This window comes from Nuphar pumila, chromosome 15, assembly GCF_984573655.1.
Source record: "Nuphar pumila chromosome 15, dmNupPumi1.hap1.1, whole genome shotgun sequence".
Classification (NCBI taxonomy): Eukaryota; Viridiplantae; Streptophyta; class Magnoliopsida; order Nymphaeales; family Nymphaeaceae; genus Nuphar; species Nuphar pumila.
In genome coordinates, this window is record NC_143263.1 from 80,550,633 (window position 1) to 80,611,580 (window position 60,948).

Here is a 60,948-nt window from a genome sequence, read left to right on the forward strand (position 1 = left end):
CAAAGATTTTCAAATGTTTGTATTTCTCAGAAAAATCTTGAGAGTTTAAAAAATTGAAAAACATACAATTAATAACCAAAAAGATAATAAACTAATGTTTTGTATTATTTTGCTTCCAAAAATATAAAAAAACAAAAAAGTATGAAATGCAAACTTAAAATATTAAAAAAGAGTCTTTTCCCAAAAGTATTGTGATATTATCATGATATTTTGACTTTTGGCGATATTTTGAAAATGTCACGAGATATTCCTGATATTCTTGGCTATCGTGAAATAGTTAATATTAAAGCGATATTTTCAAAATATCACCGACATAGGTAAAACTGGTATATATATATGCTGGCATATCAATACTTTTTGTAGCTGAAATTCTTTTCTCTGTTTGCTTTAGTCATTTTATGACTTTTGCAAGGGCAGTAGATGTGCAAAGATGAGTCTAAGATGATCTTAAGGTGTAATCTTGAAGTATAACATAATCTTCTCTAGTTGGGTTGCTTATTACAGTTGAATGAAGCCTTAGTGCAAGTCACTACCACCTGAGGTTTTTAGTTAACCCAATATTTCTACAGCACTGCATACCTAGTCACTTTACTTTTAAAGGCATTATACTCTCCGTAGGATTGTAACAAGTTTTGGTTTTACTTTTAAGAGATGCTTTTTGTTCCCTATGCTCTAGTTATTGCAATAAAAGTCATAATTTGCAGAGCTCCAGACAGCTTGGGAAGCCCAGAAATATAAGAAAGCTGAATCAAACTAGCAATCTCATAACCGTAGCATTAGCTGACTCAACCCTCTCGCTGTTTATTATGAAGATTTCATATCAGTTTGATTCTAAGATTTGTTTAAGACAATCTCATCAACAGTAAGTTCATGTAGAATTGCATTTATTTTTGTTATTGAATTAATCTGCTGCAGCATGATATCAGATTGGCCATGGGCAGTAAATGGCCGACCTTGCACCCATGCTACTTAATTAAGGTTTTTTTCTTTTTCATTAATATATAAAACTCACCGCCGCGCTCTTTCACAAAAAAGAAGAAAGAACCAATAGAAACATTGGAATTCATGATCCTGGTCAGCTTTCATATTAACAAAGATCTTGGAATCCTAAACTTTGTTGCATTTTATTTGATATACAAATCGATCCACATGAGTTAAGGGCTAGTAGAGCAAATTGCTGATCGACTACTGATGATTTTCATCAGCCGACTAACTTTTTTTTAGTCGACTAAGTTTCAAAATCCAGAATTCAAAACTGTTCGGCTAGATACAGTAGTTGACTGATGATAATAGTCAGTCTACTAATATTTGATTTCAGTCGACTAATAATTATTTCAGTCGACTAATATAGTCATTTTTTGAAACTTTCAAAAGTTGCATTCTTTTATTTTTTAAACATTTTTTACTGTTCAAAAACCTCTATTTAACACTCCTTTGTACCATCATCTTGAATTCTTTAGCTATAAATAAGAATGAGATCTACACTCAAAATTATCAAGAAAAACATCAAATTCTTTGATTTTCACTCTTATTCATTCAAGTATTTGTTTTCTCACTCGTTGAGTATTTTCACAACAATTCTTTCTGTGAGTTAGTGAAATTGTGAGTTAAGTATTTCAGCAACCTTAGAAGCATATTCCACTCCATTTGCATTCATAAGAAAGGCTTGTAGGTTGATTGCAATTTGATTATTTCAATTTTTCTCTAAAAAGATAAAGTTTCATTGGTTTAAAGAATAAGTTTGCTTTCAGTAGTGTTGTTGCTGAAAGTGAGACCGGTTTTAGTCTGTTTGTTCTTGTGATGACACAAATGTGATAGTGAAAATTTTAAACGGGTTTTGCTTAAGGACTGGATGTAGGTCCGAAAGATTAAACCAGGATAAAAATTTGGTGTTCTTTGTGTGTGATTGCTTTGCAGTATTCGAATTTCTTAAAAATTCAAAAGTGAAGATTAAAAGTACTACTCACCCCCTCTCTAGTGCTCGTTGCATCGATCCTACATCACTTTCAATGTAGAATTAGAGGTATCAAATATCACCCCATGTTCCATTATTTCCTAGAACTGCATCAATCTCAAACAACTTTGGGTATGAGTATTCCCCACTTCCCACTGTTGACTACTAGTTTCCAAATTAACTGGGCCTTAATCCCCATATGCGCATTACTCATTTTGTGTATAGTCAATGCATTAGAAGACAATATAAAAGATCACATAAAATCTCCTGCCAGATTTCTCTCCGATACAACGACCAGATCAATATTGAATCTCTCCTTTTTCTATACCATACATTTTAAGGCCTCCTCCTCACGCTCTACATTTTGGATTTCTGCACTTAATGTCTTGTCAGAGGTGATGTCAAGAAAATAGAGCAAGCAAATCAGTGCTATACAGCAAACAAACATGGGTATGGGACCAAAAACCCAGAGGAACAAAGGGAAGGAGAAGTAGAATGCTCGGAGTCCAAGCGACCAGAAATAGCTGCCACGGTTTATGATCTTCGCCACATACGCTGGTGTTAGCGTTGGCGAGTGATTCTTGAGTGGCACGTTGATGAGGATCCCGGAGTAGCTGTAGTACCTTACTGATTGCACGTTCAGTAGGAAAGCTGTAAGGAAACAGAGGAGTATGGAAAAGAACTTGATTGATAGTCCCATTTTGCTGCTGTTGCCGTATATGAACCCCCCACCGTATCCGTCAGATTCTGATGATAGGCCAATCGAGTTGCTGGTCATCAAGCTGGCGTTCATGGAGGTTAGCATGATTGCCATTGTGCCAAGGAGGGTGGATGCCATGATGCTGTTCCGCAGCGTCTGCACTGCCAGCATGCCATTCTTCGGGTCCTGGTAATCAGAATCTTTGTTGTTTAGCATTTGAACCAGCCCTGAACTTTCAAATGAAAACCATGTCTCCTAATGATAACTGATTTATGGGATGATTGGGCCGTGACAAGTATACATAATGATGAAATTTGAAGACCATATACACGCACACATATACACTACATACTACAGAATTACCATAACATCTTGTAGTGAACACTTCATGTTCTATCAAACTCTCTAAACTTTAAATTATACTTAGCATATTCTACTTACTATTTTTTTTGTGTTAAAGGTGCCTCCAATATGATCTTTTATACCATTTTTAAATTATCTCTAAAAAAAAATCACCATTTTTTTTTAAACCATTTAATTTTTCACCATTACATGATAAAACCTAAGCCATGTTAAATACATCTAAACAGCTAGATCTAACATTTGGTAGTTAGATCCATGCAAATAAGTGTGTACGTACGTATCAGGGTTCAGAACGACCATATATTCTCTCTCTCTCTCTATATATATATATATTAATATATATATATATATATATGTGTGTGTGTGTGTGCGTGTGTGTGTGTGTGTCAGATGCCCAAAGGGTGGACGGATCAGACGATTTTCCACAGCTGGGCGTGATCAGTGGCGGAAAAAAATTCTGCTGAAAAGGGTCTTTAACGGCAATCTTGCCTGCCACTGAAGACTCTCTGGGCAGATGCGTGGTACAAGATTGGGCATCGGCTTATTCGACACTTTTGGCCCCTCAACCATTAAACTATATATATATATATATATATATATATATATATATATATATATATATATATATATATATATATATATATATATATATATATATAGTGAAAGAGAGGGGGGGGGAATGAAAACCCTCACAAACCTCTTCAATAGAATTTTTTGATGTTTTTTTCAAAACTCTTACTGTACAGATTGTTCAACATGATTGATTTACTATAAATCAATACTTAGATCATGAATTTTGAATAAAAATAGCATTTAATTGGAAGCTAAAAAAAATTATGAAAATTGTAAGCCTTTGGTATGTTCGGCATGATTGATTTACTATAAATCATTACTTAGATCATGAATTTTGAATAGAAATAATATTCAGAGTATCAAAAAATTATAAAAATTGTAAGCGGTTGATTAAAATTGTAAGCGGCTGATTTTGAAACTTATAAAAATCTATCCATACATCAGAATCAAATGCTCCAACAACAACTGATTCTTATAAAACAAAGCATATAGATCATATCTGTACAGTTAGAATTTTGAAAAAAATATCAAAAATCCAATAAAACCTCTATTGAAGAGGTTTGGAGGGTTTTCATTTTCATGTATATATAGAGAGAGCGAGAGAAGAGAGAGAGAGAGAGAGAGAGAGGGGGGGGTGTCCCAAGAATTTAAAACTTATATTGGGACCTTTATCTGGCTGATCCCAATTGGTAAAAGAAATTTTTGGGCTCCCAAAAAAAATTTTCTGGCGTCCTACAGAAAAAAAAAATTATGTTTGCGCCTAAGTATGGCAGTGGACCGGCCCCGCCCCGTTTGGACCCTAGATGAACTACATGAAATGGGGATGGAGGCTGGGATGAAGGTTAAAATCTGTCCCGGTGAGGGGATGGACTTCCACTTTCTCCCGCCCCGCCCCATCCGTCCCTGTCCCTGTCCCTGTCCCTGTCCACAACCCGCCCCGTCCCAATCTTTAGAGAGATGACTATAGACCGAGGGGAAACCGGACCTCGCTCCCATTTGAACCGGGGATGGAGGGGTGGGGGTGGAGGTTAAAATCCATCCAGATTTTGAGAAGGGGCGGGGGTGGAGTCCTTGTCCCCCGCCCCGGTCCACAGCCATCCCTATTTGCGCCTCACCGCTGCTGCTGCCGCCACCCCCCCCCCCACCCCCCCCCCCCAAAAAAAAAAAAAAAGAAAAAGGTTTATGGGTTCGGCCCTGTCTGTATTGTCAATATATACCATGGTGCATCTTCATATCTGCTCTGATTGTAATCTTAATAGCTTTTCAAACACCCCACCCATTCATATATTGGCTGACCTCCAGTTGGTAAAACCCTTGAGGTCCCACTGCCCACAGGGATAAAACCCAGCTTCAACCTAATTATGGCAAGGGATGCCACTCATGCTTTCCAAATTGTGACATCCCGTCAACTTAGGAGCGCATGTGAGCATTGTGATCATAACAGCTATTTTCTTCCACTTCGAAAATTTCTCATGGCTGGTGGCGCATACCGTAGAAAGGGTGAAGTGTCCTGAATGCAAGACTCTGTGGAATGGCTTATGCTACTATTGTTTTTTCCCATTGGCTTTGAAACAATTCCATATGGTTATGATGCTGGGAGTAGCCCAACTCATATCAATCTTAATCATGAGACTGGTTCGTCTTTCTCAATAAGAGAGAGAGAGAGAGAGAGAGACTTACATCCATCATGGCTTTAACCCAGATCATTCTGTTGATGGCGTTGATGCCCATGACCGTCGTTTTCGGATGCTTTCTGATTCGATGAAGGAGCCAAAGGTGATAGGACACCATTATAACCAAACCCAGCGGCACAAGAACAAAATCTAAACCCTCTTTCTCAATCATGGTGCCTCTCTCTCTCTCTCTCTCTCTCTCAAAGCTGAGGTTGAGAAACGATGTCGGTTTCCGGTATTTATAAGACATTGGTGACCTCGAAAGGCGTTGTCCACGCTATGCGTGGGACGACGCCTAGTGGGGCCACCGTGCGCCCACGCAAACGCAGAACGTACAGACAGGAAGGACTGGCCATCCTAGAGACAATGTTTTGCTATTCCGCCCCTTACCCCTCCTTTCCCCAAGAACAGGGAGTTCAAAACCTGTTCGGTCAACTGTCAAAGAAATAAAATAAATAAATAAACATGGCCGTGCATCCTGGTAGGACTGCACATCCGAGGCTGTCCACTGCCAGAATAGAACAGGACATGATGTTCTTGTCTTCCCCTGTTCACAAATCAAACACCCCTACGGAAGCAGAACCAGGAGTTGTCCCAACTGTGTCTCCCAAGAAGCTTGTCACCAATAGAAGACTCAACACCTCAATTCCCATATTGGGATCAAGTGATACTGAAAATCACCACAGTGGTGACACCGCCCGCCCATTCACTCTATTGAGGGTATCTCCATACTCGATACCAACAAGAGGTCCTGATGGTACAGAAAATGAGCTTCAGGGCTCTCCATCAAGTACTCAGAAAATGGGACTCCCAACCCTAGATTGCTTATAAAAAAAAAGAAATTTTGATAGCAACGCCACCCAAATATCCTTAAAATGAAGTTTTGGAAAGAAAAAAAAAAGTAGTTTCTCTTTGTTTTTTTTAGATCATAAAATCTTGATCGTCATGCTATCAAAACCAGCTTAGACGTAATATGGTGACATGGGTAGCATCTTCGTCAGAGGTTGCCAATGTATGGATGAGCACACGCTTTGAAATCTGGATCACATATCTTTGATAGTCAGACTTCTGTATTGCACTGCACCAAATGAGGGCCCGCTACAGTCCATAGATCCTTCATGATGTCATGGACCATGTCATGCTTAGGGATGGCAGTGGACCCGGGGCCCGCCCCGCTCACCCCGTTTGGACCGGGGATGAAGGGTATGAAACGGGGATGGAGGCGGGGACGAAGGTTAAAATCCATCCCCGTCCGGGGATGGACATGTATTTTTCCCCGCCCCGCCCCATCCCCGTTTGAACCGGGGATGGAGGACATGAAACGGGGATGAAGGCGGGGGTGGAGGATAAAATTCATCCCTGCCGGGGATGGAGGCACGGGTGGAGGATAAAATCTTGAGGCGGGGCGAGGGTGGAGACCTTGTCCCCCGCCCCGCTGCCATCCCTAGTCATACTCAACGTTCAACCCTACGTATGGAACTTTAATATATATATATATATATATATATATATATATATATATATATATATATATATATATATATATATATATATATATAATGTGTGTGTGTTTCCCAACTAGTGTATAGTTCTTAAAACTGTTTTATTTTATAAATATCTTAAGTCTTTCAAAAAAAATAGCTACCCATATTTTTTTCTTTAATCTTAATCTAGTGTTTGTCATTGTCTATTTACTAAAAAACATACTTTAATAAATTTGCTAGTCATTTGCACATGCAATCTAGTAAAAAAGCCTGTTTTTTTTTAAATTTGTTTACTTGTTTTGTTCTAATTTTTATAAATGTAATCTATATTATCTTTTTTAGTAGAAAGAAGTTTTGAATCATGCTTTTGCAACACTAAAGTTGGCTTCTCAAGGGTTTGAAAAATCAACCCTCATGATACCTCAAATTTTCATTAATCAAAAAATTATTTTTTGTACAAAAATGATCCAAAGCGTGAACCTTATCAAACTATCAAACAATGATGTGTCACCATAAATTTTTACGTGCCAAGCTGTTATTGCTAAAAGAATCTAGACTGTGAATATAAAGAATGTAGTTTTTTAGTTTTTTTTCTAACGAGAGGAGAAAAATATACCGATTTTATATATATATATATATATATATATATATATATATATATATAATCCCAAATGCACAACTTGTGAAATCCAAGAGGGTTTCTCTTTTTTTTTTTTATTCTTGAAAAGTTGGGGAACTAAGATTCTTTTCTTGGGAAGGGTCCCCTTGGTAAGTAGATGTGCATCGGTATGAGCCTACAAAATTGATGGAATGATCCATCCATCACGATATTTGTCGATATAGCCACCTCACACATCTCAAAAAAATACAAAGATGGTGGACCCTTAAGCAAGGGCAGAACCACATTATGATCAATGTTGGAAAAGTGGCCACCCTGACCCAAAAAATACCCCCAAGGGTACTGAGTTAAGGTGTGCACCACTCAAGCCCGACCCAAAGTCCAGGGCACCATTTGCGTCCTTCACACACCGAATTACGTTAAATCTGTATTTCATTTACATTGTGTGATTGTGTTTTTTCTCGTTGTTTAAGATGGTATCAGAGTCATCCTGCTATTGAGGTCGTGTTAGTTTCGTTAAGCATCCTATCGAGTACTTGGTCAGCCGTTTCAACTTCTTAGAGTTTTGTTGTGGTAGTTTGTGTTTCGTCGTCTATTCACAACCACCGTTCTTGTTTTTTTGTTGTGATCATTGATTTATAGTGACAAACGTTTTTATCGGCAAAATCTTGTTTTTCAAAAACTTGCGAGAAATTGAAAATTTTTCATAAATCTCAAGTTAATTTTTTTGGGCAAAATTGCACGAATAAAAAATAAATTAAAAATATAAAAAATTTATAAGAAAATATTAATAAAAATTATTTAAAAATAAAAATGCATGGTTTTTATCATGATAAATAGCCGTTTAAAACATAAATAATAGTGTTTAAATTGTGGTATTTATATTTTTTCATAAATCTCATGATATTTTGAAAAGCTCACGAGAAATTGTCATTTTAAACTTTCATGCAATTTCTTGCGATATCATCGCAAGATTTTTCATAAATCTCACGATATTTGTCACTATGCATTGATGGTATGGCTTCATCATCATCAGTATGTATGTCTCTCACTCTCTGCAATCTCTAACCTGATTTCAATCAAGCTAGACAGGAACAATTATTTTCTATGGTGATAGCAAATAGAGTATGCCATGTACAACTAAGACTTGATAAAATATGTTGATTGGATATAAGCGGATCCACCACAGTATCTGCAAAGCTTGAAATAAGGTAAAACCATATTTGTTATCCCTAAGTACCTCATGTGGAGGAGGTTCAATCAACTAGCTTAGAGTTGGATTAAAGCCAGCATGACTGAGCCAGTATTCAGTCAAAAAATTTTGATTTCCCTCTACTAGAGATGCTTGGGTTGCTCTTCAGTGAGCATATGCTTCCAGATCTAGTTTTAGGATCATACAATTAAAAAAAGAGCTTCAAGATGTTGACAAAGGAGATAAATATGTGGTTGGCTACTTGAATCATGTTGTCAATGAACTGGTGTCAGAAAAAGATCTTGTTCAGTTTCGTTACTACCGTCAATGAGCTCTCACCTGAATATGAGAGTTTCATTTCTGTCATCACTACGTTAAAAAGTCTTCCAACATTTTATGAGGTGTATGACGTGGTTGAACTAGGAGAAATAAATTCAGTTGACGAATCAAAGGTCACCAACTGCAGTGGCGGATCTAGGATTTTGCTTAAAGGGAGGCAAAAAAGTTTTATAATAAAATAAAATAAAATAGTCTAAAATGAGGTTATTTATGAGCCTCATCCCATAGAAGTACATCAAATTGCAACACCCAACATCAAAGATTCAAGAAAAGATTAAAAAAAAAATGATCAGGTTAATGAAATATTAAAAGAATTGGTGAAATGGGAAAGCACAAAATTTTTAAAAAATTCAAATTTCAAATACATAAATTAATAAACCAAACAATCAAACATTGTTTTCAAATACATAAAGGTCTTTCGATGGACAAAAAGTTCAAAATTCAGTGTTTTCTGGCATCTGATGTTTCATCGAGTGCTATGACAAGCACCCATATACCAGAAAACCAAGAGTTTGAGCATTGCAATCGTGTAATGCAGAAGATTTCATGTAGGCTTGAGGAGGCTTTCCGCCGATCAGCAATAGCCACACACTCCAAAAGAGTATGGCTTCAAAGAAAACACTAGACTTTGGGGTTGTTGGCGCCCGAGAACTTATCAGAAATTTGAGTTTTCTGAACTAACTAGGATTCTCTAACTGGCTTTTTGGATAAGGGCTTCCTACCACCAGAGAAACTTACTTCTTTTGGTACTTGAGAACCCAAAAAATGGTCTTTAGGAACTCAGGAGCCCCATGTATCTGGTTTTTCAACTACCCATTAGAGAGAGAGAGAGAGAGAGAGAGAGAGAGAGTACCAGAACTAGTCAACAATGGCTTCCATCACAAGAGATCAATGAAGATGGAGGGATCGAGAATGTCAATGAGAAACCAGGGATGTGAGAATTTTTAGAGAGAGAGACCACTAAGTCATGTTCATCCCTTATCAACCATTGATAAAGAAACCATATTATGTAAATGCATACATAAGAACAAATGTCATATAATAAAGAAAGAGGGGGAAAAATAAAAAGTTCCTTCTTTCACAAGGGTTTGACAACACCTCCAGGCTCCCCAAACTGAAATCCACCCGGTTTGGTGAACTTTGAGTCCACTGCTCATTAAAATGTCATTCTCAATTCTCCAATGGTCTAAGACCTAACTCACCCCCTCACCCCTAGCCCGAAAATTTTCAAAACTTTAGGAGGGGCCCGAGCCCATCCTTGCCCCACTGGATCCGCCCTTGATCAATGGTGTACTCTTCTACAACTTTCTACTCTCAGTAAGGTAGAGGATGAGGTGGAGGAGGCTTTCCTAGGGGAGGTTGTGGTGGTCATGGAAGGGGCCACAATGGTGGATGGTTCCAAGGTGGAAACAACAATACCAATCAAGTGAATAAGCTCCCAACACAACCAGCAAATCAAGGTGGTAATCAAGGCATCGTATGTCAATTATGTGGAAGGAGGAATCACACGGCCATACAATGTTTGGATATACCTAAAGCATTTATGGCTGCACTAAATATTAATATGGGAGATCCCAACTGGTACCTAAACACTGTAGCTACCCATTATATGGCATCAACATATGCGAACCTGATGAATAAGACAGAGAACCAGGGGCCAGACAGTGTGGTTGTTGGCAATGAAGCTAATATGCCAGTGCTCAATACAGGTAATATGATCTTTCCTTCAATAGGTAATGTTTTATATGTTCTAAGTATAAAGAAAAAATCTTATATGTGACTTGGTTTACGAAAGATAATCAGTGCATGTTTGAGTTTCAATTTTTGTGCTAAAGATCTAAAGAAGGGAACCTTACTTTTAAAAGGGAACAATAGAGGATGTTTATATGCATGGCTTTGGGAAGCAGACCAGGTCATGCTGAACATGAGCGTTTTTGCTCATGCCCACATCGTGGCCGTCTGTTTGCATTTTGGATGAATGCCACGTGGTTTTGTTGACTTTTGATCTTTTTAAAATGCAAATCGGATGGCCACGATGTCAGCATGAGCAAAAACGCTCATGTTCAGCATGACCTGATCTGCTTCCCCAACAAATTACAGGAAATCAGGAGCAAATATAACATGTCGTGGTGCACACGAATCAATAGAAAAGTGGCATTGTCATCTTGGATACCCAAATAATGATATTTTGAAATTTATGCATGTAAAACATTGTTTGTTTGCTAATGATAAAGACTTTATTTGTTTTTTGTTTTAGTTATATAGTCCGTAAAGCAGATCTTTGGGGGGCAGCTCCAATTCATTTTTAAGAAGAATATGATTATTATTTACTATTGGTAGATTACTTTTCTAGTTTTTCATGGTTATTCTCTTTAATTCAAAAATCAAATACTTTCAAATGTTTTAAAAAAAAATAAAATTACGAAAAACAACTTAGTTATTCAATTAAGATTTTTCATAACGATGGAGGGGAAGAGCTTAGAAGTGGATTGTTCTACATAAAGTGTTAGGTATCTTGTCCTTGCACCCTTTTACAAAATAATATTGTTGAGAGAAAACATAGGCATGTTGTTGAAATTGATCTTAGCATGCCTATCTGTGTCTCTATGAGTAAAAGATTTTGGGTTCATGCTTTCAAGATTGCTATTTATTTGATAAGCCAGTTGTCGAGTCACAATCTTAACTACAAAACTCCATAAGAATTGTTGTTGAATAAGATTCTAAATTATGGATATTTGAAAATCTTTAGCTACACATGTTATCCTTATCTGGCTTCAAATAGTCACACTAAACTTGCAACCAAATCCAAGCCATGTGTCTTCATAGGTTATGGGGTGAATTACAAAGGGTATATTTGTCTTAATCTGATCACGGATCGAGTCTTTATCTCGAGGCATGTTCATTTTGATTAGTCAAATTTCTTGTTTACTGGGTCAAGTTCACTGGTCACCAATGTTGAGCTCTCAAATTAGTTAAAAATTCAAGGTTTAGTCACTCCTAGGCAGGTGGACACATCAGCAGTCATTCCTATATTGCCTGACCCAATGCATCTTGTGCTACCCAATCTTAGTAGTCATTCTAAACCTCAACCGGAGCAACAAAGTCAAGAACTGAATGATTTAGAATCGACTTCAGATTGTAAGTCTAACCTACCTGAGCATAACAAACCAAACCCTAAGCGTGAATCAGGTATGAGTCATGAGTCTGCCTCTTATGGAATAAATCTTGTGGTTAACATTACTCCTAGTGTTGATAGTCATCCTACTCAACCCTTGAAAACTCATCATATGGTTATGAGGTCTCAAGCCGGAACCTTAAAACCCAGGGGTGTTTTATGCTGCTAAATATTATTTGTGTTGCATTATTTTGTGAATTCACCCAAGAAACTGAGCCAACAAACTATGTTAAGGCGAAACATGATGGCAGGTGGTGAGATGCAATGCGGGAAGAGTATGATATTTTACTAAGAAATGATACATGAACTCGGGTTCCTCCTAATGAAGCTCAAAACTTAGTGTGGTGCAAGTAGATCTACAAAATTAAAAGGCATGTTGATGGTTCTATTACTTGATATAAGCTCAACTTATGGCCAAAGGTTAAAGCAAATAATAAGAAATTGACTACTTTAAAACTTACAGTCCAGTTATTAAGCCTACTACTGTCAGAATAGTCTTGACCATTATTGTGAGTAAGGGATGGATTACATCAGCTTGACGTTAATATTACCTTTCTGCACAGTTTTCTTAAGGAAGAAGTCTATATGGTTCAATCACCTAGTTTTGAAATCAAACACTTTTTGAACTGTGCAAGTTGAATAGGGTTTCCTATGGGCTTATGCAAGCTCCTATGGCCTGATTTGATTGATTGATTGTTTATCATGTTTGTTTGGTATTTGTGGAGTCTAAAGCATATATTTTCTTATTTGTCAAGCGTTCAAGAGAAATTACAATATGTGTGCTTATATATGTTGATATTATCATTACTCATAATTTTTTTTGATAGAGTACACTAGTTGATTGTTGAATTTGGAAAAGAATTTTTCATTAAAAACCTTGATTCTTTACACTATTTATTGGGTGTTCAAGTTGTTCCTACTGATAGTAGCTTAGTTTTGTCTTAACAAAAATACATTTTTGATGTTCTTAATAGAGCAAGGATGTTGGAAGCCAAGTTTATGGTGACACTAGCAACCATTAATATATTTCTTTCAAAATATAAGGGAGGCCTTTCGAAGATGCAACTCACTATCGTAGCATCATCCGTGTATTGTAATATATTACTTTCATCTGACCTGATATTGCTTATTTTTTGAATAAGGTGCATCAACTCATGCATGAGCTGACTTGTGAATATTGGAGTCATGTTAACCGTATACTAAAATATCTCAAAGGAAATGTCATATATGGTCTGCATATACAAAAATCAAAATTGTTTCAGCCTACTGGGTATACAGATGCAGATTGCGTAGGATGTCCCGATGACAAAAGGTCTATAATGGCTATCTTTCCTTAGACTAAACTTGTTAGCATGGAATTCATCTTAACAACATACAATAAACAAGTCAATCACATGGTCTGAGTATAAAGCTCCAGCAAATGTGGTATCAAAAATTATTCGGTCGACCTACTTGCTAAATGAGATGTGATACAGGAGTAGAGTAACACATATCAGAGATTTGATTTGTTTCTTGCTTTTTGTTATTTTTTATCAATTTTTCATTATTTTACAGCAATTTTCTTGAATTTTTTGCTATTTACCTATTTATTTCATGTTTTTTTAGATGATCCGTAATTGGGTAGAATTTTCTCGTAAATCATGTTTGAAAAGTTTTAAAATATAAAATTTAAGTTTTGTTTCCCTGCTTTGAAAATGTTTAGTCTCATATCTAACAGAGAAAAGTTTTTCAAGTGGTTTAAATAGAGGGTTTGTTATCTATTTTTTACTTTGGTAAGCCTTGAGTCTTTAGGTGGTATGTGGACGTTGCCACGGATCGTGCAGCAACGGACGCGCCGTTCGCGCATACGTGCGCGTATGCGCAAGGGCGCTTGAGGCGCAATGTGGCATTTTGATGGCGCACTTCGCAGCGGTGTGAAGTGCATATGAGGCGCAAATGTCCATTTTGTCTTTTCGGTTTTGAAATGCCTGACAGTTTGAAAAGTTTTAATTGCATTTATATTGAGTTTATGGTGCATTGTGGTTGTTGGACGGTTTTGAAGGTCTTTAATCTACAGTCAAAGGTGGGTGACCGTTCAGGGACCTTTTCAAATCGTCAGATTTATGCCATTTAATCTCATCTGTGGCAAAACGTTTTGGCCTTACTAGAAGTCTATAAATCTCTTCGTTTTCTCATCTTTTGAGACACGAATTTTTGACTCTCCAGTTTTCTCCTTTCTTTCTTCCTGATTTGGCTTGCAGAGTTCAAGTGTGGGGAGAGGTCATATGTTCTTGCGAAGCAGTGACTCTCTGAGGTTCAAGCCTAGTTGTATCCTAGGAACTCAGTCGCAACAATCCTCTTTTTCGCATCTTCAGAATTTTCGGGGTGGGGCAATTGAAGTTCTAAAGATAGCGATCTTAAGAACGTGCCTTTAGGTGGCTTGTGGACGTTGCTACGCATCGTGCAGCAACGGACGTGTCATTTGCGCACGCGCGTGTGTGCGCAAGGGCACTTGAGACGCAATGTGGCATTTTGATGGCACACTTTGCACTTCGAAATTCCTGGAGTGGGGCGATTGAAGTTCTAAAGATAGCGATCTTAAGAACGTGCCACTAGGCTTGAGCTCTCCATTTACTTAAATCATTTTTTATCACATGTTTGCACTAACAATTTTAGAACTTCAATATGGCCTCTGGTTTGACATCCAACTCTATCAATCTGCTCAGCCGTGATCTTGAAAAACTTGATCGATTTGATGAGTCAAACTTCAAGCGGTGGCAATCAAAGGTCTCTTTGTTGTTGTCTGAGCTTCATATCGACTATGTCCTCAAAAAGGCTTGTCCCACTGTTGTAGCTGGAGAAGTTAAGACAGAAGAACAGAAGAAAGAGCGAGAGAAGTGGCATACTGACAACTACTGATGCAAAGAGCATATCCTAAACACTTTAGTTGATTCTCTCTTTGACTTGTATTCACCATTGGAGTCGGCTAGAGAGTTGTGGAATGCTTTCGAGATCAAGTACAATGCAGAAGATGCTGGCAACAAAAGGTTCATCATAGATCTGTATGTTAATTTTTCTATTGTTGATAATAAGCCTATACTTACTCAAATTCATGAGATGCAAATATTGGCCTATAAAATCAAAGAAGAAGGTATGTATCTTGATGTTGACTTTCAAGTTGCTGACATCATTGGGAAACTACCAGATTCCTGAAAAGAATATAGGAATCACCTAAAACATAAAAATGAGAAAATCACTTTAGATGGTCTTCTTAAGGACATCCTAATTGAGGAGGAAACTCATCTTCGTGACAAAAAGAATTCAAGTCCTAAAGAGGGTTATCCTAAAGTGAACAAGGGTGGCAAAATCATGAAAACCCAGAAAATCAAAAAGAATTTCGTGAAAGGAAAAAAGTCAACTCATAAAAAAAAATAAGTTGTTATGTTTGTGGTAAGTTTGGCCATTTTGCTAGAAAGTGCAGAGAAAGAAAGAGGGCTGGTCCTAAGCCAAATGAGTCAGAGGAGAGGCTTGTTGTTGTAATCTCTGAAACCTTTATGGTGGCAGCAAATAAGGACTGGTACCTGGATACTGGAAGCATTGTTCATGTGGCAAACGACAGAAACTTGTTTAAGTTATATAAAGTAGTAAGGAAGGGATGTAATCTCTCTATGGGAAACTCTTCCTCAACTAAGGTGCTAGGAAAAGGGAGTGTGGAAATTAATTTCACCTCTGGGAAAATCCTAACACTTGAGAATGTCCACTATACTCCAGAAGTTCAGAAAAATTTAATCTCTGCAGATCTACTGTCACGAAATGGTTTTAAGATTATTATTGAGTCTGAGATTGTAACTGTGACCAAAGGAAAAATCTTTGTAGGAAAAGGGTTTGCCACTGGTGGTATGTTCAAGATGAGCATAAATGAGGCTATTACTTTTGTTTATATGGTTAACTCCTATTTTCTTTGGCATTCATGATTAGGATATATAAATTCGTGTTGCATTCATAATATGAATAACTTTGGTCTTCTTTTTTGTCATGTTAGACTAGAACATAATCATAAGTGTGAGGCATGCATTCAAACCAAGTTAACTAGACTCTCATTTCTCAGTGTATAAACGAATTATAAATTGCTTGAATTAGTTCATTCTGATGTGTGTACGATGGATAATGTTTTGAGTCATGACGACAATAGGTACTTTATTACTTTTATAGATGACTATTCAAAATTCTGTTATGTTTATTTGATGAAACATAAATCTGAAGCATTTTTAAAATTTCTCCTTTATTTTGCTGAAGTACAAAATAGATTTAAAACAAAGATTGTACATTTAAGAACAGATAGAGGAGGTGAATACTTAGGTGAAGAATTTGATAAATTATGTGGAAATAATGGTATTATCCATCAAACATCAGCTTCTAGAACTTCTGAACAGAATGGAGTAGCAGAAAGGAAAAACATAACACTTGTAAAAATAATGAATGTCATGCTTCTTAATACAGGTTTGCATTCCAACTTATGGGTAGAGGCTATACTTTCTGCTTGTTATATTCTTAACTGAGTTCCTTATTCTAAATCTGAAAAATCACCTTATGAATTGTGTTTTGGTAAGAAACTTAATTTTAGTTATTTTCATGTTTGGGGTTGTTTAGCATATGTTAAAATTTTAGAAAATAAAAGAAAGAATGTTGGACCTAAAGCATTTAAATGTGCATTTGTTGGGTATACTGAACATAGTAAAGCATATAGATTTCTGGACATTGTTAATGATGTTATTGTAGAATCTAGAGATGCATCTTTCATAAAACATAAAAATGCATTTGATTTTCTTTTTCATGGCAGTCATATTATAGTAGATGAACATCATGTTAATGACATGATTGAATATTCTGATGATTGTACTACTAAACCAGAAATTGAAGTTAGACACAATAAACGCATTAGAAAACCAACTAATTTTGGTTCTTACTTTTATCCATTTCTAATTGAGAATGATCCTATGTTCTTTCGAGAGGCAGTGTATTCTCAAGATGCTGCCTTTTGGAGAGAAGTTGTAAATGATGAAATTGAATCAATTATGTCTAATAATGTTTGGAAATTAGTCGATTTACCCGTTGGTTGCAAAACTATTGGCTGCAAATGAATTTTCAAAAAGAAATTAAAAGTTGATGGTACAATCGATAAATTTAAAGCTTGTTTGGTTAAAAAAGGTTTTAAACAAAAAGAAGGTATTGATTATTTTGATATTTTTGCTCCTCTAACCAGAATATCTACTATTAGAATTTTAATTGTCAGGGCTGTCATATATAAGCTTCAAATCCATCAAATGGACGTGAAAACAGCTTTTTTAAATAAAGAATTAGATGAAAAGATATATATGGAGCAACCTGAAAGTTTTGTAGTGCTAGGGCAAGAGCGCAAAGTTTGCAAACTTGAGAAATCCTTATATGGATTAAAGCAAGCCCCTAAGCAATGGCATAAAATTTTTTATAGTTCTCTAGTACATAATGGTTTTAAAATATATGATGTTGATAAGTGGGTCTACAGTAAAGTAGATTGTAACTCAATTATTATTATCTGTTTATATGTTGATGATATGCTTATTTTGGGTTCCAATAGTGAATGCATAAATCAAACAAAAAGATTTTTATCATTCATATTTTGTATGAAAGATTTGAGTATTGCAGATGTTATTTTAGGAATCAAAATTATAAGAAATAATAATGGCTTTGCATTATGTCAATCACATTATATTGAGAAAAATCAAACAAAATATAGATATATTAATAGTTCACTGGCATGCACACCATATGATCCAAATATGAAATTGACTCCAAATGTTTGTGCAAGTGTTCAATAATTAAAATATGCCGGTGTTGTGGGTAGTCTTATGTCTGCAATGAATTGCACAAGGCCTGATATTGCCTATGCAATGATTAAAGTGTGTAGATATATTAATAATCATGGTCATCAACATTGGAATGCAGTGAACAGGATTCTTAGATATCTTAAGCATACTTTAGACTATGGAATCCACTATACCGAGTATACTGCAATTATTGAAGGGTATAGTGATGCAAGTTGGAATACCGACTTTGAAGATTCCAAGTCTACGAGTGGTTGGGTTTTTACCCTTGGTGGAGTAGCAGTTGCATGGGGGTCTAAGAAGCAAACCTGTATAACTCATTCTACAGTGGAATCTGAGTTTATTGCTTTGGCATCTGCTTGTAGAGAAGCTGAATGGCTTAAGAATATGCTAGTGGATATTCCACTAGGTGAGAAGCCTATGCCTGCTATTTTAAAGTTTTGTGATAGTCAATCAGCTATATGTAAAGCAGGTAATATGAAATACAATGAGAACTCTAGACATATTAGTCTAAGACACAGTTTTATAAGACAAATGATTGATGACAATATTATATCATTGAAATATGTGAAGTCATGTCAAAATTTAGCAGACCTATTTACTTAAGGTCTTTCGAGAAATGTCATCACTAAAACATCGAAGGGAATGGGAATTAAGCAAATTAAGTCATCACCTAAGGATACCCAACCTAGAGCGTTGGAGATCCCACATGCCCAGGTTCAATGGGAAACGAATTGGTGAAGAAAAGATATTGAGCATATTTATGTGAACTCATTACTGATGTTTGCTCATGAGCTGTAACTAATGTGAGGGTTGAGCTAATAGTTCTTAATGAGTTTGTAGACCTTAAGGCTAGGGTGTGTATTATAGTACTCCTAGACAAACTCACCTATGTGAGTGTAGAAGTGTGAGTTGCTTCTTATGAGATTTGACAATTCTCTAGAGCACTCATGAATCCAAGGAAGTACAAGGCTCAAAATGTGCCAACATGAAATTCACACAATCAAACTTTTTGGAAACCTACGTATGATTGAAAACTCGTTAACAATATAGGGAGCTAAGTTCAAGGTAAGTCCACTTAGCACTTTGGTTAATTTAGGTTTTCTTTCAATATGTGGGGGTTCAAGTCTTACAGACACTCTCACTGATGCATAAGTTTATATGCAAGCCAAGTACATTTTAAAACTAGTGGGGGATTATTAGAAAAGTTTTAAGATGTAAAATTTAAGTTTTGTTTCCCACCAAAAAGTGCTTTGAAAATGTTTAGTCTCATATCTAAGAGAGAAAAGTTTTTCAAGTGGTTTAAATAGAGGGTTTGTTATCTATTCTTTACTTTGGTAAGCCTTGAGTCTTTAGATGGCTTGCGAACATTGTTGCACATCATACAGCAATGGACGCGTCGTTCACGCACACGCGCACATGTGTGTGCGCCAGGGCGCTTGAGACGCAATGTGGCATTTTGATGGCACACTTTGCACTTCGCAAGCTTGCAGCGGTGCGAGGTGCATATGAGGAACAAATGTCCATTTTGTCTTTTCAGTTTTGAAATGTCTGACAGTTTGAAAGGTTTTAATTGCATTTATATTGAGTTTGTGGTGCATTGTGGCTGTTGGACGGTTTTGAAGGCCTTTAATCTACAGTCAAAGGTGGGTGACCGTTCAGGGACCTTTTCAAATCGTCAGATTTATGGCACTTCATTTTCTCCTTTCTTTCTTTCTGATTTGGCTTGCAGAGTTCAAGTGTGGGGAGAGGTCATCTGTTCTTGTGAAGCAGTGACTCTCTGAGGTTCAAGCCTAGTTGTATCATGGGAACTCAATCGCAATAACCCCCTTTTCGCATCTTCGAAATTCCTGGAGTGGGGCGATTGAAGTTCTAAAGATAGAGATCTTAAGAACGTGCCTCTAGGCTTGAGCTCTCCATTTCCATAAAAAAATTTTGTCACATGTTTGCACTAACAAATCATTCATCTGTAGATTTGGTATCAGAGCGACACCTCAGTCATGTGTCCATGATATCTCACTGTTTGAGGAATGAGTGAGAAGAAATCATGAAGATGTGCATGAAGAATATAGAATTCGATATGAAGATGGATTGAATATTTGATGAGTTGGAGCAAAGATTGGACTCAATGCAACAAAAGATAACATTGATGATAATGACGATACTAAAAAACGAAGTTGCCTACGAATCAACAGAGTGGCAAATTGGTTTAACAATCGGCACATCCAATGAAAACTAAGGCGAGTGGCGTGGTGCTCACCACCCCTCATGCCTCCTCTTCTCATCACCATCACTTCCATCCACGAACGTGTCCTTTATCCCCACCGCTAGTGAACCCACTACCACTATCATCGACGATCCCTGTTCTGGATGTGACTCAACATTCACCCATGCCACCACTATCATTGGTCACCAACTCGCATCTCTTTGTGCCTCTTTCCCTCTTTATTGTCACACCAAAAGCCAACACGGTGGGGAGCGCTCCTAGCCCTATTCGGTGAATCACAACAACCTGAGATGGGTCATAGACGCCCTCACCCACCTGAGATTCAGCTGTCGGCTGCCTTTCTACAACCACCGCTAGAATTTGGCAATGTTGGGAGGAAGCTAGTCGCTCTCCCACCTTTGTAATTTCTTTGGTAGTAGTTTGTGAGGCCGACAGGGTCACTGGCAGCATCTTGTTTGGTATCCTCCTGCCAAACAGGAGGGACCGACAGTTGCCTAACCCATCAGAGAGACCCACTCTTCTACCACTAACTGGATTTGGGGAGAGCTGGAGGGTAATCTTTATCCCTCCCCCTTCCTCTTTCTTTCAATTTCTAGCAGTCGAGAACCCAACTATCGACGCTAACACTTTTAGTGATCAGAAGAGGCCAATCGACAAAAGCCTAACCCTTCGGTCAGATGCTCCCTCCCATTCTTTGTACTGGAGGGTCTCGGCCCTTCCCCTTTTGGTGGGGATGCACCACGTGGGCTTCCCTTGTGAGTAGGGGTATCAATAGGTCGGGTTTGGTTCGGACCCAAGCGGAACCAGACTTAGACCAAATTTTTGAGTATGGTATCGGGTCCGGACATGGGTCTAATCAGGTCTACTATAAGAGAAATCATATACAAACCCGATAAGAACTGCATGAACCAGACCCATACCATACTCGATAAAATAATATTTTTATTATTTTTACATTGAAAATTTGTGGGTCTTAATCGAAACTCAGGTCGAGCACGAATCTGGTAGAAAATTTCACAAACTATGCATGGATCCATGTATTAATCAAACCTTTGGGTCTGGACCCGGGTCCTAATCGGGTCTTCTTATTTATCACCATACCTTTACCCTATAGGGTTTGGTTCGGATCTGGTCTTAGTAAACCCAACTTGTTGACACCCCTACTCATGGATGGATTCCCACGTGAGTGGGGAATCAGATGAACCATTTTTATAAACCGGTTATCTTTAAATCGGATTGCACCAGTGTTAGCAAATATATGCCTTATAGAAGTTTCAACGGTTCATTATTTCTTGTGATTAGATCGCAACTAGAAGAAGCATAAGTGAAAACTAAAAATCATCTTTAACCTAGAGAAAATGATGCAAGAGTGGAACGACACATATCTGAGTCCATATATTTTATTAGATTATTTGAGATCATTATTATTTTGTTTTAGATATTTTCTTGTTTTGGATCATTATAATGAATATTGAATTTTAGTAATTGAACCATATCTTATTTTAATAGTTTAGTAGAATTAAGATTTGTTTTCTTAATTGGTGTTTATCAAAAATAGTAGTTTAGGTCTATTAAGATTATGATTCTTCCTTTATAAGTAACTGGAAGAGCTAGGATGAGACTAGAGTTGGATTCAAATTTTGTTAATTTCTAGTTTATTTGGTTTGTTTTCTATTTTTTGTTAATTTCTTATAATTTTCTAAAAAAAATTGTTATTTTCAGATTTATTTCATGCTTTCTTATATAATTCATAGTTGGGTAGAATTTTCTAGTAAGTTGGCCATCCAATTTACATCAAGGTGGAAGTGAAGATGGTATTTAATGATGGTGTAATTAATACCTGTTTTGGGGAGATGAGACTAGTGTTGGAATTGGAGATGGGCCTTTTTCAATTACATCCTGACATGGATGTTGTTGACAACTCTAGGCATCTCCCATTTTCATCGCCACTCTCATTGCCTCTCCAAAAACAACTCTCAAACACAACTTTAATCGAATATGGCTTAATTGGATTCAAACTCAAATATGAAAACTTTCAAATTGACTTCAAGTTTGATTATATGGATAATAATTGAATCCGCTTAAGGATGTGGTTGTGGTTGGATCTGCTATTATTGCATATCAAAAGGAAACTTTCGGCTATTATATTACAAGTGTGTGATTGGGTGCATTGGTCAAGGTTAGTTGGAAGGTACTTTTGTAATCTTGTTTTTCAACTTTTAAGTTCTCAAACCTCTTTAATGCCAACTGTTTGAAAAACATTAAAGACTTCATCGGATCAAGTTCAGAAACCCGAATCTGCAGATTATTGGTTAAAACCATATTCGGCCCAATTTTGAAAATGCATTTAATATTTTTTTTATCAAATCTGAGTAAAGGTGATCAGATATCCAACCCAAATCACTACCATTTACATCCCTAATTCATAGTGACAAAAGTTTAAAACAGCAAAATCTTGGCAGGAAAAAAACTTGAGAGATTTTGAAATTTTTCATAAATCTCGCATTTTTTGGCAAAATCTCAGGAATAAAAAATAAATTAAAAAATATAAAAATAAATTTTATAAGAAAATATAAATAAAACACATTTAAAAATAAAATCTCAAAGGTTTTCGTGATAAATATCTTTTAAAAATATAAATATTGCAATATTTGTCACAGTTTAAAAAATCTTGCGAGAAATTATCATTTTAAACTTTCAACCAATTTCTCGTGATATATTGGTGAGATTTTTATAAATCTCGCGATATTTGTCATAGAGACCTAATTAGATGAAAGGACTAAAGCAACCATGTGTGAGCTCTTTGGTTGCAGTCAAAAAGTGATGTTGTCATCCCTGTCGCTAATGAATGCACTCATGGATGTCACAAATCTCATTCTATAGACATTTTTCGTCAAATAAAATCTTATGATATTCTTAAAAAACTGTTAAAAAGAAAGCCTAATGGGTACCTATATATAAAAAACATAAAAAATTTATAGATCATACAAATATACAAAAAAATTTAAAAATTATGTTATTCTCGATAAAATATCAATCAACTTAAATTCATAATATTTTAAAAAATACTCATGTAGTTATGACGACACAGGTGAGGTTAACACTATCAAGGGTCCCAGTCGTACAAGTTATGAATGGCATGTAACCATCATAGTTTTATGTCTCAGCCGTTCATTCGTTATGATTTAGATCTGTCTCATATAAAGCATAATTTGCTATAACAAAAATAAAATATTGTGGGTATTATCTAAGCCATTCATCACAACGATGAACGACATCTCCAGGTGACGTTTGTTTAAGACTTGTGAGTTTCACCCTAATAAAGTTAACACAAACACATACATTCACTCGTGAGCAAGGTTTAACCTGGTTCGACCTAATGTAGGTTTAGTCCCACAAAGAGAAACAACTATTTTCTTTCTTTCTCTCTCTCAACATTTTTCAGAGATAAGTGGTTCCTTTATATAATGAGTTACATGTTGAGTTCCATGTTATTTAGGATTTCAATTATGCTTAGGATGAGCGTCTACATGTTTAGAAGTTCTATCTTAGTTGGTGTCTTCTCCTGTAAGGAGTACCACAACATCAACCACCTCATTTGCATTAGGAGTCTTTATCTCATTTGCATTGGCTTGATCCTTATCCATTTGGTGAATTATTGGATCCACTTGCCTAATCGGACCTAGACTCAACAGCCTAGGAAGGGTGTTGAGCTTGTCTCAAAGCAAATTGAATATAGAGTAGGAAAGAGGTTTGGTCATAATGTCAACCACTTGATCCGTAGAGGAGATGTATCAAACTTGAAGGTACTTCTTGGCAACATGATCATGAATAAAATGGACATTGATGTCAATGTGTTTGGTGTGATTGTGAAAGACAGAATTGGGGGAGAGGTAGGAGGCACCAATGTTGTCACACCAAATCGTTGGTGGAATAGAGCTGGTAATGTGTAGATCTTTCAATAAAAGTGTGTACCAAATAACCTCAACAAGTGTTGGAAAGCGATGGATATTGATCTTTAGTGTACAAATGTGTCATATTGGACTACTTGGATACCACCAAGGAACATAGTAAATCCTCTCATAGACTTGCGGTTATCGAAATTGCTAGCCCAGTCTGTATCCAAGAAGATCGAGATGTTGAAGTCATGGCATTTAGGAATAAGACCATAGTTTAAAGTATGCTTAATGTAGCTAAGTATCCGCTTAATAGCTATCCAATTAACACTAGTAGGTTGATGTATATACTAGTAGACATAGGCTAAATCAGGTATAGTTAGAGTCAGATACTGCAAGGCACCCACTACCTGTCTGTACTGGGTGGGATTAGAAAGTGACTCGCCATCATAAAGTGCTAACTTAGTTAATGCAGCCATACTTGTAGTGATTGGTTTATCCCCAATCATATGAGTCCAGTCCAGTAGGTCTAGCATGTATTTCTGATGTGAGAGAAGCATCCCACTATGGGTAACGTTGGATTCAATGTCCAAAAAACAATACAAGTCAATGAGATCCTTAAGAACATATTCAGAACTCAACATATCAATAATGTGAGTCAAATATCTAAGAGAGTTGTCTATAATGGTATCATCGAAATAGATGAGAACATAAACAAGGAGTCTAGCCTTGTGAAACATAACAAAGTGTCAATCAGAGAGCCCAAAAAACCAAAGTTGAGGAGAAAGGAGCTTAACCATTGGTACCAAGCTGGTGGAGCATGTTTGAGACCGTAAAGAGCTTTTCTAATTTAAATATATGGTTAGAAAATCAAGGATCAACAAAGCCCGGTTGAATCATATACACCTCTTTATTCAGAATCATATTGAAAAACACATTATGAACATCAAGCAATCGAATAGTCCATCCCAAGGAGACAACAATGATGAGGATCGAACGGATAGTGGGGGTTTTACAACTAGGGGAGGGTCCAGCAAAGGGAGAGTAGGCGAGATAGAGGGAGAATGTGCATAATTAGCAAGAGAGAATGGAACCGGTACAAGAGAGACAGATGAAGATGTGCGGGGAGGTTGTTTTGGAGAGGCCTTGCAGAAAAAATCAGTCAGTTTCTTCAAACTGAACATTACGACTTATAATGACTTTCTTGGTAGAAGGGTTCAAAGAAATATAACATTTGTGTAGACCACTACAACCAAGAAAAACACGTTTTTGGCTCTTAAACTGAAGTTTGTGATTGTTAAAAGGTCAAATATATAGATAACATGCACACCCAAAGGTTTTGAAAAAATTATAATCAGGGTCAGTTTGAAACAAGATTTAGAAGGAAGAATTTTTTTATGTGATAGTAGACAGGAGTTTATCGATCAGATAAACAAGCATAAACTCAATAGTTCTATGGTAAACCAGCTTTAGCCAAAAGTGTAAGCCTGGTCTCAACATTGTATCGATGTTTGCGTTTGACACACCCATTTTGTTCATGTGTGTGGGGGCAAGTGATACGTTGAACAATACCACAAAATACGTAGAAAGAGACCTATATTCTCCTTCCCAAACACTATGGCGAGCTTTTATTCATCTACCAAATATGGTTAAAACTTGTTTTTAAAAAGCTTGAAACATTAAAAAAACTTGCTATTTTCTCTCAATAAGAAATAATCAAGTGAATCTAGAGAAAGCATCCACAAAATTAACATGATATGGATGTTCTTTAGTGTTGGGGACAAATAGGGGTCTCCACACATCAGAATAAAACAAATCAAGAGGTTCATCAACTTGATGTGTAGACAGTTTATAAAGGGTAAAGTATGATTTTTACCTATTTGACACACTTCACACACAAAACTGACATTATTATGCTAAAAAAAAAGACTATGTTTATTTAAAACTTAATGAATGTGAAACGAAGGATGTCTCATCCATCTATGCCACTGCTCATTGGATGCATGTTCTTCAACATAAGCAGATGTTTCACACATTGTTCCTTTTACCTTAGGCTTGTCTAACTTGTATTGGCCTTGATCACTCATACCTTGTAGTACTGTTTTTTTGGTTTTAAGATCTTTAACATAGCACTAATTATGATGAAATTCAAAAAATACATCATTGTTTTTGGTAAATTTCTAGACAGATAAAAGATTACAAGTAATATCAGGAACATAAAATATATCATTCAAAATAAACTTCGAATCTGAAGAGTTCAAAATTGTATTACCAATATTATTTATCTGCAAGTGATAACCATTATTGATTTTAACATGCTCATTGCCCTGATATGTTGTTTGAAGAGATAGGTTGTTCAGATTAGCAGTCACATGATGAATAGCTTCTGATGTAAAGGAACCAAGCATCATCTTTCATATGATTAATTAGAGTAGCATTGCATGCTTCAAGATTGGCAACTTCCTTTTAAAATTTAAACACTTTACACTAAAGAGCACCATGTTCATGCTTACGACACGCTTGGTACATGGTCTGGCATTGGGCAACAATGTGGCCTTGATTGCCACATGCATGATAAACTATGGGATTTGACACACCATTAGGAGTCATGGGATTGCATCCATGATTTGGATATGATCCATTAGGATACCGACCCCCTCTTCCATGTGAGGGGTTAAACCAATTCCGAGTGCCACGACCTCCCTAAGGCTGCCTTTGATTGGGTGGTTTATAGGTCAAGTTGGTTGCGGGTGGTTCCGGTTCTTCGAGTTCATGCAACTGAGCTTCATGAACTAACAACATGCCCAAAAGGTCTTCAAGAGTGATGGGGTCTTCTCTAGTGTTTAGAATTGTTCTTAAAGACCTGTATCACTCATAGGGAGCCTCACGATGATATGCATATGAATGTCCTCATTTAAAACAAGTTTCTCTGTCATTTCAAGCTGATGAGCTATGCTTTTGGCTTTATGAAAATAACCTCTGATATTATCTAATGTTAAAGTAGTGGGTCTTGGCCTACGTCCAGCTAATCCAGGTCCAACAACTACATTAAAGTTCCATGTAAAGAATCTCAGTGAGATGAGGAATCCATGTAAATAAAGGACTCTTATGGTGATCCCTGGTCAAAAGATGTTTCTCCCAGGTGGGATGCCAAACAAGACTTCTCTTTATAATTGAAACCAACACAATAAGGATTCCAAGAAGATCACTAGTTGTATAGTCCTTTTTAGAATTGATTGTATTTATGAGAGGACCAATTCCATAAGGAACCTCTCTCTTGTTTCTATAAATAAAGATCACCTCATCCTTCTCTTTGTCAAGTAGAGAGAGAGAGTTTTCTTGTGGTGTGTGTATATGGGATTTCTCACAGTTATGTGGTTTGAATGTTTACATGGCATTAGAACCAAGCCTAGCTCCTACGAAGTTGTGATCATGGTGTGCCATTCTCATCATTGATTGACATGGCATCAAGTTTAGTAAGCTTGTCTTTCCCCAAGTCTCAACCCCGTAATTCTATGAAATGTGTTTTCCTCTCTAGTGTTCATCAAATTGGAGAGAGACAATTATTTGTTATGGTATTCTCAGATAGAGTCTGAGATGTATAGTCAGGACCTCATCAAATATGTGGATGGTTCTTTCCTTGTATAAAGTTTTTGTATATCAGAGGTGGGTTATTAAGACCAAATCCATAATTTATTTCATGGAAATGGCCTGATCAACTCGCATTGAGTTGGATAAAGACCACAATTACGAAAGTTATTTTGGAACAGATTATGTGTCTCATCTATCAAAGAAGCATAGATTGTGTTAGAACAATTCTATGATTCTCACTCGAGTTTTCCTATATGGGGAACCCAACGCACAGAAAACACTGCTTATACACTTTATGTTCAGCGCACTCCATACATACTTCTCTAGCTCGAGAAGAAATGACTTCACAAGAGCCCATCACTACTATGATTTGTGGGTCTTCGATGGGTTTCATGAGCCAGGGGGGCAAACGTCGCTATGGGTTATAGCTCAACTCTATATCTAGACTATAGTTATCTATCTCAAACTAGCTTGATTCATTGACGAAAGCTTATGAGGACAGATTTTTAGGAAAGCAAGGGCCCTCTCTATTATTATGATATGAAATAAGAATAGACGGAGAGAATGTTGCTCAAGAACCATCCAGGGCGCAGCAAAGTAATGAGCTGAGCTGAGCCGCACTGAGCGAGCCCACCCAAAAACCACCCTCCGTCCTGGATCATTGGATTAAGATGCCACTTCTATTTGGAATGCTTCTTCATATTCGATACTAAAGACTTTTTGAAAGTCACTTTGAGCTGTGAGGGTTGGAGCACTTGAGGCTGAGAGAGAGAGAGAGAGAGAGGAGCTTACATCCATCATCGCTCAAACCCAGATCTGCCTGTTGATGGCGTTGATGCCGATGATGGTGGTCTTTGGGTATCTTCTAACACGATAAAGGAGCCAAAGATAGTAGGACACCATCAAGCCTAAGCCCATCGGCACAAGAACGAAGTCCAGCTGCTCTCTCTCTCTCTCTCTCTCTCTCTCTCTCAAATAAGCAAATGGTGGGATGGTGGTGCTGGGGACTCCTGATCTGTAAGAAACGTTTGAGATTGTGTAAGCCTTGAATTAGCGTGTGCTGACCACCGAGTATAGCCGGATGATCGCTTGGTCCCAAAGAAACCGTTCTCTTTGCTCATGGACCCTCTGACCTTTGCTTGCGAGCGGTGGGGGGCACAACTTGTTTGTGATTTTCCAAACAGATTTTTTTCTGTGAAAGTGTGGCGGCCTCAATCTGTTGAGGATTATTAGCTTGGTTGCCTTTTTTAGAAAGGTTTGATTTTCTTTTCCTGCACATGCTAAGACCAACTGCAGGGTGATATCATGCTTACCAGTCACCCTTGTTATCGTTTTTTTTTTATAACCTGAGAAAAACGACAGCAGATCAGGTGAACTGCCAAATTGCTTTAAGAAAGTAATTTGACATCTTCAGCGTCCATGGCTATTGTGGACGGTGAGGATGTCAAATCACTTTTTTAAAAGTGATTTGGCAGAATACTTGATCTGTTCAAAACCACTTCACTCTAACGCAGGCCGCCGGTCTTCTTGCAGAGAGAGACCATTGTCATTATCATGTAGTGTTTGCATATGCACGAATGCAAAGCTTAGCCCGTCGTCGTAGACCTTTTGTTTTTCTATATTTTACATAAAATGGTGAACCCCAATGAAAGCGAGCATGCGGTTGGCGTAATTTATGTTATCAAATTCGTTTTGTCCAACTTTTCTTTGATTAATTTTAAATTTTTGTGACGGCAAAGAAAGGGAAAACTATGACCACATGCAATAGAAATTGTTTTAAGATCTTTTTTTATTAATTTTGACTTTTTAAGTTTTAACCAAACCTGGTGGTCTGTCCAGTCGGCCCAAGCCGACCCATTTAAAAACGGGCCGGTTACAGCCTGGGTCGTATCACATGTCTGGCCGAACGCAGGCCTAGCGGGCCTTCCAACCAGATGCCCGCAGTTGAACCTGTGTGTGTGTTGTGCACACACATCTAGCTTGTGATATATATATAAGGTAATACATCTGTGTTGAATGAAACGTGCTAAGTAGATTTTTTTTATGCTTTTTTTCGTTTTATTTTCAAATTCTGACAGTACGTACTTGATTTTATAAGAATCAGCTCTTGAAAACGTAAATTCCAACACATTGGTGGTTTTTATAAGGTTCTAAAAATAACAGATCAAAATCTTTGTAAATTTTCAAGGCTCTAAATATCAGTTTTTTTATCAAAAACACATGATACAGGTGTAGATTCTTAGTAAAACAACTATGCCCAACATATTTATTAGGTAGGAACCCTGAAAGAAACATCCAAAAAACCAAAAAAACCCATTTAACATGTTTCTTTTTAGCATGAAATATATATATATATATATATATATATATATATATATATATATATATATATATATATATATATATATATATATATATATATATATATATATATATATATATATATATATATATATATATAAGAAAGGGGGTATCACTGAACCCTCTTCTTGTCAAACAAAGGTTGGACGCTCAAGGAGCATCCGATTTTGCGTGAAATCGTGCAAAAAGATGAATTAACGGTGGTCTTTGACCACCACTAAAGGCTTGTTTTTCACCCAGGTCTTTAGCGACGGTCAAGACCGCACTAAATCACTCTTCTGCACGAAAAAAGATACCGCTGATCACAAGCGATCAGCAGGGCTCCTTCGTCCATTGTAACAGTGGATGAAAAGCCGTCCACTTACTCGAGAGAAGGGTGGATTTTCCATTGTATGGAGTATCAAAATCGTACACTACATATTCACCACAAATCCTTTTGAGAGAGCATATTTATTGAATCAGCAAGCACAACAGAATTGTACATATTCACCACAAGTGAAACGTGCCTACATGAGCTGAGCGAAGCACTCTTTGTTTATGATCGGCTCACAAACCTTCATAAGTAGCTCATGGCTCTGCTGACCAAGCCTATTTTATGATTTTTTTTTTTCTCAAGGCAAGCTGGGGTTAGGCAGACCCCTACCAGTTATACAACATGATACCATTGGGATTTGAACTTGCAACGTCCCAACAAGGTGCCGTGCACTAGCTGCTCATAGCAGACAAGCTGAGCCCCCAGTTGGTTATACTCATGAGCTTTTGACAATCCAAAACTGAGACAAGCCACGAGCTGCTCATCTTATTTTGCAACTCTGACCTCCACTAGTTTACAAATTATCATATACATAAACCTTTCATATACATTTGCTAGATTCTAGGGCCAGGCACCAGGCTCCGTTACCAATAGCCCATTCAGGGCCAGATTTTGAGCCACAACCCGGCCAAAACCAAGTCATGTTGCCCATGACATAATATGATGGGCAGCCAGGTGTCAAGACCAGACCTCAGCCATGCCAGTGAGCACAGCCCATGGCCTGTCCTTAAGGAAGGGCAGGTAGAGCCCCAGCCCTGTTAGTCCAAATGGATGGGCTGCTTTCACTGGGCCACAGCCCTTGAACCAACCCTTCTTTTTCTTTTCTTTTTTTTACGCTGATGAGGAACCTGCGAATGGTTGACACTTAATGGGGCCCCTTCCTAGACAGTAAACCTGGGTGAGTGCCCTAGGCCACAAAGGACTTCCATCGGTATGATCGCAGACGCTGATCACCTTCTTGCTTGAAAGAAAACAGGCATAGATTTCTGACAACTAAAGGAGGGTTGCCACTGGAACAGCATCTTTACAAACAAAGCAGGCCATTAGAGACCTAACAAAAAGATTTAGGTTGGAGTTGCACTGCCCTCCAACAAGCATCACAAGGAGAAACAACAAAAACAAAACAGTGGTTATCTTATGAGATGGTAATTCCATAGAATAATATATATTGCACAGGTTTCCACATAAACAAAATGTTGTTATTTTCCACGGACCCCTAAAGAGCATTTTCGAGCCTTAACATCCCTGACATGCCCAGTATTGCTCATACATCCACAATGCCATCTCTATGAATAAACTTATCAAGGATAGATTATGTATATGTATCCAAGGGATCTCTGTAAAACACTTACAGGTGGAGCATGACACTGGTTTTGCTCTTTGGCATACGGTATTCATGTGTTTGTGCTAGAGGACCTTGGCGCCGACAAAGGTGTCTTTAGCCTGCATAGATTTCCAAGCAAGGACCTGAGCATGAGGATTGTGAAATTTCAACCGAATTTTTCATGTAAGATAAGAATTTGTCTACCTGATCAGTTCCTTGCGCTGAGGTTTGGCTGTGTATGAAGAGAATCTGTTTGAAGACGGACCGTGTGGCACAGCAGGCTTGATCAAGAATGTAACTAAAAGTCACATTGTGCTTGTTCATATTCAAATTAGTTTATATATTAAATTATATATAAATTAAACCAAATGAATAAGCAGATGGTCAAGGACAAATAAATGCATGGATGCATGTTTGACTATGTCATATGGACGCTTCACTTAGCATGTGTATCCTACGACGAGATGACACGATACTCGGCCACACGAGGACATTTCATGGACACAATCAACATTGTGCCATTAACTTTATCTATTTCCTTTCATGATTATTTTGTATTCACTTGCTTTCTTTTTCTTTTAAAATTTCTCATCAACTATATTACATTTCAATTTCAACTTAGTCTTATTATTTGATTGTTTTTAATTATAGTGATTTAGAATTATTGTTCAAGAGCTTGAGATTGAGATGATATTCATGTTTTGTTGCTTTTGATTAAGAATTATACACGTGTGTGTTTGTGCATGTCTGTATGTCTCTATGTGTGTGCACGCATATGGTTGTGCCTCCATGTCCTCATTTTTCAGTAACTGTCGTGTCGTACCAAGGGTTCCCACATAGTGTCCCATTCCCTCATCCTTATCCATGTTAGATAGATGCTTGAATCATAATGAGAATTATTTTGCACACACAGGATAGGGTAGGAAACAAAACCTCAAGCTCTTCCAAGTCACCACTTTGGAAGTAGTGAGCAGTTGTGCAGGAAGACGAGCCGCTATCAATTTCCTTTTCAGCCACCAACTTTGGCATCAAGGGCTCAGTTGTGCTGCTTTGTGCATGTGTCGCATCCGTTTTCTGCACACCAAATCCGAATTCCTCCAATTCCTCCAGATCATCAGGGAAGGCTTGGAGTCCATTTGCTGAAGCTCCATCTGTTGGAATCGATCTTATATTTTCAATTGTGACTGCTTCAGACGAGCTTCCAACAGGTGGGCTGAGCTTTTCAGTCCCCTCTGTACTTTGGTGGTCACTAGGTGCGGCAAGTGATGTCCTAGGCATGTTAGAAGAGGTCCCAATGGCACTTTGAGTTGCTCTCCTCTTGCCTGAAGCATCAGCTACATCAGCACCTGCATCACCATCCAAGGCTTCATGCAGTTTCTCTGTTTGACCCGGGCTGGTGCTTTTCCGCTTTCCGCTCACCTTGCCATCCACCCCAGCTGCTCTTGGAGGACGAGAAGGCCTAACACCACCAGGAAAGACAAAAAGTGGCATGTTTCTTCTTTTAATATGAGATATTTGAATTTCCATGCCAGGTTTCCATAGAGTGTACATCGCCACAGACTGCTTGAAGTCATCAACAATTGGTCTTATATCAAACTGTTCACCTTCCTGTACAGGAACGCCTTGCTTTCGTTGCAGACCCATGAAGTAACAGCAATGAAATGGTCTTAATTTGTCTGAAAAATCTCCTGGATGAGGGTGACACTGAAGCACACTGTATGTGTATCTCTCTATCTGAACCAACATAGAACAGCTCAACGGTGACGCGAGTATAGTGAAAAGCGGTAAACAAGCTGCAAAAGATTAGTCGACTAAAGCACCTTCAGTGTAAGCTGGCGAAGCCGAGATTCAATCCAGCCTTTCCATTTGCGCAGATCATCATCATTTTCCGCTGTGACATCAATTTGAAGATAGTTCTTGTACACTTCAAAGAAGGGATAAGGCTCACACAGACTCTTCCAGTCTGCTTGACTGCCAGACTCCATTTCCTGCAGATATATAAACACTATGTCTATACCATAAAAGTCAAATTGGATTCATAAATCAAAGTCACACATGCATTACAGAACCAAGAAGATCAAAGGTGAAACAAAGAAAATAAGAAAGATATGAGGAAGCTAGACAAAGCTTAACATCTCATGCGGTGGTTAAAAAAATGACAACTAAAATTTGATCATATAACATGAATGAAATTTTACAGCTAATACAAAAGACCTATGAACTCAAAGAGAAACTTATGGCTAATCATTTGTGAAAATTTTAGAATCCAAAAGAAGGGTATTGTTAGAAACTGAGAACAAACAAAATACCAGCAGCTCCCCTGTTCATTAATAAACTACGCTTCGTTTACATAATTTGCATGTTTGTGGTTTTCCCATCACATCACATGAAGCAATTGGGAGGCGACAACCCACCTCACAGATTTCCTTTCCTCGTTGGAACTCTTCAGTCATAACTCGCAGAGTACTTAGCGACACATTGTAGCTAGAATTCATGCATGGATAGGCAGGTGTAATTATTGGCATATGATGTAGTCTGTCTCGGGGATTTTTCCTCGGGTCCCAGACAGGAAGTCCTAGAGGACCCTCCTCAATAGCACACAGCATGACTGGATTTGGCCAACGCCATTGAGTGTAAACTCGGAAAAAGCGAGACACCAGCATACTTGGCACGGCATTTGGGTACAGCTGGCAGATACGAGCAACAAGCAACGCCCAGTTTATACCTCCAAGGAAGCCGGAAACCTGGTCAAAATAGTCAATTTAGCAATTCCAAACAACAGCAGATTAAGAAAAGTTCCATCTTTCATATTAAATGATCCTTACATTAGAATAAACACCACGACGTTTGGCCCAAAACCTCATGCACCGCAACGTCGTCCGGAAGTTCTGTCTCATATGACATGAATGTAATATTGTCAAATGCTGGTCACCAAGATATCTGAAGAGAAGTTGAAACAATGCATATGATAGAGGGGCGAGCACATAGATGACTTCTGGCATGTCCTCCACCCCCCCTCCCCCAGAAAAAAAAATGCAAATATAGCCATGTGAAGGGAAAGAGAACAAAAAATGAACCTGAATATTGGGAACCAATCGCAGAATCTGATCAGTAACCCTACACCCATTGAGACTCCGAACAGTCTGTTCATCAGCATTCTGTAATGTTGAATCTTGGGAAATATCCAAATCCTGCATCAAATGGCGGGAAGATGTTCAAAGTAGAAATTCTTGCAAGCGAGCTAATAACGAATATTATAACAATCTCATCACTATGACCTGTGGAAAAGAACATGGTAATAATTGTGATATTGCTACATAAACCACCATTGTTTCTGACCTACAGCCAACAAAAATATTGTTCTCCAACAAGCTAAAAGGTACACACATTTTTTCTCTGCCAGTATTTGCATATATAGGAAAGTTCTGAAACTTGTCCATCAACAGACTGTCAGAAGTTTCATCTGACAAATATCACCAAAAGAATGCATAAGCATCATGATGGTGCCAATGGATAACGAGTCCTACAAGGATAAGAACCACCCTTATAGAGAAAAGTTCTAGACATTTTATTTGGAGACACTGGACATGATTCAGTAAAGCTCCGCTAGAACCATAGTCAAATATTTGCACTATTTTGAAAATACAGTAATTTTATTATGATATTTTCAAATCTGATAGAATCCCAAATAAATCACAAATTTCAATCACTTATTTTGAAATATCATGGTACTAATGAAAAAAAAATCGGCTTGAATACATTCAAGATGTAGATCCATAAAGGTTAAGATGGTAGTAATGAAAAAAAGCCAATGATCATGATGATCATAAGTTTTTGTTAGATATGCATCTGTGTGTGTGTGTGCGCGCTGGCAAAAGGTTGCCTAACTTTTGTCACACTGAACCTATCAATCATCCTTTTTCAACTGCCAAAGCCTTCACAATTTCTCGGTCAAGGAGTATTAAGCCTTCTGAATATCTTCATCAAAGTTAATTGACATGGTCAAAGAACCGATGACATAATCATTTGACACCATAATACCTTTTTCTTCATGTTAGTACAATATATTACTAGCCTATCCTCCACTCAAAAAAACAAAGAAAAAAACGGACCTGTCCTTGAGGGCAAATTCAAATATCATGTGAAGATATTCACATACTAGTGATAAAATGAGACAAAGTTGTACTGCATCACCGAAAATACTGAAAATAATATTCAATCATAACCCACAGAAAGTATACAAGTCCATTCATAATACCAGTCACACATATAGGTCGTTCAGAGTAGAACAGTTACAGCAACCCAGTCACCGAGCAGCACTTCTAGACTGCATACATAAATGTCCCAAAAGAAAGGAACTGTAGCATGTAGCAAATTACTTAAACAACATTGTGAAGTTATGGCACTTTATCAGAGACATGCAATTTTTTTTTTGACTAAGCTAATTACCATAATCTGATAAGAAAATTCTGAATAAGCCAAAATATATTGAGAAAAATCATAAAGTACTGATAAAATATTTTTTTCATACCATCCACATCAAACTAATGTAAAATAAATGCACCGAAAGACAAGAAATTACCTCGGGAATGACCCAAAGAGAAAGCTTAGCATAAAGAAGATCAATAGAGACCCCATTAAATTTGAACTTCATTACAGGAACATGAGCATCAGGTACAGGGTGAAGCTCAGTCACCTCTGGCATTTCTGCCAGCATAGTGTGAAGCTCCACGAAGAAGTCCTCCTAGAAGAAATTCATGAAACCATTGTAGTTCAACCAATAAATCTCTAACACCCATGAATACATTACAGGCAACAATATTGCAGGCAAATTGCTCTTACTTCTCGTGTAGCATGTCTTGGGCCAACACATAGTGTATCTATATCAGCTCCTGGGCCATGTACCTAAAGAGGAAATTCACATTGAGACTCCACCAAATATGGTGAAAGAACTTCAAGGTAAGGAAAAACTTACACCAGCCAACGGAGAGTGTAGATTCATCAAAAAGCAATCAAATAATATTTTTTTAAATAAACAAATAAGAGATGTCATTGCAATAGTATTATCCTTAACATTCAAGAGGAAAAGAATTATGTCAAAATCGAATAATGGATGAATTAAGGAAAAAAGGTCCAGGAGAATGAACGTTCACTTATTTATCACAAATAAGTGCTGGTATTAGTTATAGTGATAAATCCCAGCTTTACAGCCATCCCAATCTACATATAATCATGAAAAGAAAGTCCCGAAAGAGAAAATTTATTTGGCTATGCATGAATCACCAAAATTTTGCTCAACTCTAGATGAAACAATTTGAACATGATTCCGAGGTCACAAGTCTATTCAGAAACATATTGGGTTATGAACAACTAGCTCCAACCAATCAAAACTGACATAGACAAGCAATGCAAATTTAATGATATAAGTACATAAGAACCATTGCTTTCTATTTTATACATGCCAAGCAGCTAGGCCTTGGCACTCATTAAGTTGATAAATTTTGGCCTTCTTTTCTTGTCGCTTCAGTGGAACGATTCTATCTGTTAGAAACTTTTGCCAAAGGGACAATCTTCAGTAGACCAAATCAGTTATCATTCAAGTCTCAAAAGATCTGATTGAAAATTTAGTAACAAAGCCAAAATTGATTTAATACAGTCATGATGCAATCTATGTCACATAGACAGATGCAGGAACATGACATGATGGAGAAATGCTTGATATGACACAAACTTTGTAACTTTAGGACAATCGTGTATCATTGTAACCCCAGCCCCTCCACACACACAACAGGTTGAATATCTGCAAATTCCTGGATAGTAACTATAAGCCACTCTAATTGACAAGCATTAAATGCTAAAAAATTGAAATGTAATCAATGAAAACTTTTAGAACAAGTACCAAAAATTAAGGATCAAGATCATTAGAAAGAAAATCAAGTCATGGTATTGTCCATGTCCCACACAAGTTTTCATGAAGTGTCATGGTGTCTGACATCATGTTATGTAAAACCCGTAATTTTTAAGGATTATTAATAAATAAACTCATTTTTTTATCTCCAAATTAGAAATGTGTTTCTAGCTTTTGAATTTTATTTATTTATTTATTACATATTCATTTGTTCATTCAAGCCAATCAGGGTATAATTTGCATTTATAGAACTATTTTGGGCTATAAATCACTATTTATATATATATATATATTATATTTAAATATATTTTTTATAGAGTTTGTAAATTATTGGAGTGTATTTGTGTGTTATTTGGCTCTTGTTAATGATTTATAGGGTAATTTGCTATTTTTGGCTAATCTTGTTATAATTGATATTTTTGAGTTTTTGGCATTTCGATCACACACGAAGGGTTTGTTGTATTGCTTGGGTAGCGGTCTTTGCAGACTTCGAAACTCCTCGGTCTTTTGAGTTTTGATTCATTGTTCTTCACATTATTAAGGTAAGATACCTTAATTGAACTTGTAGAGAGCATGTTTAGGCACTAATTGTGTACGCATGATGTCGTTACACTAAATATTTAAATGAATTGCAAATATAAGTTATGCTCACACACTTCACTTAGTTATGGATATCTAGGACTCTTGTTATTGTAATTCGGAGATCATGCTTGTCATGATTGTAGTTAGCGGAACCTGTGTGTGGGTTTGAATGCCCGTGCACTTATGAATGTATAATATATACGCAATGTATGTCATCATACTTTGATTTGCGCATACTATATTGCTTTGCATGTTTGTATGAATTTGATTCATGGTGCACATATAACTACTATGGATATGTATAAGTCGTGTTCAATGCATAATGTGAATGTTATATATATTGTCTTGTCACATGATGAACTCATTTATTCTTGTATGGAAGAATGCATGCGAATGTTATAAATTGTTTTGAACTTCTATATCTTGTTTGCTTGAAAAATATATACATATGATGTACGGTAGGATGGTCAATGAGATTTTGACCAACCCTTACACAATTATATCTAAGGTAATATATTGATTCATGTGGTGAAAAATGCATATGACTTTTATCGTGTGTGCAAATCTTGAACTACATAGGAGTTATATATGTTGAGGTTTAGTTGCTTCGTATTATGAAATATGCATGTTCACGTATTCATGCATAGAACTCATGTTTTGTTTATGCATGCTTCGAGGTTCAATTTACGAAGTGCAATGTTCTTTGTGGCGATGATATGATGCGTAGGATAATATGCTTTTGTATGATATGATTTAAATGCCACGTGAAATGTAATGATGAATGTATGCGATAAATGTTTAAGTTCAATAGTGAACTTTGGTTCATGAAACCTTATTGGTTAAATGTGTGATTTTATAATTTTAATGTCATATGAAGTAATGTATGATGTGATGCTTTGATTGTATACATGCTTATGCCCGTGTTGATGGCTATCGACCCTGAGAGTGGTCAATTGTATTGATGCATGTATCACAATAGTTTTCACTGGATATGGTACCCGTTGAGGAACTGTTCCCAAAGGATCCTCTGTGAGGGTGTGCATGACCAAATCAGGTAATCCGGCTAGAGCGGTAAGTCTCTGTGAGGAAGTACATTGTCCAAGAGCGGGTAGCCCGCGAAGACGGTATATTCCTATGAGAAAGTGCATTGTCCAAGACCAAGCAGACCATCCGTCTAGGGCTGTAACTCCTTGTGAGGTTGTACATTTCCCAGACCAGGTGATCCGGCGTGGATTTTGTAAATCTTTATTATGAATAAATGAAATGTTATGATGAATTGTGATGATATCTGAGTTGATTGAGATAGCCAGTTATGAATCTATATATTTGGCTTTTCTATTATAACATGATTATATATTGAACTCAGATATGATAATCAGATCCTTATTGATTTTATATCTTGATATGAGGTTATAATTGTGATGCTTATGTTAGCGTATAGGTGAATGACACATCACGCCTACAAATGACTAGTTTTGACTTATTAGGTGAATGATATATCACGCCTACATAGTTTCGTTGCAAATTATTGCATTACGATTGTCTGAGTAAATATCACACCTATTTATCATGATTAATGTGTATCATGAATATCTAACTAAATTACTTATAAGGTATGTGCGTGTGTTTCACGTTGGAATGGTCAAATGTGATTTGACTTATTGTTTATAAGAATTATGAATGCATATGAAAATAATGCAATGATCTGAATGTCTTATATATATATATATAAATAAATAAATATATATATATATATATATTATTTATTTATGCGATGACTTTTATGACTTAAATGCATATAGATTATGCTTTATTACGTGAGTTAAGGTTGAATAGAATATTAAGTGATGAAATATTTTTAAATGTTTTATGTTCGAATGCTTGAAATGAATGACTCATAGGACGTTGTTCCCTTGTCTATCACTTGCGATGGATGAATAATATATCTTTACCTTTAAATGTTTGATATGTTTTCTTTAAGTTTGAGTTTGGGTTGCTTTACCAAACTTTAGTGAGTCTGACCCCGTTTTATGGGGAACAGGTAATGCAGGTAAAGTATGATGAATAGTTGGAGCGAAGGGCTGGTCGAGGTGCATCCTCGAGGGTCCACTCTTACCTTGCGATCTTGGTATTCATGATCTTTTCGTTTTAAGTACTTGATCATGTAGAGACTGAAGTATTTTTTCATACTCTGATTTGAAATGAAATTAAACCTCTTCATATTTCAGTCTTATATTGTACGTGGTTTGAAATGTGTATATCCCGTACATTTTAATTTGATTGTTATCTTTAGTGTAACCGCGCCCAAAGTCTTAACCGTTTTTAAAAATCGTTTCCGCATTATAAGATCAGATTTACTTATACTTATCAAAAAAAAATTGGTCTCGAAATTTAAATATTTAAACTATAATTAAGGTTAAAAATTTTAGGGCGATACATGTTATCCATGTAACATAGAAGTCAGGTGAAAGCAATGGGTAAAAATCATAATAAGCAGGTGAAAGAAATGTGTATATCCCGTACATTTTAATTTGATTGTTATCTTTAAAAATCGTTTTTAAAAATCGTTTCCGCATTATAAGATCAGATTTACTTATACTTATCAAAAAAAAATTGGTCTCGAAATTTCAATATTTAAACTATAATTAAGGTTAAAAAATTTGGGGTGTTACATGTTATCCATGTAACATAGAAGTCAGGTGAAAGCAATGGGTAAAAATCATAATAAGCAGTTTTTGTTTTGCTATTTCAATTTTCAAATAACTTGGCAAGAATGATTCAGCTTGTTCTTACAAGAGGATGATGGAAAAAGTTTTGAAGGAAAAACATAATCGCTGACAAGAATTATGAAAAAAAACATGTTTGAAATGGAAAATATATATTTAAGGCCCTCTCTTATACAAAGATAATCAATGCTAGATGAGTAGATCTTGTTACCAAATAGCAAAAAGTAAGAGGTTAACATATTGTTCCCAGTTGTTCTCTAAAGACAGTCTCGTACAGTGTTTAAAAAGTACAGAGAATCTCTAGTTAATTAGGTCATCATTCCCTCTTGTTTTTTAACTTCCAATTACCAAAACCCACTATGCCTCCAAGAACAAGAGGGAGTTGCTTGGGTTAGGTTTGGTTATTTCCAACGCTTCTAACATTTCCAGCACCAGTGCAGCTGGAAATCAGCATATCGCTAATACTGTTACAAAATAGATCCATCAATGCATGTCCCTAGTAATTATGGCACTAAAATAGAAACGGTTAGAATAGAGCTTTTTTTTCTTGGTGTATGTGCATGTGTGAACACGTGCATTTTCAAATGAAATTCAAATGCTCTATATCAAATATTTATGCTCATCTATGTCACACGGACTCGGCTCCAAGGTCGCCGCACCCGCGTCGACACGCACCGACATGGGTGCGGCTCGGACTCGGTCAACCCGACCCTGGGTGCGGTCAACGCACCCAGGGTCATTTTGGTCCATTTTTTGGAAAAAAAAAATTTTGAAATTTTTTTTTTAAATTTTCTGGGCTACAGCTGTAAGGAAAAAAACCCATCACAACTAAAAAACCTGTACACTTTCAAGTTTTAAGTACAGAATGGGCACAACTCAAGTTTTTGTGGTTTTTTCCTGTATGAAGAAAGTGAATTATTACAGTGTATGAAGAAAGTGCCCAAAAGTGAATTATTCCTGTATGAAGAAAGTGTACAGAATGCCTTCACAACTCATCACCTGTCCCCTAATGGGCACAACTTTGACCGAGTCTTATATATATATATATTTTTAATATATATATAGCCGAGTCCCCGTGTCCAAAATTTTTGAAATTGCGCCGCACCCGTGTCGCACCCGCACCCATGTGACATAGATGCTCATACATTTACTAGTTTGTGGAGAAACTTGAGATTGTTTGTTATGATGAGAATAAATGCTTATTAGATACATCAGACACCATTAACTGTACTCGCTTCCCATGTGACCTATTTATAAGCATAACTTGGCAAACTAACAAAATTTTGTTAGCACATAGTTGTTGCCAAGAATAGTGGGTAAAATATCCCAAAAAAAAGAGCCCATGAGCACCTTAAAGGACATGCAATTGCTCGTGCTGTATGCACTTGTGCATGTGTATGTACACATACCCCCGTGTGTGATATATATACATTCACAAGAGTTTGTACTCACGTGTGTGTGTATGAGAGAGAGAGAAGCATATTAGCTTTAGGTCTAAATGGAAAACTGCCTCATTAATTGGACATAGAGAAGTAGGAGCTAAAATTCAGTCCCATGTCATGGAAGCATACTCTTTCTAAATCTAGAATGAAGCCCTTTACTAAATATTACTAGCAATTAAAAAAACCCAAAGTTAACACATTTCATCTAGTTATTTTCTGAAGACAAATTGTTATTAGTTGCTAACAGGTAAAGACAGTCTCTCCAATTGATAAGGTTGTTATCCCCTCTTGCTGATTACTACCTTCGCATCAAAAGCTGCCGTGTGTCCAAGTACAAGAGGGATTTGGTTATTTCTAAAAAGAAGTAGTCATTCCCTACTGGGTTTGGATCTCAGATCCAGACCCAACTCGAGTTTATTTAGTCACATGTTCATTAATGGTCCATTGTAATTTAGCTTGTTGTGTAATGGATATTTTTGCACCCTAATATTTGTACCAGCCTATACTTAATGATAAGCCATATACCGCAGACCCTAATTGAGGTTTTCTGCAGCCACCACGTTCTCTCTCTCTCTATTTTTTATTTGTTCTTGTGATTGAATGGCAGAACCCATGATTTCTAACATGGTATCAGAGCAAAAGATCCAATCTTGAAGATCGTGCCCTTCTTATGAGCCTCAAGCCAAGTTTTTGTCTCTTTGTAAGGTATCTCTCTATCGGATCTCATCTATTCTCCATTTTATTCCCTTGTTCTTAAACCCAATCTTGAATCTATTCAAGTTAACGTGTTTCCTTTCTTCTAAAATCCGAGTTTTGGATTTGTTCACGTCGACTTTTCTTTTCATCTATTTTCTTCTCTCTGCTTTTTTGTTCTTCTTTTCTCATTGTCATATTTCTCACATTGGAAACTTTGTCATCCATATGTCCAACTCCCTCTCTCAAATGTCATTCATGCTCCTAATATCAAGAAAAATATTGTTTTTGTTCCTAAGCTTGTAGATGACATTAATGCTTCAGTTGAGTTTACTCCTTTTCTATTCGTCTCAAGGACTTAGGAAAACGTTCGCTAAAGAGAAACGACAAGGGAATATGTACGTGTTCCAAGATAATCCTTTCACTCGTGTTCCGCCTGTTGATTCTACCTTGAAGCTCACATCATCTTTTTTCGTTCCTCCCGAGAGTGTTTTTAGTCTTTCTGAATGTATTGAGCCGAATCTTTGGCATGGTCGTCGGGGTCATTGTAGTAGTCGTTTTATTGAAAAGCTTGTTTCATGCAGTCTTATTCCCAAATTAAGTCTAAGTTTAAGTGTCAATGATAAAAAATGTTATAGTTGTCTTCAGTGTAAGAGTCATGTTCTTCCTTTTAATTCTATTAATAAATGAGCTTCAAGACCTTTTGAAATTATCTCTTCTAATGTTTTGGGTCCGACTCCAGTTCCTTCCATGTCTGGAATCAGATATTATCTCATTTTTGTTGATAGCTACTCTCGGTATACATGGATCTTCTTTATGAAATGTAAATCTGAAACCTTCAAGTTATTTCAGAATTTTCATTCTTTTGTTCAAAATCAATTCTCTGATAACATTTGTTTTCAATGTGACGGAGGGGGTGAATTATGTTCAAATGACTTTATTAATTTTCTCCAGACAAATGAAATAAGTAGGCGGGTGTCTTGCCCTCATACACCTCAACAGAATGAGATTGTTGAACGGAAGCATCGTCATATTGTCGAGAGTGCAATGAGCATGATGCATGATAGTAACCCTCTAGTTACCTTCTGGGTAAAGGCTTTTCATTCAGCGGTTCATTTCATAAACCGATTGCCCATGAATATCTTGGAAAACAAATCACCCTATTTTTTTTTTGCATGGTGTTCATCCAAATTATCATGATTTGTGTGTATTCGGGTGTGTATGTTATGTTCATGGTGACAGTTCAATGTGGCACAATTTTCAGGATAAGGCCTTGAAGTGTAGATTTGTGGGGTATGCCGATGATTATAAAGGGTACAGATGCTATGATCCCATGAGTAAGCGTATCAAAATATCCAAAAATGTTGTATTTGATGAATTAAATTTTGACCACAATGCTAACACTTCTCCTGAAATTAAAGTTTATCACCCCTAATTGAACTCTAATCTCTTTTCTAGTGTTGATGATGTTTGTCATTCAGAATGTAATCAAAGAGATGAGGAAAACATGTCTGATGTTGCACAAAATATTCAAGAAAGTGTGATTTCAGACCCACTCTTGGCTCCCGAAAAGTATAAAGGCATTGTTTACTCTTGACGTGAGAAAGAGACCCTCTCCAACTCTGATCAGGAGATGAATTCTTCTTCTGTTTTTGTTTCATCCTCTGCCCCCAAAAGATCTACTCGCTCTCGACATCCTATTGATAGGTGGGTTAGTTATGAGAATTTCACAATGGATTTCCAACTCTTCTTAACCTCTTTAGGTAAGAAAGATCAACCCACAACATTTTATCAAGCAGCAAATTCTAAGAGATGAATTGAAGCTATAAATGAAGAAATGGAAGCTCTTCATGAATGTGGCACTTGGAATATTGTTCCTAGACCACACGATCGGAATGTAGTTGGGTCAAAGTAGGTGTATAAAATAAAGTATAAGTCGGATGGTACTATTAAGCGATATAAAGGTAGACTGGTTGCCAAGGGCTTCACACAGAAGCAAGGACAAGACTATGAATGAGACCTTCAGTCCGATTGTGAAAATGGGCATTATCTGAATCATACTATCATTGGCTATTGAACATCAGTGGACTATCAATCAACTGGATGTGAAAAATGCATTTTTACATGAAACTCTGAAGGAGGAAGTGTACATGGAGCAGCCCACTGGATACGCAAAAAGGAACTCCAAAGAATATGTGTGCAGGCTAAAGAGAGCTATATATGGTTTGAAGCAGACATCTTGATCTTGGTTTGACAGTTTTTCTCTTGAAGTAGAGAAATATGGCTTTAGTCGGTCTCTTCTTGATCATTCTCTTTTCAAATTCAAATGCAAAGATACAGTTACCTTGTTATTGATATATGTAGATGACATTATCATTACAGGTAACTCTAATCAACATATTGAGCAGGTCAAAGAACTCCTAAACCAGAGGTTCAAGATGAAGGATCTTGGTAAACTACGATATTTTCTTGGAGTAGAAGTTGACAGGACTACTGAAGGCATGACACTTACCCAACATAAGTATACGATTGATGTTCTCAACAAGGCAGGTACGAAAGATTACAAGTCTCACTAGTTCTTTCCCATAATCCAAGTTTGGGCCTTGAATTCTGAAGCATGAATTTATTTATTTTTTTAAGAGTTTAAAATGCTTTTTGGGAAGAGTGAAAAGGATTTAGTTACTGATTTGGTAAACACATCTGCTACTTGTAATTGTAAGGGGATGAACCATGTAACTAGTTGTTGTTGAGTCACATTCTCACAAACAAAGTGACAATCGATGTCAAATGAAAAACAATATTAAACTCGCGATATTTGTCACTATGCTTTGGTCTTAAGTTTGGATCTTGGATCAGATCAACTAACTAGATCAAACCCAGTCTACACATAAATCCAAGATCCATTTAATTTCTTATAAACAAGAGGAGAACCCCCTTAGAGAACCCCCAAGGAGATCCATGGATCAGATCCTCTCTCTCTCTCTATTTTTTCTCTGGCTTATCTTTCCTCTTGGTTCCAGCTTAGACCAAGCCCACTTGAAGTGAGTTTGGACTTGCCTAGCTTAACTTGAGCCCACCTGGGTCAAGTCCACTTGACCTACTAGGTTAGTCTTTCTTTCTCTTTATTTGTTTTGGTCTTAGCCTAGGTTAAGCCCACTAGACCTAGACTGAGCTGAGGTGAGCTTGGACTGACTTGACATACAATAAACCTAGTTGGGTTAAGACCCCTTGACCCTGATTGCTTGACCTCCTCTACCTTTTCCTTGACTAGGTATAACACATCTCATCTAGCCTAGACCACTTAAGGTCAGTTCGATCCGAGTCGAACCTAAACTAGGTCCAATCCGTTTTTGACCTAAACCTGATTGTTTCACAGTGACAAGTTCTGCAAGAGATGTTCTTGGTTGTGACTATACAGAACGTAAGGAAGTGTTGGCCACAACCTATGAGGGTGACAAATGTTGCGTTGAGCCACCTCTGCCAAATTTTTGTAGGTTTGCACGTCATTTTCTCTCTTTCAAGTTATTTATTGAACTAATTATCGTGTGAGGTAGGATTTTTCTTCGCATACAACTTTAAAAAATAATATCTGGTCCTAGTCCTTGGTTTATGCCCTTTAGGGAACTGCAAGTTTGCTTCGGTGTTCATACACATACCCTTGCTACTATTGCTTGATATTTATGGTGAACTATGTGTCATAGGGTCTTAGTCCTTTTGGTGTTTGATTTTCAAGTAAGGTAACTTTTGACTTTTTTCTCTTGTTTTTATTTTTTTGGTAAGTTTTATTTTAACCTTATTTTAAAGTTTGTTTTTGTTTTTATCATTTTAAACTTTAAACTTGGATGTCACATAAGATGGGATGGCCCACCTTTGGACTCCTACTATTTTATAAGTTTTAGTTAATTTTTGAAATCCATTCTATGAAATTCAAATTAAATTCACTTTAAATTCAATTGCAATATTTCATGAACTTGTAAATTCCCATGAAATGCTACTAAATGAAATTTAGTTAAATCAATACCTAATTAAATTCTACTATTAAATTTTGAATTCTCCACATAATTAAATTACTTATTCCAATTATTCTTTTAAGGTTTAATTCAAATTTCTCAGAATTTATTTCTGAAAAATTTGAGCTTTATAGGGTCAGTGAGACCTAGGGCGTGTAGGGGTTACTTTCTCATATTGAAAATTTTGTTAAATCCTATAAACCCTATAACACAGTGTCTAACTAAATTATTATTATGAAATTTCTTTTCTAAAAATATCATTTTCTCAATAATGCAGTTCGAAAATGATTCCTACTCGAGTCGGTAGGACCTGTGGTCGTATTGACTATTTGATTTTGTACATCAGGTTTCAAACTTAAAGTAATATTCGATTAAGTCTTAATTTAGATTTGAATCAAACTCACATCTAGTTATAATGTTCGAGCCATATTTATTCAATCTGAATTCAAATTCAAATCCAAATTTGATCCAAATTTGAATTTTTTAATCAAAATTTGAATTGATAAAACTACATAAATTGAAATCAAAATTTAATAAGACTTCAAATTAAAATATGCACTTTGTTTGAATCCTGACTAATATTAAAACTCAAATTAAGTTTTTATTTAAGTTCAACTTAAATAGAGAATAAATATGATTAAAAATAAAACCCTGATTTAGAATAAATTCTCAACGTGGAATTTATTTTGAATCCTAATTAATACTTGAATTTCAAATAAATTTATAGCTTAATTTTTAATAATATTTTAGCCTCGGTTTACAGTTATTTCCTATAAAGTATAAAAAATTTATGGGTTTTACAATTATTTTTCTGATTTTGAATTGGATATGAAGAGAACGATGATCATAATAATTTCATATCTGACTCAGATTTAGACATATCCTATGCAGATTGATTCCAATATAATATGGGTTGAAACTCTGACATATTAAATGATCACTTCAAACAAAAACACAAATTAAGTAGAACAAAAAGCTATACACAAATGGGGCAGAACTAGAGCGTTTGTTGGCCTAAATCTTCATGCACTTTTGGATGGTGGTAAGCCAAATGTGTAACATATTAGTACCAAAACTTGCAGTGAAATGCCTATTGTAATTAGAAAAAGTTGGGTGTATTTTGATTATTGCCAAAATTTTAGGCATGTTTTAAGATATTTTTTAAGAAAAAAAATATTATTGTTGGTTATCAAATATTACTAAATTCTCTCTCTCTCTCTCTCTCTCTCTCTCTCTCTCTCTCTCTCTCTCTCTCTCTCTCTCTTTTCCATTTATAACATGAAGAAACCTCTTCCAGCAAGAAGACTTGGTCAAGCTGGCTCTACCTTTCATACCTCGTGCAGACGACATTAACCTTCGAGGATAGGATCATAGGCCTATGTTGGGTGTCAGCTTGTGCAGGGGAGAAATATTTTTTTTGTTTTGTTTTTGAAAGGCAAGCTGGGGTTAATGCTAAGTTAGAATTATGGAGACAGACATTGGAAGCAAGAGGTTTTAAGTTGAGTAAGAGTAAGACAGAATACATGGAATGTCGATTTAGTAAGCAACGAAGTAGTGATGGGAGTGTAGTGAAGCTTGGTGAGCACGAAATACCGGTAGATGATTCTTTCAAATATTTGGGAACTATCATTCAAAAGTATGGAGAAATTGATGGAGATGTAAATCATAGGATAAAGGTTGGGTGGATGAAATGGAAGAGTTCAACTGGAGTGTTGTGCGATCGTAGAATGCCATTGCGGTTGAAGGGAAAGTTTTATAGGACGACTATTAGGCCCGCTTTACTATATAGTACGGAATGTTGGGCTGCCAAGAGACATCATATTCAAAAAATGAGTGTAGCTGAGATGCGTATGCTGAGATGGATGTGTGGAAATACAATAAAAGATAAGATTCGGAACGAGGAGATACGTAAGAAGGTAGGCGTTGCACCCATTGAAAATAAGATAAGAGAGAATCGTTTACGGTGGTTTGGACATATTCGACGAAGGCCTAATGATGCTCCAGTTAGAAGGATGGAGAAATGGGAAAATATATTAGTTAAAAGAGGTCGGGGTAGGCCTAGGAAGACATGGATGGAGGTGATAAGAAAGGATATGAATGCTTTGAACCTCACCGAGGACATGGCATTGGATAGAAATGAATGGAGGAAAAGGATTCATGTGGAAGACCCATAATGATTTTCTTTGTTGGTTCATATCGCCGACCCCAATTGTTTTGGGATGAAGGCGTAGTTGTTGTTGTTGTTGTTGTTGTTGTTTGTAAGACAGAAGGTCGAAGAGAAGGAAATTGAACCCGAATTCGTCCGGACTGCTGATCAAGTTGCTGACTTGTTTACAATAGGGCTTATCAAGGACAGATTTTGGATGTTAAAAGGCAAGTTGTTCATGGTTCAAAACCATGTACAACTTGAGGGAGGATGAAAAGAAGTCGTTATTCACGATTAGGTTTGGATCTCAGATCCAGACCCAACTCGAGTTTATTTAGTCACATGTTTATTAATGGTCCATTGTAATTTAGCTTGTTGTGTAATGGGTATTTTCGTACCCTAATATTTATACCAACCTATACTTAATGATAAGCCATATACCGCAGACCCTAATTGAGGTTTTATGCAACCACCATGTTCTCCCTCTCTATTCTTTATTTGTTCTTGTGATTGAATAAGAGAACCCATGATTTCTAACAATTTCCAACATGTCTTTAGGTTTATGTTGTATTACTATATTGTGTAAGGGGCATTTTTGTACCACAAAAAATATTCTACATATATATATACATATGTGTGTGTGAGAGAGAGAGAGAAAAGGGGGATTGTCCGCCCCTTGTCCTCCCCATCCAAATTCGTATCTTAGATACGTTTTTTTCACAACTCTGACCATATAGACGTAATTTCCATGGTTAGAAACATATGATCATACTCATGGATCAAAGTTTCTTGATGTGTTGGTAAGATTTGTTAACATAGAAATTTCAGAGATTTCAGAATCGTTGATTTTTTAATCCTTCTAACATCCTATCTACACATCAAAAAAGTTTGATCCAAGAGTCTATTGAGATGTTTTCAGCCATAGAGATCACATCCATATGGTCAGATTTGCCAAGGATCATATCTAACATACAAATTTTGAAGGAGAGGACAAGGGGTGGACCATCTCTCTCTCTCTCTCTCTCTCTCTCTCTCTATATATATATATATATATATATATATATATATATATATATATATATATATATATAGAGAGAGAGAGAGAGAGAGAGAGAGAGAAAAAAAAAGGTACCAACCCTACCCACTAAGATTTTTTTCGGTGTTTTTTCAAAATTCTGACCTTGCAGATGTGTTCAGTGTGATTGATTTACTAGAAATTGACACTTGGATCATGCATTTTGGATGAAAAAAATGGTATTTGAAGCCTCAAAAATTTGTAAAAATTGTAGACTGTTAATTTTTTAACCTTATAAAAACCTATCCCTGCATCAAAATAAAATGATCCAAGTGTCAATTTCTAGTAAGTCAATCAAGTTGAACAAATCTGTAACGTCAGAATTTGGAAAAAACACTTAAAATTCACGGTCCCAAGCAATCTGGTACCAGCAGTCGGGTAGCTTCCCACTGCTTATATATATATGTGTGTGTGTGTGTGTGTGTGTGTGTGTGATGGAGCGTGACCTAAGAGACACACGACCCATTGTTTCCCATCCTCTCTATCTCTCTTGCTTCTATTTTCCTTCTAACCTCACATGTGGAATGCAGGGCACGAATCTTGAGGTGACTTTTTCACAATTTCCAGCACTATCTTGGTACCAACAAAGCTAAAAAATGGTGTATGGCTAATATTATTACCAAATGGAACCACCAATGTGTGTTTGCGGTAATCATGGCACTGGAATAGAAATAAGAATAGCTAGAATAGAGGTATAATCTGTTTATATATATATATCCAAAATACCCGATAGGGGTATTTTAGTCTTTTCACATGTAATATAAGTTGTTTATTAAAACAACTTATATTTTTGTTGCATTTTTCTTTTTTATTTTTACTTTGTGGAATCCTTGGGGACCCCACATATAGAGTCGTTGGGGTCCCCAGTAGTCATAAATATGATCATTGGGGCTCCCCCAACGACTACATGTGTGGGAGCCCCCAAGGTCTCCCTCTCTCTCCTAGTTTGTGTATATAAAGGGTTGTCCACCCCCCCACCTCATTTGTAATATGTTCTTTCCCTCTTTCTCAATAATATGTCTCTCTTTTTGCCTTTTGGCATGACCCCTTTGTGGGTTTATGCGTTTGCACTTAAAGTCCTCGTGTACTCTTCTTAGTTCTTGTCCATTGTTGGACTTACAAGTGTTTTTCACTTATTATTTGTATTTTAGCTTATTTCATTACATGGTATCAAAGTCATTTGGGTTTTTTTTATCTTGGAAGGTTTCTTTTATGCCACTTAAAAGATAATGACCAAGATACTTTCTCTTTCTCCATCTCTATTTTCTTCTTCAACATAGAGCACAAATCAAGGGTGAAGCTCTCCTTCAAGCGCAATGATTCAAATTATTTGATGTGGGCGTCGGATATGGAAAACCATCTTAGAGGGAAGAAACTTTGGGGCTTCGTGATGGGGACCTCTCTTAAATCATGGTTGAAGCTCGCCAAAATCGAAAAAGGTGTTGAAAAAGCTCTTGATGGGAAAGGCCGCATTAAAAGCATTCATGATTATCAAGCAAAAGTAGAAGATTGGGAAAGTAACCACGCTAAGATTTTGGCATGGTTTATAAACAATGTTGACATTGCTAAGTTTAGAAAAGTCAATGAAGCTTGGTTCTTCCTTAAGGGTATGTATACCAAAAAAGATTCAGCTAGACAATATTTTTGTCAAGATAAAATTAGATCCACTAAACAAGGAAACATGAGTGTTTGTGATTATTTTAGTGTTTTGTCCCCTCTTTGGGACGAATTAGCTTTCTTGAGCCTAAATGGGTGGCCCCCGAAGACATTGAAACGAGAAGAGAGCAAGTTGAAAAAGAACACTTTTTTCAATTTCTTCATAGTCTAAGACCGGAATTTGAACAAGTAAGAGCATCTCTTCTTCATAAGAGCAAGGTTGTACTCATCGAAGATGCTCTTGTCGAAGTATGCCAAGAAGAAACTCGTCTTGGCATGACCTATAAGAATGATATTTTGGTTGTTACTAGGTCGGGATCAAATGTAAAAACCTATAAACCTCCTCACTTTGCAAAAACTAATAACTATGAAAATGGATCCAACTATAATAATGGTTATAGGAAGGGTGTTACTTGTCATCATTGTAATGAACCGGGACATATTAGATCGGTATGCCCTAAGCTTAAGGGTAAAGTGGCTTTCGTTGGTGAAGTTATACTGAAGAAAGAAGATACAAACATAAATAGAGGAGATATTAAAGATACTCTTAATCAAATTTCGGAGGCACTTCAACATCTTCAACTTCGGGTGCCGCCATCGCATCGTCATCATCTCCTCCAGGTATGTGGATTCTTTATTCTGGTGCTTCTTTTCATATAATACCACATAAAAATATTCTTTCTAAAGTCTACTCCAACCCTTCCTCATCTTATGTTTCAACGGCCGATGGGACTCCTTTAAAATTAAAAGTATTAGAACACTTGATTTAAAATATTCTCAAATTTTTCTTGTTCCAAAAATAATAATGGTTCCAAAAATAAATTTAAATTTATTTTTCATCCCTTAAATTTTCGATCATGGTTGAAAAATTTCTTTCGCACCTAAAGACTGCACTGTGCAAGATCTCCAGTCATGGAAGCTGATTGGGCAAAGCCATAGGAGAGGCGAGCTTTATTTTATAGATTTTTTTACTCTTCCACCAAAGTCATTTTGTAATTTTGTGAATGACAAAAGCATTGATGTTTGGCATAAGAGACTTGGCCACCTTAGTTTTTCAAAGATGTCATTTTTTTCATTTTTGGAAAATTCATGTAACGAAAAACACAGCTTGTAAAGATTGTATTTTTGAAAAAATGAAAGTGAATCCATTTCCTCAAAGAAATTTTGTGTCTACACGACCTTTTGAATTAGTCTATTCGGATGTATGGGGTCCCTCACCTATCATATCAAAAGGTGGCTTCTCATATTATGTGATTTTTGTTGATAATTTCACTAGATACACGTGGATTTATTTCTTAAATCATAAATATGATGTGTTCTCTTTCTTTAAAGAATTTCATGCAATAATTAAGAATCAATTCTTAAGTAATCTCTATTCTAAGATCGGATTCTGAAGGAGAATATATGTCTAATGATTTAAAACAAAATGAAATTTGTCATCAAAGGTCTTGCCCTAAAACTTTGCAACAAAATGTTTTAGCGGAAAGAAAACATAGGCATATAATAGAAACTACTAAGACTCTTAATTTTCAAGAATATTCCAAAAACATTTTTGTTTAAAGTCGTCCTAACTTCAACTTAATTAATAGAACTCCTTCAACTTCATTAAACAATGTTTCTCCATTTGAAAAACTCTTTAAAATGTTTCTCAACTTGGTTGTAAGTGTTATGTTCTTACTCATAAAAATGATAAGCTTTCTCCAAAAGCCATTGAGTGTGTTTTGTTAGGCTATGAAGAAAATAAAAAAGGATACTGATGTTTTGATCCGATAAATAACAAGCTTTATATTTCAGAGGATGTTACTTTTCTTGAAAATGAAAATGGTTTTGAGATTAAAGAATCACAAGAAAACATTGATTATTCCTTTTTATTTGATTTATTACCACGAAATGATGAGACTATTGAGGTCATTGAGTCCTTTGATAATAGTGTTAATCAAAATGAACATTCTCTTAATGATAAAGATAATAGTCAACACGAAAATTTGAATGAACATATACCAAGTAATACACATGTGTATACTAGACGGAAAGAAGGTAATCATCTATGTGCACTCGACAAATTCTCTCAAAATACATCTTTAAAAGAGTTTTCACATAGAAAATCAAATCGGATTTCTAAAGCACCAAATAGATTTGTATCCTATGACTCATTCTCTCCAAATTTTAGAGCATGTTTAATAGCTCTTCACTCTTTCTATGAATCATCTCATTATAAAGATGCCAAACAATATCCTAATTGGAATGAAGCTATGGAATTTAAACTTAATGCTCTTAAAAAAGCTCAAACATGAAAAATTGTTAATCCTCTCCAAGGAAAGAAACCTATAGCCTGTAAATGGATTTTTAAAGTAAAACTCAAAAATGATGGGTCCTTAAAGAGATATAAGGCAAGGTTAGTAGCCAAAGGATATGCTCAAGAATATGGGATAGATTATGATGAAACATTTGCCCCTGTTGCTCGAATGATAAGTGTTCGAGCTCTCATTGCCATTGCATCTATTAAAAAATAGCATATTTATCAATTAAATGTTAAAAATACTTTTCTAAATGGTGATCTTGGTGAAGAAGTTTACATGGAACCTCTTCCCGACATGATTTTAAATGAAAAAAGTTTTAAAATTAAAAAAGGCATTATATGGTCTTAACAAGCTCCTAAAGCTTGGTATGATAAATTCAGTAATATATTAATTAATTTGGGTTTTGTCTCTTGTTACACTAACACTGCTATCTTTGTCAAGAAAAGAGGTGATTCTATTGTGATTCTTCTTTTATACGTTGATGATATGATCATCACAAGAAATGACAAAGAATGAGTGAATGAAAGTGAAACTATTTTGAAGAAAACTTTTAATATGTCTAACTTGGGTTTCTTGAGATATTTTTTAGGTATTGAAGTGGCCTATTCGCATAGAGGATACATACGCTCTCAAATGAAATTAGTTGCTGATATTTGTGCTAAGTCAGGAATCTCAAATGAAAAGAAGGTGGAAACTCAAGAAATTATAAATGCAAGATTAAAACTTGAAGATGGTATTCTACTTGATGATCCTACTTCATATCGTCAATTAATTGGATCTCTTACTTATTTCTCCATCACCCAACCTAATATTGCTCATGTGGTTCATGCAGCAAGCCAGTTTCAACATGCCCCTGCCACTGTTCACATGGCAACAGTAATAAGAATTATGCGATATATCAAAAACACCATTTCAAAAGGGTTTTTCTTATCCTCTTCCTCATCATTTAATTTAACTGTTTACACTGATGTTGATTAGAGAGGTAATCCCAATGATAGAATCTCAACTACTGGTTTTTGTATTTTTTTAAAAGATTTGCTTCTTTTCTGGAGGTGCAAGAAATAGTAAAAGGTATCTCTATCGTCAACCGAAACCAAATATCGTGCCATGGCGACTACAACCATGGAAATTGTAGCTTAGAAGTTTTTTCAGTGATATGGGGATCACCATCTCAACTCCTTCAAAGATGTGTTGTGACAATAAAAGTGTAATCTGTATAGCAAGCAAGCATACATTTTATGAGTGCACCAAACATGTCGAGATGGATTGTCACTATATTCGTGATAAATATTTAAGAGGAAGTGTCTCTTTACTCTATGTCACATCGAAATATCAGTTGGCTAACTTCTTCACCAAAGTGCTCCCTACTGCTCGTTTTCTCTTTCTTAGCAAACTTTTGATTCTTTCCCCGTAAAGTTTGAGGGGGTGTATTATATATATATATATATATATATATATATATATATATATATATATATATATATATATATATATATATATATATATACATATATATAGTGTATTTTCAAAAAACCCGATAGGGGTAATTTCAAAATACCCAATAGGGGTATTATGGTCTTTTCACATGTAATATAAGTTGTTTATTAAAACAACTTATTTTTTTGTTTCATTTTTTTTTTACTTTTTGGAATCCTTGGGGACCCCACATATGGAGTCGTTGGGGTCCCCAAATTTATGACCCTTGGGGCTCCCCAACGACTACATGTGTGGGAGCCCCAAGGTCTCCCACTCTCTCCTTGTTTGTGTATATAAAGGGGGTGCCCCCCCCCCCCTCTCATTTGTAATATGTTCTCTCCCTCTCTCTCGATAATATCTCCCTTTTTGCCTTTTGGCATTACCACTTCGTGGGTTTATGTGTTTGCACTTAAAGTGCTTGTATACTCTTCTTGGTTCTTGTCCATTGTTGGACTTACAAGTGTTTTTCACTTGTTATTTGTATTTTCGCTCATGTCATTACAATAATCATGTGTCTTTGCATGCACATGCATATTTACAAATGTATTCAGGTATCCTATTATTGATCATTTATGCTCATTGCTCATACAATTACTGAATTGTGGAAAATCTTGTGATTGCTTTATGTATGATGATAATAAATGCTTATTAGTTATACCGTGGACACCTATTGTACTAGCTACCAATACACCATCTGAAATTCATTCTGCAAATTTATAAGCATAATTTGGCAGAATAACAAATTTTATCAGCATAATGAAGCCAGAATAGTCGAGTAAATTGCCAAAAGATTAAAAAAAACACAACTATAGAGAGAGAGAGTTCTTATGAGTTCAAACTGTTAATTTTCATTTTTAATTAGAATAGTTACTCATCAGTTGGACATATAAAGGCAAGTTGGATTTATAAAGGCAGGAGCTAAAATTCAGTCTCATATTAAAGAATGAAAATACAGACACTCAAAATGCCTATTTAAACACATGACAGTTTCTAGTCGATCTAATGCTCCAAATATCTAGTTAAACTAGCACCATCAATCGAAGTCAAAAGACAATGGAATGTGCTCCGGTTAACTTACACTAAGACTCCTTTCTACCTTAGCAACAAGGTTGCTATCAAGTGGATTGGAATCTAACTAACTTGAAAGATTTCCATAGTTGTTGGATTGCACTCTCATTAGTGTGATAGCACGAATTTCTCCTCTGTCAGCTGCCAAAGTTCGGAGTCTATGCTCAAAAGCATGCAGTAAGAGTTATTTAGGAGAATCTAAATATTATTCCCAGGATTTAAAGATTTTCCCTAATGAATCAGACTTGAGTCCATTATAAACTCAAATTAGTTTATTCAGCTAAAACTCACAGGTGAAATGGTACAAAGATACGACTAACCTGAGACCATACAAACCTAAGAGGCACAACAGGAAATGATAGTCTTACAAGAGGTTATGGATACAAGACCAACTTGGACAATCTATGCTAATATGTTTTAAGCAAAGTAAAAATCAGCGATCATGCACCGCAATCAGTTGGGCCAGCAAAGTCTTATCAAAACAGTGGTTTGAAGAGCTGGTATAAGTAGGGATCAGATGAGTGAACCAAATTCTGATGTAGTTGGCAAAGTAGAAGAGATGAGTCAACCAAATTAATGGCCAAGTTTGAGGACATGTCCAAACCAACTGTACAGCTGAGTTTGAAATTACCCAAAACCCCTAAGAATGGGTTGAATCAGAGACAGATAAGCAGTTCCCAAATTGTCGAACCGAAACTCCAAGTCTTTTATTCCAAGATAGAAACGAGATATAGAACTGTTTATCAACTTTCATGTACACTAAACAAGTATGCAGGATTAAGCTAATTTAATTTCACTAAACAAGCATCTAACATTATGCTACTTTACAGTAATTATGAGATAGGCAACTCCATAAAACCCACAAGAAGCAGGCAACAAAAAGTTTCCTCTGCACGAGAGATTTTCTATATGTTTTCAGTTTCTAGAAACAGCATGATTCGTAAGAAATTATTACCATTTTAAATTGCAAAAAGAACCAATTGAGTTTGATTTTCTTATATTATTGGGCAATTTTAGCTATATCTTTTCAGATAAAGGTTTATATTGACCTTAAAATCTTCGCCAAAAATAAAGACCTTGAACATAGAATATGCAATCTGAAGGCCACAAGGGCGTTTTGCTTGAAATGTTTCACTACACCATTCAGAATCAGTAGAAAAGCCAAAACCTACAAAAATTGTGCATAATTCATCCATGGATAAGTCAAACACCAAGATTTATATGCTCCTAAAATATGCCAGAAAAGATGAGTATTCATACCCCAAGCCGATAAGAACCAAAAGTGAATATCTTAGCATTTGCTTCTTGCACAAGCTGCTCATTGAATCCTTTAGCTCGGCTAACCTTTTTAATCCATAACTTCACTATCTGATAAGTCACAAATTTCTCATATTCAGAAATTATTCCAATTCCCACACTTGCATTCTTTTACAAATTCCATATTACATTCCACGAAACTAAAGAGCTCCCAACTGCATTTGTCCAAAAAGGTTTTAAAAAAAATTAATGAAATGCCAGCTTCACCTGATCTAATCTGCCAAGCACTTCTTCCCTAGAAACTGATTCTTCTTGACTTTCATACAATCCAGAAACTGCAAGAAACTGAATGCCCCAAATACTTGCTTTTATCAGACTTTTGCAATCATCACAGTGCATAATCAAGACAAACTAAAATGTAGTCGTTAACGGAAACAGTCCTCATGATATCAGATGTTAAAGTACGTTTGCATACAAATTACACTGAATTTCTTTTCTATGTGACATACTGACCTTCTCAAGCTCGTGCGTCCTAATGAGGTCAGGCTCAGTTGGCCCTCCCAACGAAATTGGCTCTGTTACTCCAAGATATTGCCCGTTATTTTGCGTAGCGAGTCCAGCGCTTGCCATCCGACCGAAAAACTAACCAATTTCACAGATAGTCTGACATATATACCCCAATTTTCTCCAAGATGAACACCCCAAAACTCAATTCTCAATACATGCCCACTCTTAATTTATGAGTAAAGAGCACAGAGATGCCGGAAATCGCAGTAGACTTTCAAATACGACCAATTCTCATGAAAGTATCAAAATGAAAGAAAACAATCCATTCTGCACTATCAAATGAAGAGGTAATAACAAAAATCAAGAAAAAAAACAAGATTGAAAAAAAGTACACTAGAAGCCCATAAGGGATTACAGTCGCTTCGATGAAGACAACAAAGTACAACTCAGACACTAACAACGAAGGATGATCACATCGACCACCACCGAAAAGCCTCTCACACGCAAAGCCACGAGTTCCCTTCTCGAAGATGGCAGCCGGAAAACCGATTTTGGCCGCCACCCACTTCGAATTCTCGCCGGAAAACAGCCCGATCGGTCCACGAAACCGTGACCAGGCCAGAAAAAAAGCGCACCAAGCGACCACCGAACGAAATTCAAAAGGAAAAGGATGGTTTTCCAGTCAGAGGGGATCCTGGATTGTGTATCGGGGATTAGAGGGGGGAGACCCCCCGAATCTGGAAGCGGTTGACATAGAGATAGAATCGTCAAAATACGGTAGCAATAACCCCAGGTAACGTAGGGTTTCTTCCGCGAGCCTGTTCTTCTTCCGGACTTCAATATGATTTTTTGTTTTGCATATATATATATATATATATATATATATATATATATAAGAGAGTAAATATTGGCTAATAATGAAAGTAAGAAAATAATGAGAAAAAATTCTATATTTTTTTTAAATTAAATGGTATGGTTTTGTTAAAGTAATTAGATTTTTAAAGGCTTGATCCATTTTGAGTTTTCACCGTACCTTGAAAGCACTTCTATAGTGGAATATCTTCTAGTCCCTTTGGTCATGCTTTTGTGGCCTTGTCTTGGAGCTCAAACTGTATTCATAAGACCTTTGGATAAGTTAGATTTCTTATAGATATTAGTATGTCTGTTTTGCTTCAAGAACCTATTGTATGCTCATCTTTTGATGTCAACCTTAAAGTCGATAATCTTTTTAATGAGTTTGACATAGGTTTCAAAAACAAAGGTTAAAAGAAGTTATCCATAATGATGATCTAAATATAAGAGTTTGATATTGACTCTTTTATTCTATTAACCATGAACAAACTCATGAGCACTCTTAACATTTTTTTGTTTTAAGGCATATTATTGACTGATGGTTGGGAGGGCTTCAAGATAAAAACATAAACGGTCCATGAAAAGGTTGATGATTAGTTTAAACTCTCTAACTTGTTGGAGATTAAGAGTAGCAAACCATTTCAGTCGTAGTTGTGATATTTGGTCACACTTCTCATAAACAGGACTATGTGAGTTCTTGAGACTCTCTTTTCACTAAACTTTAGAAAATTGGGAAAAGTATTGTTCATCAATAAGATTCAGACCATGTCTTTTAGGGAGTTTATTTTGTTATATGATTTCGATAATGTGGTTTGGATTAGATGGATCAACAGGGTCTGTAAACTTTTTTTTCTAGTCAGACACTTGCTCATACTTTTCCTTTCTCCGAATTTTTTTATCATATTCTCTAACTCTTCCACGTGTTGCTTCATTTCTGTAAATAAATTTCTTTCTTTGAATAGAGTTTTGACACATGGGGTCCTAGTAAGGCATCTCCTTGTGGGCTTATCTACTCTTGAACTATCCGTCTTATATTCCATGAGAGTATCATTTCGAGAATGATGAGAATATCAACATTAGCTAGATTTTGGGATCACCAGAGCTTTTCCTTTTCTCTGATTGTTCTTAGGCATAATAGGGACAATTGTATGGGTTCTTTCTTCAATATACTCATCAAAGATGATGTTAGACATCACATGGTAAGGCATTTATAGGTAAGATTTTTCATAAGTTTATCCTTATGAATGGATTAGGACTTGACTTTTCGGGTCTGAAGTTAAGTTGGGTGTTCATGATAACCCAAACAATGGCTCAAACACAAGCTCAAATAAGTGATGTGAGATATCCAAAAATAATGGGTAACCTAGTTTTTTTTGAAAAATCGTTTCACAGATCTGTGAGGTTTCTTAGGATTCTACGGATTAGAGTTCCTTCTCAGGTCCACCACCAATATACTCAAACTAATAACTTAAAGATACTGATGTATGAATTGTTTGGCTTCATGCTACCGCTACAAATATACTCAAGTTAACAACTCAAAAGTATTAGAAAAGGGATCCGATGGTCCAAATGATAGGATATGAGATTTTTTAAAATTTGAATAAAAAAAAAGCTATAATCCTA

General features: G+C 36.3%; 2 protein-coding genes across 3 annotated transcripts; both read right to left on the bottom strand.

The window, feature by feature from the left end:
• Positions 1-2,276: 2,276 nt before the first annotated feature.
• On the bottom strand, positions 2,277-5,435 carry LOC149815737 (uncharacterized). Its single transcript, XM_089990621.1, has 2 exons — positions 5,271-5,435; positions 2,277-2,840 (listed from the first exon to the last, which is right to left on the bottom strand). The coding sequence occupies exons 1-2, from the start codon at positions 5,433-5,435 to the stop codon at positions 2,277-2,279; spliced, it is 729 nt and encodes a 242-aa protein (XP_089846747.1).
• Positions 5,436-31,419: 25,984 nt separating this feature from the next.
• On the bottom strand, positions 31,420-59,319 carry LOC149815738 (nuclear poly(A) polymerase 1-like). Of its 2 annotated transcripts, XM_089988858.1 has the most exons (12): positions 58,480-59,319; positions 58,234-58,311; positions 57,970-58,077; positions 36,470-36,532; positions 36,210-36,371; positions 34,705-34,818; positions 34,453-34,515; positions 34,042-34,371; positions 33,448-33,615; positions 32,561-33,361; positions 31,832-31,908; positions 31,420-31,746 (listed from the first exon to the last, which is right to left on the bottom strand). In XM_089988858.1, the coding sequence occupies exons 1-12, from the start codon at positions 58,594-58,596 to the stop codon at positions 31,698-31,700; spliced, it is 2,130 nt and encodes a 709-aa protein (XP_089844984.1). In that variant the 5' UTR covers positions 58,597-59,319; the 3' UTR covers positions 31,420-31,697. The 2 variants fall into 2 exon arrangements, with proteins under 2 accessions (XP_089844984.1, XP_089844986.1); XM_089988860.1 differs by lacking the exons at positions 57,970-58,077; positions 58,234-58,311 and having other exon boundaries at positions 58,480-59,310.
• Between the last annotated feature and the right edge of the window lie 1,629 nt (positions 59,320-60,948).

Excerpts from the sequence above, each read along its gene's own strand:
- LOC149815737 (XM_089990621.1), bottom strand. The coding sequence starts at position 5,435 with ATGATTGAGAAAGAGGGTTTAGATTTTGTTCTTGTGCCGCTGGGTTTG. Across the intron at positions 2,841-5,270 it reads GGGTTAAAGCCATGATGGAT|GACCCGAAGAATGGCATGCT; the intron begins GTAAGTCTCTCT and ends TCTGATTACCAG.
- LOC149815738 (XM_089988858.1), bottom strand. The coding sequence starts at position 58,596 with ATGGCAAGCGCTGGACTCGCTACGCAAAATAACGGGCAATATCTTGGA. Across the intron at positions 58,312-58,479 it reads GGACGCACGAGCTTGAGAAG|TTTCTTGCAGTTTCTGGATT; the intron begins GTCAGTATGTCA and ends TGGGGCATTCAG. Across the intron at positions 36,533-57,969 it reads TTGGTTCTTATCGGCTTGGG|GTACATGGCCCAGGAGCTGA; the intron begins GTATGAATACTC and ends TTTCCTCTTTAG.